Raw genomic sequence first — 72,089 nt, 5'->3', positions numbered from 1 at the left:
CTACGGCAACCAACATGCAACCGTATACCCACATTGCGATATGAATGACTGTTCCGCAGCGTAGTTTTGTGGAGTGCTTCCCAGAACGAGGTAAATATATATTCCAGTTCCAAGATAAGTTGAGCAATTTGTAAAAACTTGTGAATGCCTTCGAGAACTTATATGAACTATGAATACAGGTTTCAACGCAAGAACGAGCCTTGAAACAGTTTGAAGATCTGGCAATTGACAAAAACGTTTTTATATGAATACATAAGAAAGCCTTGCTAAGCCTGTTCGAACTGTTCGTGTGATGCAAGGACCACCGAAAGGACCTTTATGCATTACAGGTAATTGTTCTGGTAAATTTTGGCACCCATATTGCCTAAACTCACATTCATCATTTTCAATTGTTTTACTTGTGTTTGTTTACGTAATGTACATCAATATTGCTCTTTTTCTTTGAATAACTTGCGCATGTATTTAGAACGTAACAAGATTATGAAAATTTTCACTATAGAAACGGACAATTTTTTTTGCCCAAAGATCGTCTATAAGGGTTGAGGTTTTAAAAATTGGCAATCATTTGTGGTATCGTGAGAAGGTATTTTCAATAAGTACCGAGAGGCATAAAATGAAGGTGGATAAATTTTTATGCGTTGAAGGGAACTCTCATGTGTTTTTTTCTACCTAAGCACGATCTAATTATAGCCCGTTTCTTAAAAAGAACCGTTCCACTACGTAAAAACTGTTAGCACATGACAGAATGTTATGTAACCTTCTCTAAACAAAACGTTTTCAATTTTACCGGGAGAACTTCAACGTCGACAAAAAAACCGCAATTGTTAGTCCAAACTACTATCCCAAACTATACTCGGGACGTTATACAACATATTTTGAAATGCTTAAACAAAAGCGTGTACCTTGTTATGTAGTTTCAGTCAGTCAAACTTTACTGAGACATTCAGCTTCCTTAAGGTGGATTTTGTTACGTCCCGTTAGCGGTTTTTGTTTAGAGTTATCAACAAAAACAAAAACACCTTCTACAGGACAAAGTCAGCTGAAATTATTCTGTCTACTTTATCAGATACTAATTATTATTAGGTGCTCGTTACCAAACTGAGAAGTTGGTGGCAGGCCTCAACGCTTCGGTGGCCGTACCCAGATATGTGTCACGCAAGTGGCGAGAAACCACAAATAAAATCTTCCCAGAAGCCAGAAGCAGCTGCTGGAGTTCCGGAGAATGTGGGTTGTAGTGTTGTGCCTGAGAGAAAGAGAAAGCACTCCACGTTCTGAAATTCACACAGCTTCTTTAGTTAGCTAGCTACCACGCTGTCATCGGCACGGAGTAATTCATGATGGGGCTTGAGCTTTAAGCGGCCTGCAGAAATCAATACTGCGCACTAATTTTTCGGGTGCGATGGTTGCCGATTAACACTCCTAAGCACTCGCCTACGCAGGCGCCACTATGAAAGCTGCCCTCTGAGTTTTTCAGACAATACCATTCAGGAAAAAAACCAGCGGGAATCGTGCACCTAAGTAGTCTTTCCTTGCCAGTTTGTTCATGCTATTCACAATGCTGTTACGATTAGACAAATTTAATATATAGATTTGATTATGATTTTGATTGTTACAATAAATACCGCGGAAACAATAAAACGAAAGTGTAAAAAACAGCCCAGTTTTTGTTTTTTTATTGGAGTGGCATTATGTCCATCGCAAAGGAAAGGATATGGTTTGTCTTTTTTAGTGAATGCAAGAACACATACCAAAACATTAGAAGTGGCACATCATATACGAAGAGTTCAAAAGCGACTAATGGCTGTCCTTGAATAAGTATCCTGAAGGTGTTATTTGGGTCTTTTTCGAAACCACTATAATAATAAAACAATTGGCAGCATATCTATGGAGTAAACGATGGAGAGTGGGGAGATGCATTCGTCCATTCATTCGTTCTTGCTTCCGTCTGTCCTTGCGTCCACCTGTGTGACCGTCCATGCGTCCATCCGTCCGTCCGTGTGTGCATCTGTTCATGCACTCATCCCTGCGTTCGTCCATGCATCCGCCCCTACCTCCGTTCATGCGTCCCTCCATGCATCTGCCTGTGTGTTCGTTCATCCATTTATTCACCACTCCAAGTACCACTAACTCGCATCTTTTCATCATATATTTCCCATATCGGAGCACCGCCAACCAGCGGACATTCCATGTACTAAACGAGAGGTGGCACACGCACACTTTCTTACGGCTTGCGCTTCGGTTCTACTTCCCACGTTTAACCCCCTCAAGTTCATGGGATATACTAGTTCACTGTGTCCATGGCACTGGCTCGCTATACATTTCTAAAACCAAGGAAGTTACGCCCAGCGAGTATATCGTAGCAACCTCGTCCTATCAGACAGTGCTCAATGTACATGCCAATGGCTGCTAATGGGAAATGAGAGACAGGAGAATTCGGCTTTTACTTTCTTACGGCTTGCGTTTCGTATCTACTTCCCACCTTTAACCACCTCGAATTCATGGTATTCACTAGTTCATTGTATTCATGGCACTGCTGCTCAACGCTCGCTAAACCTTTCTAAAACCAAGGAGGTTAAGCCCAGCGAGTATAACGTAGCAACCCTTTCTTGTCAGATAGTGCTCAATGTACATGCCAATGGCTGCGAATGGGGAATGAGAGACAGGAGCATTCGGCTTTGATTTAACGCGCACACCACGAACTTTTTATTGTTCAACAAAGCACAGGAGAAATCTCTCACCAGCACCACCTTGCAGGTCAAAATGTAACACTTGTTACACACTACGACTACGACTACGAGGGACGAACAGGTCCCTCTTTAAGGAGCTTCGCCCCTAACACCATGCAAGCTTTCGAGCGAGCACGAGAGCCAAGTAAACGCTGCCAACTCACCGATAAGTTTCTCTGGAACTGAAAAGGCAAGTATTTTTCGTCAGCTTAGCAGACCAGCACTAATCAATGACCGTATCACTTCATAGTAGTTCATCGAAGTACGCAATGTTGTATTTCCTTGCTCTAAAGTTAAATGATACTTGTAATGCGGTAAACGACGCAATAAATAGTGCTTTCGTCTCGGTGCTTACTGAGAACAAAGCAGTATTTGTTTCAATTGTTTCAATCTATTGATCGTGTGGGGTTCAAAACAAATGCCCTTCCATCACAAAAAAAGAAAAAAACACGATAGTTGGCTCAACAACCAGAAAGCGTTTGCGCGAGTGAGGACATTGAAAGAAAGTCTCTGTTTGGCTGCCGAATACTTAATTTGTACAGCCCTCGGGCAACCCTTACTTCCTGAATTTCCATAACTTCTTGGTATCGACCAAAGACCCAACCCTTCTTTCGGAAATTGTGCAGGCACAGTTTCGAGAAAGTGCCATCTTCGAAGTGACTGCGTGTTCGTTAGATTAGGTTTACTGTGTGGATATCTCCGCATCTATGCAAACAATGCCTTTACCATTGACTTGCACGACTTGACCTGATTGCGAGCTGTTCCGTATACGGTGCGTACAGAACAGCTCGCGAACTCCACAATGAAGTGAAAAACGTAGAAAGAAACCGAACTTTCCGCCCTCCCATTTTAGTGCGCGTGAGAGGAAACACAATTAACTGCGCAACGGATCAATAGTCGCACAATGCGGTGAAGCAACAAATGTTTTATATGAGATCACAACAAGAGTTGATTCTGCCGCTGTTGTTGTTCGCCACCAGCACCAGTGTGTGTAACGAGTATTGCGTGAAATAAAAAAAAACAATTAAATTAAAATGTCGAATACAGAAGAAAAAAATGAACCCGGGCTTTGTGTGTGGCAGCCCAGCACTCCACCACAGAGCTACGCTTTTCGTTTATCCTTAATGCATGCCGGTACTTGAAACCTATTTGCAGCCTTACCATCCAGGCATCATGACGGGAAAGGAATCTCATTAACATGTGTGGTCAAGCGTTTTAGAGCGGTGAAGTAACAATCAGGTGCCAGTGGCATACAATGCAACCTGCGTATTAAGTATTGAGTGGGTCATTGAATGTTCCTACCAATTAAAAAGCATCCGGCCTAATTCTTCATCGCCTTCAGCCACATCACAAAGAAAGAGCCCAGCATCGGCGAAATGTTTTACAAGTGTCTAGCGAGTACCACATTTTCCCAGTGAATGGAGAATAATGAAATAGTGGGCGCTTACTCACGAGAAAAGAAAATGATTTATGGGGTATTAGGTATCATTCAAGGAGTTTTGTATGCAAGGAGTTTTCGCTTGCAAGGAGTTTTGTATGCAAGTTCTCGCTGCAGAGCTTCTTCGAAATAGAGGCAAAAAAATTGCCAGATCCCACGTACAGTGGGAATCGATGATGTGCAAAGGACGATTGAGAAACGTTGATATGTCACTTTAAAATCAGCACAGCAATACGAGGTGAAGGTAAACGATGCCGTAAATGACTTCCCTGTCATGATTATCATGTTTGAATGCGCCATTTACCTTCGTCATCTATTCACGTCACGTGATACGAAATTTAGTATATGTGGAGCTAGTGAAACGGCCACGAGCACATTATGAGCATGGTATGTTGTCATGTTCCTACTTAACACGCGTGTCAAGATTATCATGTTTGCACTAGTCACATATTTCGTCATTCACTGGCGTCACGTAACACCAAATTCGGTATATGTAAAGCTAGCAAAACTGCCTCGAGCGCATCATGAAGGAACCAATATAGTCCGACGTAGCGTTGACGCGCACGCACGCTAGCCAGAGCGACGCTACGCTAGCAAAACGCGAGCACTCTGTAGTCACGGCAGGCGGGACCAGCGTCCGTCGGTGCGGCCCGACGGCAACTGGGGCGAAATGCTACATGCTGCGTTTCGCGCCGACGTGGTACCCAGATTACACTGCGTCTCCCTCTTTTCGTTACGGAGGGACGCTGATTGCGCTAAAACGCGCATGCGTCAAAGCAACGCAACGGGGCACACACTTGTGAGTATGTGGCAGGACCGGTGCCTGGCGCGGACGCCGGGGTGACGCGGCGAAATAAACGCCGGCAAGCATGCGCACCGTGTTACGTCAAAATGTATTGGCGCCTGGACATTGGCATGTAGTCATGTTCTCACATGACACGCATCTCATGATTATCATGTTTGTACCAGTCACATATCTTCTTTATCCATTTGGCGTCACGTAATACCAAGGTTGGCATATGTGAAGCTGGCGAAACGGCCACGAGCACATCATAAGTGTGTCATGTAGTGATGTGTTTACATGACGCGCATGTCGTGATTATCATGTTTGGCCGTGTCATTTACCTATGTCGTCCATTCGCGTCGCGTAATACCCTGCTTGATATATGTGAAGCTAGCGGAACTGCCGCGAGCACATCATAAGCGTAGCATGTAGTTAGTTATGTTGTTACATGGCACGCATCTCCTGTTTATTATGTTTGCACCAGTATTATACCTTCGTAAAACATTAACGTTCCATAATGCCGAATTTGGTATAAGCGAAGCGAGTGAACCGGCCTCCACCGCATCAAGAGCGTGGCATGTAGACATGTTATTACAAGACAGGCATCTTGTGATTATTATGTTTGCACCAGTCACGTACCTTTGTCATCCATTCACGTACTGTAATACTGAATTTGGCATATGTAATGCTAGCGAAACGGGCACAAGCGCATCAGGATCGTGGCATGTAGTCATGTTGGTACATGACGCGCATGTCATGACTTTCACGTTGGGGTCTGTTGCTTGTGTTCGTCATGCAATTACACCATACCATACCAGTTTTGCAACATGCCATGTGAACGAAACCACTGCAAGAATTGCACGACCGTTAATTGTAATACATGACTTTCATGACATACATGTCATATTTTCATGTTATGACTAGTCAAATATGTTCTTCATACTGTCATGTTGTGCCTTACCAAGTGTGGTATTGATACGATTATCGAAACGGCCACGAGAGCTTAAAGTCGTAGGTGGCTAAATCGATAAATAGATAGATAGATAGATAGATAGATAGATAGATAGATAGATAGATAGATAGATAGATAGATAGATAGATAGATAGATAGATAGATAGATAGATAGATAGATAGATAGATAGATAGATAGATAGATAGATAGATAGATTGAAGCCCCGCCGCGGTGGTCTAGTGGCTAAGGTACTCGGCTACTGACCCGCAGGGCGCGGGTTCGAATCCCGGCTGTGGCGGCTGCATTTCCGATGAAGGCGGAAATGTTGTAGGCCCGTGTGCTCAGATTTGGGTGCACGTTAAAGAACCCCAGGTGGTCTAAATTTCCGGAGCCCTCCACTACGGCGTCTCTCATAATCATATAGTGGTTTTGGGACGTTAAACCCCACATATCAATCAATCAGATAGATAGATAGATAGATAGATAGATACACTCCAAGTCAACGAAGGTTGCTAAGAAATGCCTCGTGTTTAAAAAACAAGATGAGATTCATTAGAGAATGCAAACGTTAATATAGTGTGTTTATGGAATTGAGATCTTGCTTCGAATGTATGACCATGAACCACTCCTTGCATGCAACTATTGATGAGTTTACTTGCAGAAGACGCTGTTATAGCGTTACTTCTCTTAAAAATGTTCAAGAGTCAGTGCTTCTTTGTTACTGTAACTTCAAGCTTGTTAATGACTTTGAATGGTCACTGCCAGTCACGGACATGCTGATGTTTAGTATTTTATTGCAGTGCTTGGATTAAGTACTGCATAGCAATTATTGAACGTCAATAATGTCCCTGCTCACCCAAGGCAAATGTGTGCCATTTTCTTCAAACTTACATATTTACTTTCAGCTATTTGCGACATAGCCTAGCTACAAGCGGGGCGCCTCTGGTACCCGAACTCATTCCAGTTCACATAAACGACCCGGCTCGTTGTTCCTACAAAGGGCAAATGGTCAGCTCTCATGGAAAGCGTATCAGATCTTCTTTTGTTACTTCCTTTCCTTCCACGACCCCTCCAAAAAAAACAAAACAGTAAAAGAATAGAAGAGTCAGCTTCCGTTAGTAGACGCCTGCCTATGTACCCTAGCCTGCAGTCGATCATTGGGTCAAATTACTCAGTACACAATGAGATGTTGCTTAACCTAACATATCGCGTCGTACCGAGAAAACTATCTATTTGGACGAATATCAAACATTCATAAGCGCAGCTATTGGTAATGCTGAGTAGTTTATTATAGCTATTTTCTGGGAAAGGCATCTAATGGCTTTTTGAAAAAAGAAAATGAATTCGTTGTGGCACGGTGATAGGATAACTAACTTGACACCAAGATTGACAAGAACGTTCCTGTTGGCATGGCTAGAATTTTATTTCTTAATTTGCTTACGGTTCTTTCAGGGCGTTAATTTTGGTAATTTTACTCGAACGCTCATAACGCGTTTATACTCGATGTTGTTAAAAGGTCACTTCGCATAAATTTCAGCGTTCGTGTTGATTGATATGTGGGGTTTAACGTCCCAAAACCACCATATGATTATGAGAGACGCCGTAGTGGAGGGCTCCGGAAATTTCGACCACCTGGGGTTCTTTACCGTGCACCCAAATCTGAGCACACGGGCCTACAACATTTCCGCCTGCATCTGAAATGCAGCCGCCGCAGCCGGGATTCGAACCCGCGACCTGCGGGTCAGTAGCCGAGTGCCTTAGCCACTAGACCACCGTGGCGGGGCTTCAGCGTTGGTGTTGCTGGTTGGGAACGAAAAATCATCGTCTCATACGTGGCCGAAAAATTTAGACAGATGCAATTGAAATATAATTAGGCATTTTCGGCTGTGAATGATGATCGAACCCTCTATGTTCACGTGACAAGCTGGTGTTAAACAACAAAGCTATGATATTTGTCAAAATCACTTTGGAAAAAACTATCTCATATGAATGCCTTGAGAGGAAGGTGTTCCTCTGACACATGCAATATTGCGTGACAGAAGCGTAAAATCGCGCCAGGTCACAGAACGTGTGAACTTGAAAACAAGTGATCTTGTTGTTTTCATGCTTATGAAAGAGTGCTCAGACATAATTATTACCAGCAGCAGTAGTGAACCACTGCAAAAGAGCGCTTGTGTCACACATGTACAGTGGGCCTTTCGCTGATTCGCGATAGGGCCAATCTTGCCGTCGTGAGCAGATAACAACTGTGCTAGCCATATGTACTCAGGCATTCAATGACACTTCAAAACGTTGAATATTACGCATACAATGCTTCGTTCCCTTATGGCTTAGGTTCAGCACATCCGGCATTCCTCCGTAACGAAAAGAGGGAGGCGCAGTGTTGTCTGGGCTGCGCATCAGCTTGAAGTACAGCATGTCACACTTCGCGCCGGTTGCCGTCGGGCTGCGCTGACGGATGCTGGTCGCACCTGGCGTGAGACTACAGAGTGCTCAAGTTTTGCTAACGTAGCGTCACTGTGCCCAGCGTGCGCACGCGTCAACACTACATTGGAGTATATGAGGCCCTTCATGATGCGCTCGCGGTCGTTTTGCTAGCTCCGCATGTATCAAATTTGGGTGTTACGTGACGTGAATGAATAACAAAATATATGACTGGTGTAATCATGATAATTCGGACACGTGTGTCATGTAAGAACATGACAACATACCACGCTCATAGCATGCTCGCGGCCGTTTCGCTAGCTTCACATATACTAAATGTTGACAGCAAGCATGTGTGAACAGATTATTCGACGTCGTTATTTTTAGCACCAATACATAACCCTTTTGGCTTGTTTAAGGAGTATGCTAGGGTAAACCCCCAAAAAGTCCAATTTACAGTTTTGATTGCGAAAAATCTGCTGTCCGGTCAGAAAAAAACCTCTGACAGTCCGATGTCGAGCGGCCACTCCAAGCGATTTAAGTGCAGTACAAAAGGACGCCATGTACCCTCCGGTGAAAGCAGAACGTTCACATTATTGTCTCTTTCACTGCGATAGCAATTTCATGAATCAACTAGATTTAGCCGCCAGCGTCGACGTCGCCGTGATTCGCGTATATTTATACGTATCTATAGATACAAAAATGCAAAAACAAAAAATAATTGAAGGAAAGACTCTGACGCGCGCAATCAAACGTCTGACCTAAGAATTGTGAGTGCGAGGCGTCAGCCCAAAAGCCATAAAAGAGCACCTCCTTCAACGTTTAAAGGGCAAGCTATTTATATCTACCGCTTACTGCTGGTAAGGTGGCTAGAATGGGGACGTGTGATCACCGGCCTCTGATGGCTGCGCCAAAAGCAAGTTCCTGCCGCGCGATGACGTCGTCAGCGGGAGCGCCGTGCTTTTCTCGCGCCGCTGCTTGCCTCTAGGCAGGCAAGGGATTCCACTACGCTCAGTTTTAATGCTTGAGCATTTTCGATTCTGATGGGCTTTTATAGAGTGTTGTATACGTCGAAGAACTATGAAAAGCGTGTCTTGTGAAAAGCAGTGGAGAGGATGTGCTCCCGCAGACTAGCTGGTTGGAACAATGCTGCGTGCGTCGTTCGCTAATTAGTGATTGTGTTTGGATTCTTATAATAATTAAAAGAGTGGAAGTCCATACAGTTTCTCTGCAATGAAGTAGAAGCATGTATGAAAATTAAAGACTGGTGGGTTGATACAAGTTTATTAGAAACAGTACACGAAAGCAATACAGAAGACAGAGCTTCACCTACTTGGCTTTATTCTACGTGGCATGCTGGTTTAGCCCTTTAAGCAGAAAACGCACACACGAAATGGTTTAGTCTGGCTCCTTTCATTGCAGCTCTGCTGCTCACAAGGCGCGTCTCACACCGGGCCGCCAAACACGCCAATGTGTTAAACTAAAGAAATATCTACTTTTCCATTGCCTTAAATATGTACAAATTGATTCTATAGTGAACATTCGACAGAAGTCTGTCTGGTTGCGTATTAAACTGGGAGATGATTTAAACTCCAACCAAAATATTTGAAGAAACCCGACGTTTCCGAACCGGCTTGATTCCTTCCTCATGAGAGACTGCAGGACTACGTAGCAGCGGTGTCTTCAAAGCACTCGCAGAGTGGATAATGACCTCTCTTTATCTCTCTAGTTTTTCCGTTGAGCACAGTCCGTGTGTATACACTTGGGCAAGGGCTCCAAGAGAGTGGTAGATGTTTTGGGCTGTCACTGTATATGCCACGACTCGAGTAGTAATCTTCTCCTCCAGTTCATCTCGCTTTCAAGGATGGTGAGTGCTTCGAAATTTATCTGGTGGTTCGACGTCTCAGCATGCTCGGCGACGGCACTGCGCTCTTTGTAGAGATTCCGCACATCGTTGGCGTCTTGCTTGAGTCGTTTCCGTAGGTTTTTGTCTCGCTGATATACGAAAAAGGCCACTCGTCACACGGGATTTTTGTAAACCACACCGGCGATCCTGTCCATTGTTTGCTGGTATTTAGGGCGGGGGAGGAGGCGGCGCAACGCAGACTAAGAGATGTGCGCGATGCGAACCCGTTTCTTCTTGAAGATCCGCGCCAACATCTACCTGGTTCTCTGAACGCATGACACCGATACGCGTTTCGGGGGGCTGGCAATTACTGCTGATTGGGGTTTTCGTACCCTTTCATGCTCTGCGCGGGGGGTGGCAGCTCGAATGAAGTTTTTCGGGTATTCGTTTTTTTTCTGAGGTTCTCAATTGCGCGGACCTTACCTTGTTTTCGCTCCGTGTCGTTGGAGCATAAGTTCTTAGCTTTCTGGATTAGCGTGGACGCAACCAAGTCCTTGTGACAGGCAGGGTGGGAAGAATCAAATTGAAGATAGCGGCTGGTGTGCATTGGCTTCCTGTGAACGGAAAACTCCAAGCCATTGTGATTTCTTGCCACCTGGACGTCGAGAAAAGGCAGGCAGCGGTCGCTTTCACACTAGGCCGTGAATTGTATGGCTGGGTGCATGGAATTTGGATGCTGTATGAAGTTTTCAACTTCAGATGTCTGCATCACGCAAAAGCAATTGTTCTCATAACGAAGAAAATGCTTAGGTCGCGGCGAGAAGAAGCTCAGTGCTGTCTTTTCCGTGTAGTTCATGGTCAGGTTTGCCATTGTTACGGAGATATAAACTCAAATCTTGGTTCTGCTGTTCCACGGTACGAATTACATATGGACCTTGAGTCAAAATGCTTTTTGCAAACTGCAGAATTCTCTTGCAAATGCTTGTCGGCCCTTAATATGAAACGTGTCCACTTTTCTAAATGATCTTTCTGGGCATGGTGCACAAAGCAGAGAGAGTATAGGTCTCTTCAATTTGGCTTGCACTGCCTCCACTAGTTCTGAAAAGTGTCATAGCGGTGCCAGTGGTGCTGTGGGCCTGCAGCATTGGTATGGCACATGCAGGTGCATCTGCGACACTAAAGCACAGCTACTACAGCCAAAACAAAATGCAAGTGCAGGAAGTGTTCGTGATGTGTATCGCGGTGTTGTTTACCACCGATGACGTGGCGTGTATCAAAGCCATTATTTACCAAAACACTGCCGTGATGACTGTCTTCATGCCAATAAACAAAAAGTCACATCTTTGCCGCAAAGGCGAAGCAATGAACGCGACAGCAACAAATTGGAACGTCACATGCAGAATAGCAAGCAGATCAAAGCGTCTCCCATGTTTCTCACGCACAAATGACGCACGACAAGCACTCACACGTACAAAAAAGCGAATGAGCATGTCAGTTGTTTTTTCGCTGTGTCTGAAAAGCGCGCGCTTTTCACAAACGGAGGCTGTACAACGATTGCAGTGACATTTGTGCGCCCCGTACCTGCAACAGGATAGTTCCAGTGTCGCCATCCATGACGTATGACCCTCGCCATTAGAGACAAGGGCGTGAGAGAGATCATCTACTGCCTTCGCCTCCGTGGGCCAAAGTAAGCATGAGAGATGAGAGCCGCCGCACGCTCATTGCGCCTTCTTGCTGGTAAAGCTGAAAACAAGATAGTCCGCCCCCACCCCTCCAAGATGCCCACCAACAGCGGTAAGTGGTAGATATAAATAGCTTACCGTTTGAACCTTGAAGGACGTGCCCTTCGGCGGCTCAGTGGTTAATGCCTCGCATTTACGACGGGGAGGAGGCACGTTCACGTCTGCGCGCCGGAGTCTATTTCTGGGTTTCTTTCTTTCTTGTGTTCTTATATATGTAGATACGTAAAAATATACGGTGAGTGACGGCGATACCCACATAGACTCAGACGCCAGCGGCAAAATCCAGCCTCGCGTGTACTTTATTTGCTGTCGCAATAAAGATTCGCAGCATATCCCCGGAACGAATGATGATCAGTGGGGCGAAGCGTCCATCCTTCCGTACATGCGCACGTTCATGCGTCCATTGCTCCATCTAGTGAACACGTCAAGTACCACCTCCTCGCTTTTTTTATCGTAGATTCATCATATACAAGTACCGCCATGCCGCGGACAATTGAAGCACCAGATTTCTGCTGTCAGCGCTTTGTTAACATTGTAAGCGTGATAACGACGCAGTTCTAAGTTTTTCGTAACATGTAGACATGCGCATATGTGCCCGAGGGCAGTTATGTGCTACTCGTATGCTACAATGTGCCCCAAGTTACGCACAAAGACAACGAAGGACGCAAAGCCATGCTGTAAAGAGCTTTGCCCCTAAAACTGGCAAGAACTTGACTCAACTGTTTTTTTTTCCACGCGCGCCCTCAACTACAGGCAAGCATCGTCTGCTGCAAGCTTGAGAGGAAGAAGGGGCGCACACGATGCATCACCTCGTTGCACCTCCTCTTGGGCAAGTGCAGGACGGCGAAGAATTCGTGCAGCACTACGCTTGTACCACGACAAAACTAGAGAGCCAGTGCAGAGCACGCACGGCACCAGCAAATCGAGAAGAAAGATGCTGCACCCATCGAACTGATGTCGCCAGTGCAGCCAAATTGAAGAGACGTCATTTAAACGCAGAACTTGTAGCCGCCGTCGCAACCTGGCACAAAACACCACCTGTGCGTATTTGTTTTCGCCCCGTCGGCGGCGTTCTTCAGAGCAGCTGAAAAATTGACATCCGCTGACGCCATTTCCTTCAAGAAATCTGAAAGCGATAGAAAAGCAGGAAGTTGCCTGCTCTGTGCTAGACACGAGAAAAGTATGCTCACAGTGACCACAAGTCAACGGCGCCCCTGACTGACGCGCCAAATTTTTCCCCAGTGATGAAGACGCGCAGTGGGACCTCGCTAGGCAGTAAGAGCACGACCGCGGTCACCACAACTACCCATTATAGCCACCCTACCGCTGGCAATGGGCATCTTGAGAAAAACAGTCGTGGTTTCAGCATTGCGAGCGAGTTGGCGCAGTGAGCGAGCGTCGCGTATCACCACATCGTCAAGACGCGGCGGCGCGCGCTCTCATTTCTCACGCCTACTTTGCCCCGCGAAGAGGGGACGCTCACAGGTGCGTGCGCTTATCTCTTTTTTCTCACTTTATTGCTTGTTCATAGGTGCGTACAACAAACCACAGTCAACCAAAACAAGCAGTGACAGTCCTACGAGAGGGACACAAACTAAAATTTCCTAAGTGCTACCAAGGGTTCCTTCCTCGACAACCACTCAGATACCATTTTCTGAGTTTCTTGCTGTTCAACAAATTCGGCCATAACTTCACGGAAATACATTCCTGCAGGCTGTGCATCTTGATCCCAATAAAATCACGCCATACGGGCCCGCAATTACAAATGAAGTCAACGTAGCATAATGAAATCAAAAGGCATTCCCTCTTCGTCTTATCTTGTGGTGGTGAATATCGTATGCCTTGGGCTTTCACCAGAACAATTCTTTTGTAGTTATCGGGCGCACAAAGGTCACTTCACTCATTGCGCAGTCTCCTTTTGCAAAAAGGATGCGTTTTTCAGATACAGCAAAGTAGCAACTGAGAGGCTTATTCGCGTTTATCTGTATCTGTCAGTGTGTTCCATACGTCATTTGTGCGTGAGAAACGTGGGGCACGTTTCCATCGGCTTGTCATTCTTCGCGTGACCTTCCAGTTTGTTGCTGTCGGGTTCTTCACCTGCTTTTTGCGGCAAAGCTGCGAATTTTTTCTCAAACTACGTTTTTTACCGTTTTTCTGAACTTTATTATACATTTTCTCAAAAAGGACAGACACGATTATGATAAACCTTTGCATGTATGAGCTACAGCATGTTGGAAATAATGTGAACCTAAAAAATGCTGATTTCTTAAAAGGTGAACCTTCAAAAAAGGTGTACAGCACAACCCACCCTATGTTGCTTTGTGAATATAGATTGTTGATTTTTTTACAGAAATTCTCTAAAGGATGCCCTAATCTTTAGTTACATATAACCCACGCGTATATACGATAATAGGGCTGAATATTATTCCAGGAATTTCAATGGTTGCATTGATAAAACGCATTGAATAAGTGAATCTACTTTAAAATTGGGAAGTGGTTCATAGAAAGATCGGAATCGTAGGCATAAAAGATTGTGCCACGTAATACCCAATGGCACTCTTCGTGAGCGCAAGAAATCTAGTGTGAATACTTGCACCCATCTTTAATTTATTGCTTCGAAACTAACATAAGCCACTTATTCTACCATACCTCCTTGATGTATGTGTTTTACGTTTACTAGTATTTATGTGTCCTTAAATTGTTTGTTATGTCGACAAAATAAATGTCAACTCTGCCTTGTGTATGGGCCCCGGGTACATATAAGCCTCATTTTCACCACTTTTCGTCAGGATTGACCCCTACAACTACTGTCGGAAATTAAAATTTCTTTATTTTTCATGTTTCTTGCCTCAACAGTAATAAAAAAAGTAATGTGAATTTTATCGCAGCGCAGACTTTTGACACGTGCACCGAAGGACCGAGTGCGAGTGGCGTAACCACTCACTTATGCGGGCACCCTAGCAGAGCAAGGATTCATGGGAATGATACAATTGTGTTCTTGTGGACGAGAGAAAAAGAACAAGACAGAGAGAAGGGTGCTCATGCCTCCAGAAGTGTCGGTATTTTTCACTTTCACTGAACGCACCTTTTCTGCGTATAATACTACTTTCTTTGTAATAGACCTAACAAGTTAGCAGTCAACGCTAATTACTGGCGTATTTTTTAGAGTTCTTTCTAACGATGTAATACCCATGGACATTTACCTGCAGGCTCACCTTCAGGCCCCTATAAGTGACTCAATCTCGTCAGCCTTCTTTCTCTCCAGCCTCGTAAATTGACCTTTTTTTCGCGTAAGCATCTTATCGGTCCCGCGGGGGTACTGGGGGCACGTAAATATGTCCACTCTAAAAACAACGGCATATTAAAGATATTCAGTACACGTCTCCGCCCTAACGTCTGCGCACAAAGAAATACAAGAATATTAGGCTTGAAACAGTCCCCTAACTTGTGCCGAAAAATCTAGGTAGTACTACATAGAACTACAAAGCAAGCTTCGAGTGATTCGACGCAATGAAGGTGAAGGGCCAGCAGAGATAAATTGCGTACTCCTGTCTTTGCTCTTATCACTGTTCATGAGGGTGCTGCTCTTTGCGCGGTTTTGCACTGTGTGATCGAAATACACATGCCAAGATATACAAGTTAAACTCTACATACCATCTGTTTTTCCAGTAAGCTTACGAATCTAATCTGCCGACATAACGTTGCATCACCATCGCACGTTCACCTTCCCTTGTAATTCGATTTGTTCCTTTTAACAACATGCGGTCATCCTGCTTACGGGCTATATGTGTGTTCATATTCATTTTCTATTGTTAATTTTCCTTAGGATGCTCTTAGCACCCATTTCTTACCAGACCAACTCTGCTCTAAGTTCCAATGGGATGCATTTCTTAAAGAAGCAAAAATACCTTGAGCGTTTCTATCGGTTTGGTCGCACTTTGTCGACCCACAGACGCACATTGTTATGGATCACTGGATCTAAAGTGCATTTCAAGGTCATTATGGTGAAGGTATCCAGGTAGAATTGAAGCCACAAAAACAAAATGGTGCCAGTGCATTCAAATAGAGTAGAGAAAGACAGAGCACGGTATACGTTAGTAAAGAGGGCCTGAAGGGTATAGAGCAAATGCCTTCGAAGCTTCTTTCTTTTGGGAAAAAGAATTAAGCCCGTTGTGTCAAGCTTCTTTCGAAACGGGCACAAAAATGATAAGTGGAATGCCATGACGGTCATCACGACGCTAAGTGAAAAGTTTGAATTCCAATTTTTCCACATTTCGTTCCGATTTTTTTCTTTCAGGACACTAACTTTACCACGACATTTTGTAACACGACATTATAAATCAGTGCCATGAATTCACGCAATTTCATAGATTTTTTTAAAAAAACAAGACATTGAAAAAACGCTCATTTAATGTTTGAGACGAGGTGAGCGCATGAAGATGATTACAGGTACTTAGAATGGCGTCCCGCTATTTATGCGGTCTTGTAGAACTCTTGATTGCCAGAGCATTCTTCAATCAGATAAGAAAACTCTGGGTACTCATTATATCCAAGCTTAAAACTACGGCGACCTTCGCTGGCGCTAATAAGAAGCATTAAAGCCAATTACCGAATAAAGCATTAAGCGGATTTTTCCAGGGGCTCTTCTTACTTGGCCCTGAGAGAAAATTATTCTAAAGAAAGACGTACCGGCAAATTAAATGATGGCAGCAGAAGGCACACAAATGCTTTAAGAAACCACAGCAATGACAAATAAATATGCAAAGTGAACATTATTTCCAGTAGTTCACTAACATTAATATTGCAAACAGTGGCAGTGTTTTCATAACGGCTGATTATCAGTATAATATGGTTGGTAGTTTATTGTTAATACAGTCCCAGTGAAAATACACCATCGGTATGCCATCTGATTTAGGTAGTACATGCCACTGCGTTTCGCTCTCATCTCAGGTAGTGCGTCTCAGGCCTAATTTTTTTCCCGGCAGGAGCTGGCAAAGAGAATGAGCTTGAAGCACGGTGGAGGGTTAGGTGGCCAACTATCACGCAATGAAACTGGCACATTGGCGGAATGCTTGCTGTGGCGGTGTCTTCACCCGTAGGAGCCTCCGCTAACAAGCAGGCGCGTGAGTCACAAGAAGAGACAATTAGAAGAGGTGCTTGCAGCCGCCAGATAACGGCTTTCGGTTTCTGCTAGATGGAGCGCCCACGTGATGAATAGCAAAAGATAAGCGGGTATTCATTCACGGTTTTCTTGAGTGGCTACCTGCAACAGTCGTAAAAATTGGTCAAAAAGTGACTCAGTTAGTGGCAGCGAAAATGACTCTTTGTAGGTGAAACGAAAAAGAAAAGCGCCTTCTCGCAAGCGGTGAGCTGCACAAGGTAAATGGTTGTGCTATGAGTCTCTTCGTACCATAAAGACGTAGCTCGAAGGAACGCATCTCCCGGATTTCTTATATGTGTGATTCCTGAACGCGATGCGACGCCAGAGTGAATGAAATACGTGCATACTGATCACAATATTGACAATGATCACAACAATGATCACAACGCGAAAAGTGGGTGTTTTATTCTGTGCGCCCGTTTTAACAGATGCTCTGTACCGGAGGTTTCCCATATTTGACAGCGCTTGAGACCAGTCCTGTCTCCGTAGCTTACCTGAGCGAAGTAGCATTGATTGTAACTGCGAATGAAATAATACGAGTAGGATTTCGCTATGTCATAAAGTTTTATTCTTCAAGTTGTGGACCATTAGCTAAATGTTCGTTTGCCGTGTGCTTGAATCCTTGGCTATATTCTGGCTTTTTAACAATGATGGCAATTTAGTGTTTTTAGCATCCGATATCATTTATATATACAGCATTCGCATCATAAGTGTGTTGACCTAGTTCAACATTACTGTAACGCTGTTTATCAGCGCCATTGGTGCTTAGTGTACTGTGATCTTCATCATTTGTTCACTCGTCCACCTCAGTCTTCTGAGAGTATATGCTCGCAATGTGCGCTGAAAGAGAGATCAAAGTCAAACAGCTGGTTGGCTTTTACTTAGCGAAATTGGCGGCTACCCTCATTGTGTTCTCAGTCTTGAGGAATAGCGGATTCAGAAAAAATTATTACCATAAGTAACAGAGCACTTCCGTAAGGCCAACAAACATTTATTCCTTGTCGACCTCACTGTGTGCACGTGAGTGGTGATGACAGGGAAATCTCAGTAGTTTCATTCTTCCCGCCCTTGTCTCAGAATTGAGCACTAAACAAGTAACACTACTCTACCGTCTAGCCGAGACATGCTCATTTCTTTAACTTTAAGTGTCACTCTTCTCAAAACAAATAACAGAATAGCAACTAACATAAAAACTGCATCCACCCAGCCCGCTTTCAAGCGAGTTTTTCCAGCTGAACAAGGCAATCGAAGAAGTTATTCACAACGCCGTTTTACGAAAGGCACTACATGCAAACATTCCTGAAAAGAATTTCAGCGATACGTGTTTCAACGCAATCAAAGTATCACTGAACGAAAACAAGTTTATGGTATAACAAAGATAGGGCAAAATAAAAGTCCCATGGTTCAATGTTTCTCTCTCCTGTAAGAAGTATATTATATTGGTCTTCATTTTCAGCAGTCTCAAAAATGGACAGTTCTTCCGATAACGATACTATGATATTTTTCGTTGCCTCAAAGAATGTAAGACTTGCGCTTGACAAAGTAGTGGATAATAACTTAGACGTGTGGTATGTACGTGCAATATGGTCAAAAGCAGATAGCATCACTTCACTAGAAAGGGGTAGAGTTGTGGAGGTATTTGACGCGTTAAATTTTTCCTAATGGTTATAAAGAAAGTTCTGTGAAAACCAATTTATTACGATAGATGACCATATCAATGAGCACAAAAGGCTTAATCGTGGCCATTTCAGTTTTGCCAACGCAACGGCAGCCTCGTTTTTACAGTGCGCCACTCCTTATGCTAAGGGTCAAGCGTCCGCAAGGTATGTAGTAGTTGTATTACTACTACTACTACTATTACTACTAGTTGTAGTTGCCGCAGTAGTAGTAGTGGTGATAGTAGTGTAGTAGTAGTAGTAGTAGTAGTAGAAGTTGTAGTAGCAGCAGTGGCAGTAGTAGTAGCAGCACCGCGTCTCGTAAAAATGTATTGGCGACTTGACTGTGGCATGTAGTCATGTTCTCAAATGACACACATCTCATGATTATCATGTTTGCACCAGTCACATACATTCGTCATCTATTGGCTTCACGTAATACCAAATTTGGCATATGTGAAGCTATAGCGAAACGACCGCGAACGCATCATCAGTGTGGCATGTAGTCATGTTGCTACGGCACACGCATGTCGTGATTATCAAATTTGGATGTGTCATTTACGTATGTTGTTGTGACGAAGCAGGGAAAGCGAGAGCAGACGACGGAGTGGCCGATCGCTGGAAGGCGAGAAAAACGAAGGAGCTCGGGCTGCAGAGAAGATTAAGAAGGGCGCGCGCAGGCGAGACAGTTTTTTTTGGAACGCCGGCAGAACGGGCGGCAGGTTGTTGGAGAACCCGCATCTACGCGCGAGGTTCGCATACACAGGGCGCCTGTCTTCGGGACAGCGAGCGCCTCACGGTCCTCGCCTGGCAAGACCTGGGACGCGGCCTGCTGCTCTCGGAGAACCCGCACCTACGCGCGAGGTTCCAGATTGTCCACCGCCGTCGAGACGAGCGTCGCAAGGTCCTGGCCTGGCGCGGACGAGCCCTGTCTGGCTACCGGCTACCGAGCGACGGTTCGTTCACTCGGCCCTTAACCCCTGCTGCTGCTACGTCGTTTCCACACCGGACATCTACCCGACGACGATTACGTCATCACAGGGACGCAACCAGCCCACAGCCTCCTGGTCCCCAAGCACCGCCACGTGAGACAATTGACTAGTAGTGTACGCTGCCGCTTTATGTATTTCGTGTGTGTATGCTGTCAAATACAATTGTAGTGTGGTTTGTTAACGTCAGATACCGTCTCCTCCATCCGCAACGCGTCACACGCTCTGCGGCGCGACGAACCTCACCAACAAACTTCACATCTGGCGTCCGCGCGACAGGACCGCTCTTATCCTATAAAAGAGCAGCGCGTCGCTTATGCGGGTCTGACGGTTGACGATGGAGACGGACAAGCTCACAGCAATTGGAAAGGAACTGGGGTTGAGCGGTCCAGGGCTAAAGCAGTGGATCGATGAGGAGCGCGTACGTGAACGAGAAGCGCGGGAAGTACGTTTAGCCGAACGCAATGCGGCAAAAGAAGCTGATGCCGAGGCACTGGCGAGGCTACAAGCAGAAAAGGAGGTTCTCGAACTAAGGTTGAAGCTCCGAGAGTTAGATGCGACAACGGGTAGCGTGACTACAGGTCAATCAGTAGAGGGTCCGCACATGGGTTCTCCTCAAAGCTACGAAAGTCCGCACAAACTCATACCGCCCTTCAACGAAGTTCGCGACGAGCTGGACGCGTACATCCAGCGCTTTGAACGCGTCGCCAGGAGCCAGGATTGGCCGCAAGACAAGTGGGCCCTTTCACTGAGCCTTTGTTTGACAGGTGAAGCGCTAAGTGTTGTTGGCAGAATGGCACCTGACCATGCCATGGATTACGCAACGTTAAAGAAAACGTTGTTGCAGCGCTTCCGGTTTACAGAGGAGGGCTACCGCACTAAGTTTCGGTCGGCGAAGCCTGAGGACTGCGAAACGGGTCGACAGTTCGCTGGGCGATTACTAGGTTATTTCGACCATTGGCAAGCCATGGCCAAGACCGAACGGACGTACGAAGCTCTACGAGACGTTATTGTTTCAGAGCAATTCATCACGCAGTGCCACGAGAAGCTGGCAATCTTCCTGCGGGAAAGGGATTGCCGAGGAATTGAAAAGCTAGTAGAAGCTACTGATCATTATATGGAGGCGCAGGGTTTCGTCAACCTTGGTAAAGGTAAGGACGACAAGGACCATAAAAAGCCACCAGATCGAGCGCAGGCCGCACTACGGAAAGAGGAAAAGGACAAACCACATTGTTTGCTTTGTGGAAAGCGCGGTCATAAGGCCTCAGATTGCTGGGCAAATACTAAAGGGCCAAGGACAAAACCAGCCTTCTGCGGAAAATGTAGACGTAGTGGGCATAGCAAAGAGGACTGCCCTAACAAGGGAAGCGGTAAAGCCTCGTGCCTGAAAGAGCAAGCAGAAGGTCCGAAAGCATCAAACCAGGAGACACAGGCTTCCCGGCAAGGTACTGATTGCTCGAAACGTACGAGAATCAAGTGGGAGGACAAGTCTATGCCTACGGCCGAAGGCGTCCTTGAAAACCAGCCCGTTACGGTCTTACGGGATACAGGATGCGACTCGGTTATTGTGAGAAGGTCCCTTGTACCAGTCAGCAATCTGACGGGGAAAGTTTCCTCTGTGTGTCTTCTTGATCGAAGGGTACTGAAACTGCCGGAGGCAGACGTGCGAATTATTTCACCCTTTTTCTCAGGCAAGACTCGCGCGATCTGCATGGATGACCCACTGTATGACGTCGTTCTGGGAAACGTCCAAGGGGTCCGTGACGCCTCCGATCCTGATCAAGATTGGAAAAGACACCTACGTCCAGCTAGTCCGATGAAAATATCATCTAGGGTGGGAGCGGACGACGGATCGCTGACTGGATCTTATACTACAGATGCATTCACTTCGGTTGCGAGGCAATCAAAGGAAAACGAAGTCGCCGCGACAGTCGGACAGAGTTCTCGTCGCCTGCCGGTACCAACAATAAGTCCCCTAGATATGAGTGCACGTGACTTGCAGAAAAGTCAGAGGGATGACGCTAGCTTACAGAAATGCTTTGAGGCCGTCGATAAACCCATCCAGACCAGGTTTGCCGAGATTCTTTTCTTTACAAAAGAAGAAATTCTATACAGGAGGTACAAGCTCAGATCGAAGAGAGAAACTGAACAACTTGTTGTACCTACAGCCCTCCGCCATTGTGTAATGCAAATGGCTCATGAAGGAATTCTTGCGGGCCATCAGGGTATAAAACGCACAACAGACCGTATCCTCGAGGAGTTCTATTGGCCAGGGGTACTTTCTGACATCACACGATTTGTGAAATCGTGCGACACGTGCCAGAGAACTTTCCCAAAACACTTAGTTGGGCGAGTACCGTTGGGTAAAACCCCCGTCATTGATACACCGTTTAAGAGAGTGGCCATTGACATTGTGGGACCATTATCTCCCAAGTCAGAAAAAGGGAATAGATACGTTTTGACAATGGTGGACATGGCAACGCGGTATCCTGATGCGGTGGCGCTGCCAAGCATTGAAACAGAAAGGATCGCTGAAGCACTGTTGGAGATGTTCTCGCGAGTGGGGGTACCTCAGGAAATCATCAGCGACCGAGGCACGTCTTTTACGTCCCACCTAATGCGCGAATTCAGCAGGCTTCTATCCTTCACACAGTTGCCGACGACACCATATCATCCCATGGCAAATGGTCTTGTCGAGAGGTTCAATGGCACACTTAAACGAATGATAAGACGAATGTGTCAAGAGTGCCCGAAAAGTTGGGACCGGTACTTAGCGCCTTTACTTTTCGCCTATAGAGAAGTTCCGCAGTCAAGTTTGGGCTTCGCCCCGTTTGACTTACTGTATGGCCGTTACGTCAGAGGGCCCATGTCAATATTGAAAGAGATGTGGACTGGTAATCATCTAGATGATGAGACGAAGACCTCGTACGGCTATGTAGTTGACCTGCGGAGACGTCTTGAAAACACTTGTCGTCTAGCCAAGGAGGAGCTGCAGAAAGCCAAACTTGTGCAGAAGAAGCACTATGACCTGAAGACTAGACCACGGCGTTTAGCTGTTGGAGACAAGGTGCTGCTGCTACTCCCGTCGGACAACAACAAACTGATTCTAACATGGAAAGGGCCTTTCACAGTTCTAGAGAGGAAGAATGACGTGGATTACGTTATTGATTTAGGAACGCGAACATCTCTGTTTCACGTCAACCTCCTCAAAAAATATCAAGAACGACCATCGGTACCACAGCCAACAAAAGAAGCGTCAGTCGCGTGTCTGGCTGATGATACTGAGCACGACGATCTACCATGCGTACCTTTTCAGCAAAAAGAATCTGCTGCCGATGTGAACATATCGGAAGCACTCTCTACTAAACAGCGCACGCAGATCGCTAGAATACTGCATACCTACGAGAATGTATTCACCGACATTCCCGGCAGAACACATCTCACCCAGTGCAAGTTGAATGTCGCAACGGATACACCAGTGAACATACGGCCGTATCCACTACCGTTTGCTACCAAAGAGGCAGTTCAACAAGAAATTAGAGACATGCTGAAGCAAGGCATCATCGAGCCATCTGAGTCTCCCTACCAGTCGCCGATAGTAGTTGTCAAGAAAAAAAGACGGGACAATACGTCTATGCATTGACTTCCGGCAACTCAACAAGATACTGCTGAACGACAATGAGCCCATACCTCGAGTTGATGTTATTTTTGGACAACTGGGGAAGGCACGATATTTTTCTAAGTTCGACTTTGCTAAAGGGTATTGGCAAGTCCCGATGCATGAAGAGTCCAAAGCAATGACAGCGTTTTCTACATCAGCAGGCCTTTATCAGTTTCGTTTCATGCCGTTTGGCATTAAAACCGCCCCAGCTGTCTTCAACCGTCTAATGAGGAAGGTGGTAGCAGATATACCCCATATTTACTTTTACTTCGACGATGTGCTCGTTGCAACCGAGACGTGGACAGAACACGTGGCCACACTTGAAGCCTTTCTTCAACGAGTTAGCGAATCCGGGTTGACGATTCGACCAACGAAAAGTGAGATTGGTCAGCAGTCAGTAAAGTTCCTCGGTCATCACGTCGAAAATGGCATCATCAAACCCCAGATCGAAACCCTTGATAAAATACGGGCAGCCAAGCGCCCACAGACGAAAAAAGAAGTACGCTCCTTCCTTGGACTTACGGGCTATTACAGAGATTTCGTCCACAAGTACTCCGAGATAGCAGGACCATTAACTGAACTGACTAAAAAGAGAGCCCCTAACAAAGTAATTTGGGGAGTGCAGGAACAGAAAGCCTTCGATGCACTCAAGACCATGCTGTCTACACAACCTGTCTTGAGAGCACCCGATTTCGCTCAGCCTTTTGTACTTCGCACCGACGCCTCGTCAACAAGCGTAGGTGCCATACTTATGCAGCGGCATGGTGCTATGCTACACCCAGTGTCGTACGCTAGCCGACGACTGCAACCACGAGAAACTGCCTATTCGACAATCGAGCGCGAAGCCCTGGCACTCACGTGGGCCATCCAGAAATTTCATATTTACTTGTTCGGGCGAACGTTCATACTACAAAGCGACCACAAGCCTCTCGTTTACATCAACTCCGCCAAACACATCAACAGCCGTGTTCTACGTTGGAGCCTCATACTCATGGAGTACGACTTCAGCGTTGAATATATAAAAGGCAGTGAGAATGTAGGAGCAGACTATATGAGCCGGTTGCCAAGCGCATGAACATCATCGCTACACGGCTTGAGGATTTCGCAGTGTCGGGTATAATTGATGGAATTTTTTTTTCGGTGCACATTACTTACCGTGACGGACCAACTTTCATCTCGTCTTGCGAGTACCTTTGAGAGTGTCGGGTGTGCGGGGCCCTGAACACTGGTGACAACTTTTGTGTCTCTTATGTGTGCCGAGTGTGCGGGGCTCGGAAGTGTAGTGCAGTGCTCCGAGTGCGCGTGTACTACGGTGTCCCAAGGGGTCCAGTGGCAGCTGCAAGTTCTTCACAGCGAAGAACCTTCTTAAGTGGGGGGGTAATGTGACGAAGCAGGGAAAGCGAGAGCAGACGACGGAGTGGCCGATCGCTGGAAGGCGAGAAAAACGAAGGAGCTCGGGCTGCAGAGAAGATTAAGAAGGGCGCGCGCAGGCGAGACAGTTTTTTTTTGGAACGCCGGCAGAACGGGCGGCAGGTTGTTGGAGAACCCGCATCTACGCGCGAGGTTCGCATACACAGGGCGCCTGTCTTCGGGACAGCGAGCGCCTCACGGTCCTCGCCTGGCAAGACCTGGGACGCGGCCTGCTGCTCTCGGAGAACCCGCACCTACGCGCGAGGTTCCAGATTGTCCACCGCCGTCGAGACGAGCGTCGCAAGGTCCTGGCCTGGCGCGGACGAGCCCTGTCTGGCTACCGGCTACCGAGCGACGGTTCGTTCACTCGGCCCTTAACCCCTGCTGCTGCTACGTCGTTTCCACACCGGACATCTACCCGACGACGATTACGTCATCACAGGGACGCAACCAGCCCACAGCCTCCTGGTCCCCAAGCACCGCCACGTGAGACAATTGACTAGTAGTGTACGCTGCCGCTTTATGTATTTCGTGTGTGTATGCTGTCAAATACAATTGTAGTGTGGTTTGTTAACGTCAGATACCGTCTCCTCCATCCGCAACGCGTCACACGCTCTGCGGCGCGACGAACCTCACCAACAAACTTCACAGTTGTCCATTCGCGTCGCGTAATACCAAGTTTGGTACATGTGAAGCTAGCGAAACGGCCGCGAGCGCATCATAAGCGTATCAAGTATTCATGTTGTTACATGACATGCATCTTGTGTTTATCATATTTGCACCAGTATCATACATTCGTCATCAGTTCACGTCCTGTAATACCAGATTTGGTATTAGTAAAGCTGGCGAAACGGCCGCCAGTGCATCATGAGCGTGGCATGTAGTCATGTTGTTACATGACACCCATCTCATGATTATCATGCTTGCACCTGTCACATACCATCATCCTCCATTCACGTACTGTAATACAAAATTTGGTATATAAGACGCTAGCGAAACGACCGCGAGCTCATCATGAGCGTGGCGTGTGGTCGTGTTGTTACATGAAACGCATGCCAAGATTTTCATGTTAGGGTCTGTCGCTTATGTTCGCCAGGCAATCATGCCTTACTATGCCAGGTTTGCAACATGCCATGGGAACGAAAGGACCGCAAAAGCTGCAGGACCACGAAATGTATATCATGAGATTCATGACATATATGTCATACTTTTCATGCTATGACTAGTCAAATACGTTCTTCGTACAGTCATGTTATGCCATTACCAAGTTTTGTAACGATACTATTACCGAAATGGCCAGGAGAGCTAACGTCGTACGCGGCTAGATAGATAGATAGATAGATGGATACGCTCGAAGTCGCCGAAGTTCGCTAAGAAATTATTTAACAGTGTTTTTGGCTCAGCGTTTGACACTAGCGTCTCGAGCACACATTTTTGCATGTTCGTGAAAGGCGCCCAGCCAGCGAACGGTCGAGACTGAGGTGCCAGCGGGCGGGAAACAATGGGTAGGAAGTAGAGTGTGCGAACGGCGAGTGAAAAAGCAGCGAAGCACTCCGCCTACCCTCTCCACCAGTATCCCACACTCCAGGCTCCGGCTGGTAGGGGGCGAGGATAAGCGCGTGCGCCTGCAGCTGTTAGTACGGAAGAGGGAGCTAGAGTTAAGAGACAATACCTGCCGGTGCGCAGACACCGCCGCGGACGCCGCGGAAGAAGCCAGATGCCTGACATAGTTAGACTAAGAAATGCATTCTCATTTATTAGAATATTTGAAATATAACACACCAAAGATTTATTAACAGAAACACTTTTCAAGGGTCCTAAAGGGGCCCAGCAACACTTTTTGCGCATGGTCAGAAAACGCTGCCGAACGGTAGTAGAGGCTCCCGACAACACGTGATCGAAGTATGGTAGCGCAGCACGTGGCCTGGAATTCAAAATAATTTATCAAACTCAGCTAAAAATGTCCTTTTCTTCTTTCGAAAAATGACGGGATAAGCCCAAAAATCACTCCGATTAAGCCCATCTATCAGCCATTTGCTGATTTGAACATGGCGCACTCAGTTGTTACACAGGTCGCCGCGAGAGGCAGTCACTTTCTCATAAGAGCGCGCGTCATCGCACTGAGAAAGCGGCGTATCCAAAGAAAAAAAGAAAAAAAAACATCACAGCATATTCATGGAAAGATTGATGATGACTGGGGTGAAGCATCCGCCAGCCCGTCCGTGCTTCCGTACGTCGGTTCGTTCTTGCTTCCGTCCATCCGCGCGACCATCTGTGCGTGCGTGTACCGTCCGTCCGTTTGTTCTTGCTTCCGTCGGTCTGCGCGACCATCCGTGCGTCCTTACACGCGTCCGTACGTCTGTCGATGCATCCGTCCGTCTGTGAGTCCGTCGATCCATCTGTCTGCCTGCCTGTCTGTCCGTGCGTTCATCCGTCCATACGTCCACGCGTCCGTTAATCGGTTGATCCGTACCACCATCTCCCCTCTCAAATTCCCTGTGGCACATACCTGCTCTAGAGCAGATATGTGCTACCGGTGGCTACGTACTTCTACATACATACAAGAGATGGACAGACCCACGCCTTAAGAAGCTTCGCCCCTAAAAAATGCTGAAAGTGTCGAAACGCGAGTACCATTTTCGTTTGCCCTTTCCATCTCTCCCTGCTTAGCTTTCAGCACTTTGGTCGGGGAGAGAGAGTAGAGAATGCGATTGAAGCGTGTGGCAAATCTTTGTACTTACGCTTGTAGTGGACAGATTTCTAAAATTTTTGTGGCACTGAATTTTTGAGGGAGTATGCTTTTCCATTGAATTCATTTCATCGTTACTCAAAAAAGTGTTTCAGGGCCCTTTAAGGAATATTCGCGCGTTCACAATAACATTATGATGACTTCGCACTTTGCAAAAACTATGCGCGATGTCCACCGGCTCCCTTTTGGCTTCGGTTAAGGCTCATGACAGATATATATGCAGTCAGTTTAGGCCACTGCCATTTGGGCGACTTAAACAAAGAATAAAGGAGTCACTATACGACAACCTTGCACTCTCATTACAGATCTCACTCAAAATGTAGAAATTTTGTGTCGTGAATGAATAGTTTCATAGTACCATGACGGTGCTTGTTGTTCTCCCAATGTGGCGGCTGACCTATAAATGTATCCGAAAGGGTGTCCAATCAAACATCCAATTTCAGGTTTCTAAACTATGGTTGCGGCGTATTAATAGAAAAATTATGAAAATGCATTCTAGAACAGGTTTAAAGTGCTCTCATTTTCTACTACCTCTCGCAATTCCAGTCGAAGGATGTGGGATCAGTTATGAAATGTCCTAACAAAGTCTGAATGAGATTTACTACTTTCTTTTAAATACAATACAATAATAAACTTTTCCGCTTGCTACATATAACAGCTCCTAATATTAGTGACTCAAGATACATCTGAGATCATCTTTAATGAGAAATCTGAGTGCAAACTGTCCATTGTAAAAATAGTTATATATGCGCATTGCCTCTGATCCAGCCAGGATTGCAGATAATACTGGGCGTAGAAAGCGCACAAAAGTAAATTAGCCTGCCTTGGTGGAGAACTTACTGAAAAAAGTCGCTTGGTTTCGATGGCTTCTGGTAGAGGGACCCTAATTTGATTGCGAAAATCACGTACGTCCGGCCTTCATGGTGAAGCACTGGACTCTGTGAGAAGACTTAGGAGATGGCGTTTCTTAAATTGCTGCGCTTTTTTATCTTTTGATATATGTGTGTGTATGTGTGTGCGTTCATTAGCGTGGGTGTACAAAGAAGTAGACGTGAAAAATAAAAGTTCGGAGAATTTCTGGCCTGACCATTTTGCTTTTGCATTGCAGTTCAGAAAAAAAAAAAAACTTGTCGTTGGTTGGCCCTAACGCCGAGGGGTCGGACTGTTAGACAATGTAAAAATGCTTCGCAGAATTCATCCAATTTATTCAGACACTATCTTACGGTGAAATTGCAGTGTGGTTTGTAAGGACCTAATTGCACCACGTGAAATCTCGTGCACATTGGCATGTGAATTAGTATGGCAGCCAATGATCGAAGCCTGTTTTGTTTTGTGCCCGCAACTGCACTGCGTATATATACAAGAAATAACGAAATAAATACACAAAGAATGAAACATAGAAAGAAAACAGAAATGAAAAGAAAGAAAAGAAGGAAGACTTTTTTATGCAGCACTACAGAAGGGTGCAACTACTGAAAAACCCAAGGCCTTCACTGAGGCTCCTGCTCCATTCACGAATTTGGCTGCAGCGAACATGTTATAGACAGCATGAAAGCATCTGGAACATTTTAATCTTAGAAAATATTAGACGTGCACCAACAAGACTGGTATCAAAAAGTTCAACACAATGTGCAATGAAGTTAAGATGTTACATACCCTGGCTAGGATCGCATCAGCACTCTCTACGAATATAGGCTCGCCACGCGTCAGGGTAACTGATATTTCGTTTCCGTGTGGGCACTGGATCTTCAGAAAGAAGGTTTCGAGACTTCTCTTGAAGGTTTTGACTGGTACAGGCCTCACGTGTTACTGGTAATGAGAGATGATTATGTAGGGGGTGTTTGGAAGTGATATAGGGGTCCTATTGCGTCTAAAATAGCACACAGACCGCCTGCTGCAGTTACGTCACACTCAGCGCTTAGTTATATATATTGCCACAAGTTGATCATCATCCTCACACGACGGACACTGCTTTCTGCATTTGTAAGTGCCACCAAATCAATAACAAGCAAAGCGCGCACTACACCAGTAGTCTGCACGGCCACCACACTACCAGCTAAAAAAGGAAGACAAACAGCTCATGGCGTGGCCAGTTCGCGGTTGAGTGAGAAAAAAGCGATCGAAGAGAATCTTGTGGCTAGCGAGAAACATTTTGTGTGTAAGGTTGGTTTCTCAAGTTCCCAAGCACAAGTTCGCCCTGTATAAATTGTTTTTACCGAGAAGCGTTCTATTTGTTGTTAACATCTGGTGCAGGTGCTGGGTATGTTTCCAACCCCATCACAAGCCAGGGAGCTAAGTCCAATTCCGACAAGGTAGGAGCCAGTGAAATTGACGCCGGTCCGCTAACGTGCGAGTCCCCGTCTAGCCTGCGAGTCCACTAGCGTGCGAGTTGAGGAGCCCGAGTTTGGCCCCTCTTCAGTTCATCAAGTGCAGCGGAGATAGCAAACACTACCCTGATGGCTTATAAAGCGACACCGTCTCCATCCCATATTATCGTGGATTCGCCCCGGGTTCCAAAGGTCTTCCATGACGACACTTACGAAGATGCCGAGGTTTGACTAGCTCACTTCAAACGTGTCGCCATTTTGAATGCTAGCCACGAAGACAAGAAACCTCGTGACGCAAACGTGGCACTCCGAGATTTCGCGCGTACGTGGTTTGAAAACCACAAAGCGTCATTGTTGACAATTGAAGACTTCCGAAGGCAGCTGCTCATTACCTATCCGAACACGAACCGCAAAGAGAAGGCAGAGGTCACTCTTCAGGGGAGAAAGCAAAGGAACATTGAGAGCGTGGCTATGTACATTGAAGACATGTCGCGGCTTATCCGCAGAGTCGACCCAAACGCTGCCGAGTAGACGAAGTGGCGGCACCTGATGCACGGAGGGAAGAAGGAGATTTTCACCGGCCTGGTACGTAATCCTTTAGGGAGCACGGTCAAGTTTAAATCAGAGGCGACGACAATGGAGAGGATACTGCAGAAGCGTGCACTACAGTAAAACATTGACGTCAATGTCTTTCCAGCTAGCGCGGTGCCGGGAACTCTGACCAAAAATATTGACGTTCTGCAGGAAGTGGTATGGGCTGTCATAAGGGAGGAATTGTAGAAAATACAACTCGCTGAGAGCCTTTCAGCGATGCCCTTCCTCGAGGATGTTGTGCGTGAAGAAGTGTGTTAAGCTATTCTTCCACCACAGCCTGAAGTGATGACGCGAGCACAACCACATCAACCCCAGTTGTCGTATGTGCAAGAAGTGCGATAGGACCTTGTACGCACAAGCTTTGCTCAAGCTGACGTTATGCCCCCGACATTTCTACTCTGCACGCCACCACTCTTACCGAAAGCCAGGCCGCAAAAAAGTGATCTGTGGCGCACTGCAGACCAGCGTCTCCTTTGTTACCACTGCGGAGAGGCAGGTAACTTTATCGAGTGTTTCATTATCGTTGCGTGGGACTGCGCGGCTTCCCAGCTATTGCACCCTGCCCGAGGAACAGTGAGCACCGTTTCGAGATCCAAGAGTTTTTGTCCTCACGCCATACGCTTCACAACACTCAGCAACTGAAATCCCCATCAGCAGCTCCAATGCGCCACCGGTTGCCGAGCCCTAGACCAACATTCATTTTCCTGAGACTTCGATCACCTAGCCCGCGACGGGAAAACTACCGCCAGCCACCACTTGAGGCAAGGGCGCTGATACAATGGAAACAAAACAGCCTCCTTCTCTGTCCCGACCGGATGACTGCAGTTGCGCAGTGACATATAATTGCAGTAATGGCGACGTTACCTCTGAACTGTTAGTCACCATCGACGAACTGGAAGCTGTTGGACTAATTGACACTGGGGCGGACTACTCAGTGGTCAGTAGCCACCTAGCAAAGAAGTTCAAAAAGGTACTGACTCAATCGACGAGGCCGCAATTACATACTGCCGGAGTGCACTTAGCCCTATCTAATTGTACACTGCAAGAATAAAAATCAGGGGATTCGTCTTCGCCGGCAGCTTCATTGTTCTTCTCTAGTGTTTTCGTAAGCTGAATATACGCACGGGCATCTTGCAAGCAAATAACGCAATTATTGACTTGCAAGAATCTAGTGTCGCAGTTTCTACAGAGAACGCTGTCGCAATGTGTCGAACGCATAACCAGCCGTTTTACCTCCGGGTTGTAGATGAAGGCGTGACAGTGCTGCCACGTTCAAGTTTGACAGTTATCGTGAAAACTGACATAGGTCATGATGATGAGGGGCTAGCACACGAAAAATTCGGACTACTAATCGAAAGGGGAATATGCGTGGCAAGAGATTTGGTGAACCTTTATAATATATCAACTTTATGTGCAGCATGTGGCGAAGGGAACAACTATGGCAATCCTGCGTGAACATTTTCAAGTAGCGAATGTTTTTGCTCTTGATAGGAACCCGCCAGATTCTGCAATAGTGAGCAGCGTCCTTGAATCAATTGACATCGACAACGAGCTGGCAACCCCACATAAAGAGAAGATTGTTGATCTGATCAAAGAATTATGGAGTGCTTCTCCACTTCGTTGAAAGTCGCACGCACTCCAGTCACCCAGTACCCCTGCGTGGTCGAAGAAAGTGTTAGACCGGTGCATCAACGACCATATCGAGTAGCCCCGGATAACGGGAAGCCATAAGAAAACAAGTACACTAAATTCTAAAAGACGATGTAATACAGCCATCACATAGTCCTTGGGCATCACTGGTGGTATTGATCTAAAAGAAGGAAAACTCCCTGAGGTTTCGGGTTGACTATTGAAGCCCGAACCTCGTAATGAAACGGGACGTTTATCCACTACAACAAATTGATGATACCCTGGACAAGCTACAAAACGCTCACTTCTTTTCTTCATTGGAATTAACAGCGGATACTTCTAATTCAAAGTAAATGAACGAGATCGTGAGAAGATGGCGTTTGTGACACCCGACAGTCTGCACGAGTTCAAAGTACTCCCTTTTCATTTGTGCTCTGCTGCCACAACCTTCAAAATAATGATGGACACTGTCCTCTCCGGACTTAAATGGCAATCGTGCCTCGCCTATCTCAATGATGTAGTGTTTTCTTCTTCTACCTTCGAGCAGCACATCCACCATCTGAGGACAGTACTGAATGTCATTAGCGCGGCAGCGCTGAGTATCAAACCACAAAAATGTCACTTCGGATTTTGCGAGCTTTGATTCCTCGGGCACAATGTGAGTGCTGAATGTTTCCGGCCATATCGCGAAAAGAATACTGCTATCGAAAACATCCTCAAGCCACGGGACAAGAAGGCCTTCAGACGATTCCTAAAACACTGTGCCTACTACAGATGCTTCAATAAAAACTTCGCCAAGCTCACTGATCAATTACCAGGGTTTACAAAAGTAAGTGTGCCATTCGTCTGGAAAGAAGAACAAGAAGGTGCTTTCTCTGAGTGGCGATGCCACTTGCACTCTGCTCCTATTCTTGTTTACTTTGATGAAGACGCCGAAACGTAAATCTACACCACCGCCAGTAACGTGGGGCTTGGTGCCATCTTCATTTATTGACAGAATGGACAAAAATTATTGCATATGCATGAGGCACTCTATCAAATGCCTTGTCCAATTTCTAAGCTACAAAGATGGAATGCCTGGCAGCTTTATGAAGCATCCGTAAGTTACGTCCATATCTATACGGCACACTTTTTAGTGCAATCAGCAACCATCACTCATTGTGTTGGCTGGCAAATCTAAAGGACCCTTCAGGAACACTTGCTAGATGGAGCCTACATCTGTAGGAATATGGCGTCACCGTTGTGTACAAGTGCAGCCTCAATCGCAATGACGCAGATTGCCTGTCACGTAAAGCAGTTGAAAATTCATCTTCTGGAAATGAACATATCTCATTTTTTGGAGCTCTCAACGCTTCCGATATGGCCCGTCATCAGCAAACGGATCTCGAGCTGTTACTGCTTATGAAGAACTTGGAGGGTTAGGAAGCAAAGGTACCGCGAGCTTTCGTCCGGGGGCTACGTTTGTATGTTCTTCGGAATGGCGTCCTCTACAAGCGAAACTTCGAACAAAGTGGTGAGACGTTTCTGCTGCTTGTACCATCGTCACTGCAAGCGGAAATATTTAAAGCACGTCATGATGACCCTTCAGTGGGGAATTCGGGTGTTAGCCGGAATTTTGCCAGAATCCGTCGAAGGTATTATTGGCCAATGTAATGAATTCTGTACAGCATTATTCCAAGTCGTGCCGAGAGTGTCAAAGGCGCAAAGTATTATTTTTTAAACCATCAGGTCTGTTGAAACCAATAGAGCCACCAAAAGTACCATTTGAGCATATGGGAATAGATTTACCTGGACTATTTCCTTCCTCATCATCCAGAAAACGGTGGATCATTGTAGCGACAGACTACAAGAGTCGCTATTCTGAGACGTCGTCTCTCGCAAAAGGAAATGTGAATGAAGTGGCTCAGTTCTTCGTCAGCCACATAGTGCTATGGCATGGCACTCCTAATGTTCTCATAACCAACACAGGGGCAGCGTTTACTGGCCGTTTGATGCATTCTATTATGAAACTGACGAATACTGACCACAGAAGTTCAGCTTACCATCCGCAGACAAATTGCCTAATTGAAATGCTCAATAGAACGCTGGCTGACACGGTCTTCATGTATGCAGATGTCAAGTATCGTTCAAGGGACAGCATTTTATTGTATGCTACTTTTGCACACAACCCCGCAGTAAAGGATCCGACACGCTTCACGCCATTCCAGCTTGTTCATGGTAGGACAGTAAGAACGGCCTTATACGCTACGTTACCTGTCAGTAATGTGAACGAAGACAACGCTAAATCAGGGAATACATAGCGAGAGAAGAAGTGGCCCGACAGTTGGCAAGGCACCGCATTATTCAGCAGAAAGCCACTGACTCAGATTGCCATAGCCTGTTGCGAAGAGATCTCCTATATGTCTTCGAAAACAAAGTGTGGGGACGGACACCTGTACGTGCATGTGGTCATTCCGAAAAGCTAACGTGGCACTATACTTTGGCCCTTACAAGATACTTCAGCGGTTGAGCACCTTAAACTACTAGGTCATCCCCGAAGGTCAAGTGGGCTTGACTCGACGAAGAAATCAACCAGAAGTCGCACATGTGGTACGCATGAAACCCTTCTACGAAAGACCATGAACATCACTGATGCCCTGCCACGGTGGTGTAGTGGCTAAGGCACTCAGCTGCTGACCAGCGGGTCGCGGAATCAAATCCCGGCTGTGGCGGATGCATCTCCGATGGAGGAGGAAATGTTGTAGGCCCGTGTGCTCAGATTTGGGTGCGCGTTAAAGATTCCCAGGTGGTCGAAACTTCCGGAGCCCTCCACTACAGCGTCTCTCATAATCATATGGTGGTTTTGAGACGTTTAACCCTAAATATCATTATCAACATCACTGGTACACGTGCTCAATCATCAAGTCAAGCCCTGCATTTCAAAACTTTTGGCCCTCTCGGCGTATCAGGGCGATGCGTTTTAGGAGGTGGAATAATGCCAGAAGTTGTTCATCATCCTTCCATGACGCGCCCTGCTTCCTGCATTTGCAAATGCCGCGAAACAAATAAAAAGCAAAGCTCGCAATGCACCGGAGGTCTGCACATGTCATCACATTACGCGCTAGAAGGAGACTAACGGTTCGTGGTGTGACCAGTTCGTGGCGTGAGGGAAGAAGAGGTCGAAGAAATTCGTGTGTCAGGTTGTCTTCTTATGTTCTCGAGCATAAGTTCACCCTGAATGAACAGTCTATACCAAGACTCATTTATTTGTTGGCAAAGATTATATATATATATATATATATATATATATATATATATATATGGGATGTGGCACAACGCGAGCGTTGTCAACAAGGATGAATATATTTATTTCTTAACAGTTTCGGGAGGGGTCCTCCCTTCATTAGGGGATGAGTTATATATGATGTATATATATTTATATATATATATATATAGTTTTCGATTAACATGCGAGGAAACCTAAAATGCGATTCCTCCAATGTGGTATACCTACTCGAATGCAGCGTGTGTGGTATGCAGTACATCGGACAAATAGAAACACCAATTAGGATTCGCTTCAATAATCACAGAGCCCATGCGAAATCAGCCCCAAGTCTACCTCTATCAAAACATCTCAATCTTCCCGACCATGCATTCGACAATCTATCAGTAACGCTCTTAGAGACGGGATTTAAATCAAATCGAGAACGTGAACAACGAGAGTCATACCTTATCCACCGATTTAACACCCTCGATAGAGGAATAAATGAGAATCCTGGTACACTTGCAGCAATTAAAGCATTAGAAAACAATAACGGCAACGATGAAAATAGTAACTGAGTTCAGGGCACTGCAGCTGCGAAGGGCACTGGACAACCAAAACAATTCCAAGTGTAACTACTCTTTCCAAGTGCAGCTGTCGTCTGTTTTCTGTTTTATTTTACTACCCAATCAATTGTGCCATGCATGATATGCCCAACAGCAACCCTGCGCACAGCCGGGAGGCCCCCACTACACGTGTAATCCAGAAGCGGGCAAGGAATTCGCATTGCGCCCGCTTGCCAGCCTCTACCACAATAAGGGGCACCCCTCTTTTTACGACGAAATGTTGACAGGGCACCGAGTAGTTAAAGGCTTAGAACTTCCTAAAATGCCCGCTTACCAGTTTCAACCACATTACGCGGCACCCCTCCTTCTACGACGAATCGTTTACGGGACTCCGAGTAGTTAAAGGCTTAGAGCTTCCTAAAAAAGCTCTTTTTTGCCCCACATCGAACAGCCAGTGCCAGGAAGCGCCGTCAGGCCGGGAGGAATGCGTTAGTGAAAGGAAACATACACAGACCGCTGACATCAGAAAGGTGAAGGGGACAAGGGAGAGAGAGATGAAGGGTGAAGTGGAGGGAAGAGTGGAGGGGGGAAGTGGAGGGAAGAGTGGAAGGGGGCGCCCGAGGGGAGTCCACCGTATATTATTTTTCTCTTCTTCTTCTCTTTTTTCTTCTTTTTCTTTTCTTTTTCTTTTTTCCTTTTTCTTTTTTTTCTTTTCTGTCCTTTTCCTCTTTCCTTGCCCTCTGATTTGAGATTGTATAAAGCTGAGCACCAACAAACTGTGTCTTTAATCCTGATGAAGGCCAGACTCTAGGCCGAAACGTCGAAATAAACCACACTGTGACCGCTAACGGAGGATATACTGGACTACATATATATATATATATATATATATATATATATATATATATATACATTATATATATATATATATATATATATATATATATATATATATATATATATTGTCGGGCTGTAGCGACAACAAAAAATAGGAACAAGTGGCGAGAGCGAAACAGCGTGTTTGAAATTCAGCTGTACACAGAAAGCCTTCTTCGTCTTTTTTTCTAAACCTACTCTTCCACTACCCGTAGTCTACAAAACACCTCCACCGTCGTTCCCTTTTATGTATATACCCGTGTCACTTGCCCCTTCTCATAGTAGCATCACCCAAATGCTACATCCGAGCTACCATTGCGCGAAAACACACAGTCAGCCACTGACGTAAGGCTTCATGCGTACCACATGTACAAGTTCAGGCCATTGCTGTCGATGCCTGGAGCAAGAGGAACCACGCAGGGAACGTCACTCATGTGTCGCAATAAGCTTTGTGGTCCAAAGTATCGCCTTAACAGTTTCTCGGGCAGACCACGTCTTCGTATGGCAGTCCGAACCTCACTCAGTCACCAGTTTTGTAGGTTGCTGCTCTCTGATGAGCATTTTAGTGACTTGCGTCGTAATGTTGTTACCGGCAGATTCGAAAGCTTGCGAGCTGCCTGGCTTCTTCCGCGCGTCTGGTATATATGTCGGCGCCCGTGTCGATGTCGTTCCAATCATGTGGTGACAGGGCATCCAGCTTAGTATGTACCTCCGGTCCATGAACAAGGCAGAATGAGGTCATGCGAGTCAATTCTTGCTTCACTGTATTGTACGCGACCGTGATATAAGGCAAGATCTCGTGCCAATTTTTATGTCAAACGTCCACATACATCGACAGCATTTTTTATAATGTCTTGTTTAGGCGTGCTGTCAGTCCGTTAATATGTGGGTAGAAGGCGGCGGTCTTTCGATGACTCGTTACACTTAACATCAACACGTGCTCTAAAAGAGCTGCCGTGAATTCGGTTCCACGGTCTGTTATTTCGATGATTGGTGCACCATGTCACAGTACAACATTTTCTATAAAACATTTAGCTACCTCCGCTGCTGTGCTTCATTGAATAACCTTCGTTTCGGCGTACCGGGTAAGTAAATCCATCCCGACGACAATCGAGTGTTTCCCTGCTTCAGAAGTGGGAAGTGGACCCAAGATATTGATTCCGAGCTGATCGAATGGTGTACTTGGGACCTGAACAGGTTGCAACAGGCCGGCTGCTTTTGTCGGAGGAGACATATGTCGCTGGGCCACTGGCAGTCCAAACAAATACGAATGTGTTGCTTCACGGCAGCGGAGAGCCTTGGCCAGTACACTCCCAGTCAGGAGGCGCGCTCCTGCGTAATGACTGAAAACCTGTCTATATGAAGCCCAGCAACAAAAATACCCGTGACAGCCACGCAGCGCGGAAGTAACGCCTACAGTAGTTAAGAGCAGGTGCAATAAGGACAAAAAAAAAGGAAAGAGCCGTCGTCGCTGTCGCGCCAGCCTGGCACCCGGATGCGGCATTAACTTACGCAAAACCGATCAGCGACAAAAGTACGAGCGCGGAAAAAAAAGAGAAAGAAACGCCCTCCCCCGCCCCAGCTCTGCAGCCACTTCACCAGGTCGGCACCCGGCAACAGCATCACGTTCACCGTCGACTGCATGCCTTGGCATTTGTTCGTCGCCGTTTCATCCCGCTCTCTTGTGATGGTCGATTTTCTAAAAGAAAGTCTGTGACGGAAATATTTTTACGTGCCTTACAGCACAATTTATTCAAGATATCATACATCTCCCTGCATTCGGGAAAACACTGGTATGTGCAGTTCCAGTGTTACTTTTTTGAATTGAATAAAAGAGTACAAACAACTTTCCGTTTATCAGTTGTCGAGATATGACATTGTGTCATGCACTAAATAAAAGAGTACTAGTGCATGCGCGACAGCTAACTGAAAGACTGGCCTATGTATGTTGATGCTCGTGTTCTACGAAACAAGTTGAACTGATGATTTTAGGAAAGCATGCCAAAAAGAAACAAACCAAAGGCAGAGAGACAGAGAAAGATCAAAATTTAAAATCGATTGGTTGATGTTTGATTAGTGCTTGCGTAATTTAATGATGAACATCAAATACAGAAGTCAGGTGCAGAAGTAAGCAGAAGGGGTAAGTGACTGACATTTGCTCACTTTCTTTAATATAAAGTGCAGTTCTCATATTTAAGCGTGGATTTGTAACAGTGAGCCACGATCAAGACAGTCAGTGTACTGCTGTGGAGTTAATGCGCCAGCTATGAAATCGTTATTTTGTGAAGAGCAATCATGCATTAAAACTACAGATCTTGAGGTTCGTCCTGCACCATTTCTTTACCCCAACTGAACGCGGAAGTTCGTGGAAGAGATGTGCACAAGCAATAATTATTTGAAGGGAGATCGACCTGTCCGTCGCTAATTCGTGTACGTCATACTTGACCTTGGCGCGCGTTTTTGCATCACTTGAACGGTGGTGTGATGCTGAGTAAAGATAAGAGTAACCACTCCCCGCAAATAGGATCAGTTAAAGACTGAAAATGAGGAAAAACCACTCTTTATTGCGAAAAAATGCGCATAAATTTTAGTTGCAAAAGTAAGTGATCGTCTTAATGCGCTGCTACCCCAGCATGCAGCTCGCAGCAGTTTGCGCGTATGAAATGGAAATGTTAGAATTGGCACGCTAAAATACCCATGCGAAGCTTCCATACGAGAGCGCATTGTCTTTAAACAGTTGATAATACGCTTCTGTCACTGACACGCGTGTACTTCCCGATACAAATCAATGAAACTGCTCACAGCACAAGCACGTGCGAAATACATACGTAGGTTTCGACAGCCGAACACAGCCTCATCCGTGAATTTCGGCGAGCCTAACACCCGTGGTTCACAGAAAAACACTAAAACGACGCTGTCACACAGGTCCCGTTAATTAGGGAGGCGAGCGCCGGGCTAATTCCACGGGCCGAAGTATGGGCCCCCCGAACACACCATCAAAGCGTGGACAATTTAGAAGTGGTCCTTTTTGGCGCGCCAGCGGACGCCGGCTGTGGCCCAAAGAACAAGTCAGAGCCGAGAGTTGATAAACAAAACCGAATTATATTCCCAATAATGGCACATCCAAAACAACACTCAAGTATGCACACTCCACAATAGTTGAGTACAATATGTCGCCAAACAAACAACGTACTACACAGTACAATCCACCTCACTCGAAACAACGGACAAAGACAACAATACGCACTACAATGCAGTCGCATGCATTCAACAACTAAGGCTAAAGAGATAGAAAACCTATCCAGTCCAAAGTTCTTGGAACACAAGTCTGAATGATACTCTTCCGAGAATCACTCACTCAAAGTCCAGCGTTGTTGTCGTTCCGCAGCCCTCGAAGTGTCTCTTCCAGGAAACCTCGCCGAAGTTTCTCTTCCAGGAAACCTCACGTCTTCAATAGGCCACTCTCGAAGCTTCAAACTTCTTCGCCGGAAACACGTCGGCTTCACACACGCAGCTGTTGCCACGCGTCTTCGCTCGATAGCGGTAGACACACGCTCTTGCCTGTAGCTCGAGCCTTCACCCCTCAGGTGGAAATCCTCTTCATCTCCTGCTTTGTCTCTACGGACAAAACCTTCGCCGACTACACGGCGGTATACCCTACGCGCTCTGGCGCTAACTTCCATCTTCTCCTGCTCTCTCGTCTCGGCTGCTCGATTAAATACCTTGCGCGCGAGATTCCAGAAGGTTCTCGTCATTTCGTCGGCGGGATACGCAGCGAAGGCTGGAAAGAGGGCGAGACGGTTGGGATGCCCTCCGTGGCGGATGACTCAACTCGGTATGACCACGCCCCTTTCCTGCTAGAAAAATCGAGTGGTTGCTCGGCCGCCGTTGTGGGGTGAGGATGTTCGTCGGCGAAGCCACGCTTCCGTGGGGAGAGGGAGCGTGCCCGGGAAGCTTGTTTTCTTTTTTCTTTTTCTTTTATCGTTGACCTCGCGGCGTCACTCCGGCGTTTCGTCGCAAGGAGTTGGCGGCGCGCTCTTTTTGAGCGCTCGTTCTGTGACAGACGCCCAAACACATGTTATTTGTTTTTGTGGAACGGCGCACCACGAACAAAAGCCGGAGCCAAAGGTGCTCGCCGTGGTTATCTCGAGTTCATGAAGCCCTAAAAATTATTCGCTGATCAAATGCATGCATATGGCACAAAAACAATTCAAGGTTCTGCCGACGGTTTTCAAAAAGCCACTCGGTAAATATATACCTCGCAAAAAGACTAGCATCAATGCGGGCGTGCTCTGGTGCAATGGGTCCGACATCTGCTTCACGGGCATGTGATCCGGAGTTCGATTCCAGGGCTGTGTGTACTTTGCATGATAATCTCGCAGATGTAGATGATTGTGATACTAATAATTTTTTAATTATTTGTACTCATAATATCAGCCGCATTATGGACGAGTACCTGCCCTCAAAAGCGGAAAATAATGCATTTTTTTCCGCCACCATGTCAGCGCCGTGCCGCTTATGGAAATTTCCCGCTTAACCACAGGCCTTATCTTGACCAAAAAAAACAATTCTGGCTATTTCTTGTCCCGGCTACTCTGAAAGCCACTTAGAATTGGGTCGGTTTCTCTGGGACGCAGCTACGGAGGCGCGTAGAGGAGGCAATTATTTTACTCGATTTCATGCTGCAGGCATGTAGTATAGCCAGGATTCGACAACGAGTGTAGTATTTCTAATGAACTCTCGCCAATTAGAGATGGTAGCCTAAGTGAGCAGAAGTCAAGTCATTGTGACATGCTTGAAGTACTTGAGTGCGGAGAGTTGCGGGAATGACAAGCATGTAAGAGGTTGCGATTGACGAAATTTTTTTGTATACGACGCTGTTCCTCTAGGAAAGTGACGACAATACTCTTGCAAAAACTCTGGGTGTGCTCTGAGGTCGCCCTTCTTGGTAATTATTGAAACCAAGCACTTCAGGCTCATCACGTTGTTTTTGGGCGATGGTACACGAATAGAGGACCACACGAAACGCAGTTGCATCCTCATTAGATACAGAAGCTGACTGCATTGGTGATCGGGACAAACAGTCGGCGTTCATATGTCACTTTTTCGACTTGTGTACGACCGCCATGTCATACTTTTGCAGCCTTGGACTCCAACGCACTAATCAGCTGGGGGGATTTTTTAGATTAGTAACAAGAAAAGTGAATGATGCTCACTAATAACTTTAAGCTGTCACCCATACAAATACGGGGGAAATTTTATTACTGCCCATAATGCGGCGAGGCATCCTTTCTAAGTTTTGGAGTAGTTAGCCCCTGCTCGTGATAGCGTTCGGCTTGCGTAGGGGATCACTTTTTGTGTGTCCTCTTGCCGTTGCACAAGCACAGCCCCCAGAACTACATTGCCAGCGTAAGTGTGAAGCGTAGTCGGGGCTTTTTTGTCGAAGTGGGCAAGCTTTGGGGGCGTTTGAAAACGCTTACGCAGGTCAAAAAAGGCAGCCTCCAGTTCTTCGTGCCACTCAAATATGACGTCGTCTCTTGTAAAACGCGTTAGGGGCAACCCGATGCGGGCGAAGTCTGCGATGAACTGGCGTTATTATCTGTAAAGATTCAAGAAGCGTTTGACTGCTTTCTAAACGAATGGTACTGGGAACTGAGCGATGGCGGATTATTCCAGGATCGAGCCGAACACCGGCATTGCTGACGACATGACGGAGAAACTGAAGTTTGTGAAAGCAGAAATGACACTTCTCTGGGTTCAATGTGAGCCCTGTGGTCCGTAACGCACGTAAAATAACTTCCAGGCTTTATCGATGCTCCTCAAGCTGTGGCCAAAACACCATTACCTTGTCCAGCTGGAGTAGGCACGTCTTCCGTTTCATTCCCAAAAGTTTGGTTTCCATGAGCCCTTCAAAAGTCGCTGGCACCGAGCATAAAATGAAAGGCACGAATTAAATTCTTATAAACCGTCTGGCGTCACAAAAGTGGTTTCTTCGCGGTCTGCCAGTATCCACTCTTCAAGTCCATTGAACAAAAAAACGAGCGTGCTGAAGTCTGTCGAAAAAGTAATTGATAGGTGGTACGGGTACACATTTTTTTTCTTTGTAACCTGATTCAGCTTCTTGTCGTGCATGCAAAATGACAGAGTGCCAACCTTTTTCTTTACTAGCACCACAGATGATGCCCAGGAGCTTTGTGACCGGTAAATAACGTCATCTTTCGAGCATTTATGTGACTTGTGCGACTTCGCGTTTCTTCAAAGGTACATGATAAGGATTCTGGTGAATTGGTCTCGCCGTGTCTTCAGTAATTATTTGGTGCGTTGTCCACGGTGTTCGACCAACGTGTGATGTCGATGAAAAGCAATCATGAAATTCGTTTAGCACCTGAAATGCCTCAGTAGGTCGTCCTTTGACAGAGTGGTGCCAACGTCGAGAACGCGTTCTGGTTCTTGATTAGGCGCCTCGTTTAAAATGGATAACCTTCCATTTCTATGGTGTTGGGGAAGGAAGTGATAGCCGTACCTTTCGGAAGGTGCTAGCGCTCAGCACCAGGAAGTTGGTCAGACGCAAGTTTGTGCGTACACCAGTGAGATGGATGGTACCTCGTGCGACTGAAATGCCTTGGCCAAACAGCAGCAAGCCAATTTGGTCGGCAACACCTTCGCCGTCAAGCGATTGGTGCCCTTCCACCGAAACAAGAGTGCATGACCTTGGTGAGACGAATATATCATCATCAGTTATACGTGAAATGTTACGTATTGCACCTGAACAGACGACTAAACCAGGGCTGTTGCTGAACGTAATGGAACATTGCGAATTGTTGACGATGGTGCCATATTCTCTTCAGAAGTCGATCCCTATGATCGGGTTCTTGCAGCATGATACTCGGGTCAATAATGTCGCCATGAAAGTATAGCCACCGATGAAGCGTCTTGCTGTGCACCTTCCGACAGGCATTATTAGCTTGCCACCTGAAGTCCTCAAGCCAGGTCCTGTCCACGTAGTCTTTACTTTCTTGAGGCGTACGGCAAGATTTTCACTTATAAAAGAAAAGTCGGCAGTGTCTACCAAGGCTGTTACGGGCTGTTCGTCTATAAAAAAGTAAGATCTGTGTTCGCAGTTTCGTCGGTGTTACGACTAGTCGGCTTTACGGCGTCCTGTGGTAAGATTTACAGGGACTTTTTTTGTCACCTCGATGGCCTGCAACTTCCTCCCGGAGGTCGTCGCCTTCAGTTTACCCGCTGTGGATTGGTGACCTCCTTCCACTGACGTCATCAGTATTGTGGTGGCGCGACGAAGGAGAGTAGGCCAGAAAATAGGTAACGTGGTCGACGTCAGGAACTTGGGTGGTAATCAGGCACATTGTTTGTCATTGTTGGCTCAGCGGTTGTCGAAATGGGGCCGAGACAAGGGGGACCCTTGAGAATCAGCGTCGTCCCAGTGATGATTGATTTGTGGGGTTTAACATCCCGAAACCACCATATGATTATGAGAGACGCCGTAGTGGAGGGCTCCAGAAATTTCGACCACCTGGGGTTCTTTAACGTGCACCCAAATCTGAGTACACGGGCCTACACCATTCCCGCTTCCATCGGAAACGCAGCCGCCACAGCCGGGATTTGATCCCGCGACCTGCGGGTTAGCAGCAGAGTACCTTAGCCACTAGACCACCGTGGCGGGGCATCGTCCCGGTGTGGTGCGTAGTCGCCGTTGGCGCGTCTATTGTCAGACCATGGACGAAGAGGGTGAAACGTATCGACGTGGCACGACGGCGCAGCTGGTGACGGGCGGCGAAGCACGGCTCAGTAGCTCATAGGTCGCTGATCGTGAGTAGGATTAGCTGTTTTAAAAGCTCGGAGTATTTCTTCGCGAACGACTTCATCGACAGACATCGTGGGTGTGTCCGTGACCGGAGTACACAACTTCAGCAGCTCTTCGCGAACAATCTCTTATTAAATCGCACAACGAACTTTGATTTTCAGACGTCGCAGCAGTGACTTGAATGTGGGTGCTGCATGACATGCGATCGTACTGTCGGCAATGAAGGCGAAGTGCGCACTTGTTAGCAGCAGCTTCATTAATGAAGTCCACCACAGTGCTTGGCAGGTTGCGTAAAATTCCGGGGAACAACTGCTCTTTATCGCTGCGCATAAGGCAGCGATACTTTCTGTCGTCGGTCATGTTCGGGTTAACTCTACGGAAGAGATGGGTCATGTCCTCAGCGAACAGTGCAACCATTTCAATGGGATTCTGAACCCGTATCTCGAGTAATTGCTGCGCATGACCGCGTCAGTTGACATCGAAAATTGTCAATAATCTGCCATTTATTGTCACCCCTTGTTGACAAACTGCCTGTTGTGTTCTCGTATCAAGTACGAGCGCTGTTGTCGAGATAGAAATAGGCACAGGACAGCATTTGTTCAAGAGACCACAGGTTGATGTTGGCGACACGTTTATGGTAATAGAGCCAGTCATCGACGTCTTCATGTGCGCTACCGCCAAATGGATCAGGCATCAGTGGTGAAAAAATGATTACCTGAAATGGAGTTGGCGGACTACTGTCTTTTAGGACCTGTTGTGGACTGGCGGTTGCCATTGGTAGAGGTGAGTGGTGCCTTGGAGAAGGCTCCTGCGAAAGGGCGAGCCCCCGCAAGTGACGACTGAAGCAATGCACGAAAATGGGGACAGGTGCGTCCGGGCTGAATGACCGGCTTGCCGTGGGAGTGTGGAGCATCAGGTGGGTCACGGGCCAGCACCTCCACCAGCTTAGAGGTGTAGCGAGAACAAAAGATAGAAACAACTTGCGACTGTGAAACAGTGTGTTTCAGAATCAGCTGTACATACAAGGCCTTCATCGTCTGCCTTTTATAAGCCTACTCTCCTCGTCGTTGGAGTCTACCTCCATCATCGTTCTCTTGTACGACTCTACACCTCTGAATATATATATATATATATATATATATATATATATATATATATATATATGTGTGTGTGTGTGTGTGTGTGTGTGTGTGTGTGTGTGTGTTTGTGTGTGATTGTGGAGAAATATTTTCATTGGTATCCTCAGCTACACTGGCTTGCAGATGCTCATGTATCACACGCAGTCTCACATCGTTGAGTTCTGAAACTAAACCTTCAGATTGTACGAAGCAGTTATATAGCAGCAGCAAGGGTAAGCCGAGAAGGAATGGCAGTGTTGTTGAGATCTGCTGGATGCTATCCTTGGTCGTGAATATCCTCTGTAAAAAGGGCAACGTTTATCGGGTACACGTCGATATTAACACATCCGTGGGACATCTCATGACCGAGGACGTAGAATTAACGGCACTGGCGGTGGTAGCGTAATATCTTCACCATATTAGGTCTGTTCAGCAAGTAAAATACTTTCTATGTAAAGAAGTTCATTCCAAGCTTTCATGGCGAAGACTAGAAATACTGAGTAAATGGCGGACTATGACTGGCCTAAATGCGTGATCGCTTTGAAAAAGCGTGTTGGACTACACAGTCTTCAGAAAGAGAGCTATTCTCGTAACATGGTAACGGTTTTTTCGCCACTACTGTTTTCACAACTATCGCCAAGTCATGAGTAACGTTTCTTGACTTGCGTAAAAAGTGATCTAAAAAATAGCACTTTGTTTATCACATTCTACGTCAAAAACAACGACGTTTTTGAAATTTTTTTTCACAGCATTTTGAGGAGCAATAATTGCACTGGTGGTGAAATCCACGTATGAAAAAAATCAAAATCTTGCCAACATCCTAGAAACGCTACACACTGAGCTCGAATTGTGCGTGACTGTCCAATGCAGCCGTTCGCACTTAAGTACGACACAAGAGTGCCTGCAGTCATAACAGCAAATTGAACTGTTTATTGCCTGCAGAGGGTAGCGATTTTTTCGCTGCATTCGTGCGAAAGCAGTGTTTGCTTGAAAAAGTATAAAAACAAAGCTGAAGAATAAGTTTTTATTATTAACTGCAGACTGCGAGCGAAGGTTTAGTGTTTACGTACGTACCCCAAGATAAACTGAAGACGTTATATTGTCCCATAAAATACGTCAATCACATTTTACCTTCCCCAGCAAGACCAATTCTAAGTGACTAATGTGAAAGGCCATATCTATGGCCAAAATAAATCATTGTGTTAAAATAGGGTCTGAGTTTGGAAATAAATTACCCGTCATAAACAGTTGAAAATGTATCCTTCGTTTTATAGTTTTACTTCAGACAGCACGCCCTATTTATTGAAGCTTTCATTTTTGTCGACAGTACCTTGGCGGCATTGCATGCACACAAACCTACGCACACACACGCACGCCTGCACACCCGTTCCTGCACACAAGAACACCCACACATACGCACGCACGGAGACATATACACATGCGTGCAATGGCGTCACTGTACTGACAACGTCACCACAAGCAACCGTCGCTGTGTCAAAGCCAGGCCGAGCCCGCCAGAAGTGCAAAGTAAATTTGAGAGTTCAAAGCTTGGTCTTTTTTTTTCTGGGAAGACGAGGGGTGCCGGTTATCACAGTTATTCTGTCCGGAATTTCCTAAACTCATTTGTCAGGTATAAGCTTGCGCACAGATGCAGCTCATATGATGCTAGATATTTAGTTTGTATTGATTTACAGAAATGAGCTTGCAACTTGAAAGCGAGCTTTTATTTGTCAATTATTCATAAATTATAATTGTATCATGCAAAAACAATGCATTATGACTAGAAAATCTCTTAGTAAAGAAAAAGGGGTGAATAATAAAACTTGATTAATTCAGTTCTATTCTAATTTTTAGAAAGCCTTTGCAAGCCATCCTATTTGCCGCGTTGTAATGGTGGTCATAAAGCTGAAGTTTTTGACATAGTTTATTTATTTTACCTACCCTGTCAAATACATTTAAATCGTTCCTTTACACATACCATGCAGTCCCCGCTATAGGCCTGTGGAGGGGTTTTTTCACGAGTGGAGTTACGCAGTGCAGAAACTGTCGCAACAGGCAAAAGCTATCAAAGTAACAATGAAAAGAATTTCCATCAATAAATTAATTAGGGTTTTGTTATTTTTGAATGTTTTGATTAGAGATAGTCACAGAATTATTCAATGAAGGTGAACGAATGGGGCCAGGTGAGGCCTCTTGTAAATCAAACTTGTTTCATATGTTTTTTTTCATTATTTTCCTTAAACATCATGAAATATGGGGACTATATGCATTTCCCTTGTAGCTATTTTCATCGCTGCTGCACTTCACTGAGCTGTAAAAAATTGGTATTTTCTTGATAGCAGCTACCAATAGGTATTTACATGTTCCAATTAACAGTCTCATTAAGTAATGCTCCTAATACTTTATTCTCGTAATGAGTTGCAATAATGTATTTACACTGTATTACAACTTTTATATTTATTTGAATATAATACATGTTTTTTCCAGAAATGCGACCCAGCACTAGCTAACGACCTGTGTTCATGACAAAAGCAAATATACCTATGTTTTTTATCAAATAAATAGAAAAACTAAGAAATTTATCGCGTTCAAGCTGCGCCGTTTAAGTGGTACATTACATATGTAGGTTTGGAGTAAATTTTCGTTCCAAAACTAAATAGAAATCATAGCATCAGGTACATGGCTTAAGATATTCAGTGAGTACCATGAATGCTGCCAAACGAAGTTCCATGTCAGCCATAATTACTGCACACACCAGCAATGCATATCAAAACGTCTTGGCTACAGCTAAAGCTGGGAAGTTGTCAACAGCGTCGGGCACAGAAATATGATCACTGTATGTTATTCGGTTGTGGCCGCAAGATCCGAAATGGCAGTTCTGAGCGCCACGATCGTTTTTCGGGGAAAACTAACACGTAATAGGTTTCGCACGTGCTTCTGGTAAACAAACCATGTTTACTCTGAACAAAAGTGTGTCGTCAGCCAACTTAGTAGCATTTCTCAAATGATGCAGACTTGCTCATAATTGAATTCCCTTCAGTTTTATAGAGAAGAATACAAAACGGCAGACATTCGTGCTAGAACCATTTTTGTTTATAAGGAACATAACATCGCTGACCAAAATAAAAGATTATATGACAATGATAGGGTCATGCAAGCTTACAGCATTGTAACAGCGTCATACCTACCATTTCTGCACGTCACAATACTCACTCAATTACAGACACAAAAAGAAAACATATCGGCTCGTCATGCACCTTCCTTTGATGTGGCAGCACCTCCAAAACATCGTGCCCCAGTAATTAAAATAACCTGTAAAAAGTAATGCGAAAAATTTAGCACATTCCATTTACTTTGGAAATTGATGTTATGCAAAGCAGGTGGTTGGAAGGTGGAAGTGTTGTACCTTTTGCAATGAGTGAAACATTAAGAAGTGGCACCAAAGTACGTACAAATGCACGCACAGACTCACGGTAAACAGTCAACTAAGTCATTTACAGTTGCATAAGTTTACCAACAGCAACAGGGAAGTTTGCATTGCCAGAAAGGGTAAGCTCATATGTAGTGCTATTTCTAGCAAAGATACAGTAGTGTACACTGCTGCAATAATTATTACCTTCAGCGATTGGTCCCTCCGTGGCTCTCTAGTGGCTAAGGTACTCGGCAGTCACGGGATCAAACCGCCGTTGCGGTGGCTGCACTTTCGATGGAAGCGGAAATGCTTTAGTCCCACGTGCTCAGGTTTGGTTGCATGGTAAAACACTCCAATTGATCAAAAATTCTGGAGCCCCCACTGCGGTGTATCTCATATTCATATAGTGGTTTTGAGACGTTAAACTACGCATAACAATCAATTGCCTTCAGCGATTGGCACCTAACCCCCATTGACGTTTACCCGACGTGACGGCTGTACCATAAGTGTACAAATTGAATGTTTATAAAAGTGGATAGCCAGCACTGCAACCACAATATATGTGTCCCGAACAATACGGCGTATACGAAAAGTAGTTCAAAAACGTGGCGAGGCTCTTTGATAGAATACATGATTGCTACCTAGAGTTCTGGGGTTTGCTTCCTTCTTGACATTTATACTTTGCATTCGCCAGGTCAACGCTGCCTATGTCTTTTGTTTTTCTTCAAGGGCCCCTCACCAGGCCCCATATAAATGTGTTACACTATGTGTTACACTGTGGCAGTTGCCTGTCCTTCCTCATTTATTCCTCCTCCTCCTGTGGCAGTTGTGTGTCCGATGAAGAACGCTATGCAGGAAGATTTGTTTTCAATTAAATCGTTACGAGGTGAGTAAAGCAGTATTTTGAAGCAGTAAGAAACCGTTATGTGAGGAGGCAAGCTGAAAACACTTGCCGCTCGACCAGTGCTACCTTCGCAAAGAAAAGCCTTACTCTACCCTTTCCAGCATCAAACGAGATGAGCTCGTCATGCACACAACAGTGAACACGTCCATTACGAGCCCGAGCAAGCCCCCGAGCACGTGTACGGCGTTGTTTTGCTGATGAGCATTATTTTGTAGTCTAGTGCTTCACGAATCACCAGGCTTGTGACCTATTACCGTACATGAAGCTGCGATATTTCACGGGTAGGGAGTAGGGGTATCATAAGACAGCGCAGCATTAGCAGTCACTCGCACGCAGAACAATGATCGAATGAGCATAAAAACCTCGAAGGGGCCAGAACAATATTTTGTGTCCACGGCTGACGTAGGCTCTATGTGTTATATAAGGGACACCGCGGGGACATGACTGCATTCGAAACAGAACCTTTGCTCCGCATATCGCTGCAGTTTGCCGGAAAAAAAAAAGAAGCAGTCATTGTTTTGATGTGTCCAGTTGTTTATATGTCAAGATTTATTCATCTCTGCAAGCGAAAATCTGTACAAACTACACAGGTTGTTTAACTAATTCTTGGTGTGGCGCAAACTAGTTTTGGAGCACTGTCGTCTATGTAGAGGACCCATGTCACAGCACTACCGTCAGCGTAGTGCCGTTACTACGTCCACGTCTTCCCCGCGTTATCTGGGAGAAAGCACGTGAGTAGAAAAAAAATCTGCGTTTAGCTTGAAACTTGACCTCTTCCCACACTGCATGGAGATGCTAATCAGGCTCCACGTGATCGAGAACGCGTAGTGCCTGCATTGCATTCGTCAGCTCGAAATCGTCAGACCTTGTGTGGGGCCCTTTATATATCACGCTTTAAAATGACCAATGTCTGTTGTCGTCATTCTTTAGTAGATATAAACTGTCCATACCCTGAGGCACATACCCGCCCACCTATGGTACCTACCCATCTATGGATATGTGTCAAAAGTGTTCTCGTATACGGCGTGCGCAATAAAGTTAATACAATAATAATGTCATGCATGACCAGGTAGACATACTCGTCAAATCATCTCACCCTTCCGTACAAATTTTTGTTTACCCCCAGTTAAGAGGATGACCCCGAGAGCACCCAGACGTAGCCACCTAGATAGATATATAGATAGATAGATAGATAGATTGATTGATTGATTGATTGATAGATAGATAGATAGATAGATATATAGATAGATAGATAGATAGATAGATAGATAGATAGATAGATAGATAGATAGATAGATAGATAGATAGATAGATAGATAGATAGATAGATTCAGCTATCCTTCGTCTAGTGTATTCATCTCTTAAATTCCAAGTCTTCTTGCTTCAGTGTGGCCAGCTTATACTTTTTCGCAAAGAAGGCCCAGCAAAAGCAGGAACTCTTTCTTTCGACGTCCTTCTTATGGATGAAAAGGTATTTTTTTGTTTCACACCCTTCAGTGCTTTTTTTCCTATATACTGTAAGTCCGAGGTGCAGAACAGATGAGCGTACTATTGAGATGACGTGCTGCTACAGGACAATAAAGAAAGGTACGCTATATAGCCACGCGTCTTCAATTAACCTCATTCCTACCCGTATCGCTTATGACTCCATATGCAGCATTTCTCACTCTTAAGTATTATTTAAAACAAAAAAGCCTCCTAACGACGCATAGCTGCGATACTCCCAGTGTGGAGTAAAAAAAATCTGTGTGTTACGCTCGCACGCTAAAATTGTGTCTGCTAGAACTCGAGTGTCCTAATTAATCAATATGTGCCAATGCGTCCCTCTCTCCATTTTCACTGGGATGAAAGCATAAATCATAATCAAGTAAAAATAAAATGAAAGGGAAAGAAACAAAGCCCCAGAAAAGCTTCACATTATGGTTTAACGTCTGGCCTAGATTTGAGAGATGAGTGCCGCTAATTTCCCTCGCACAGATAGATTCGTGATATCACACGCAGGGCAGCTAAATAAAAATGAAAAAGAAAGCTTGCTTTCATTTTACTTCTTTTTTTAGCTGCCATGCCAGAACACAAGAGTGGTTTTATTCAATACTTCGGGAGTTAGTGCATTCCTTAATATGGCGCCAAATGTTAAACTATTGTCATCGTCAAAACTATGCTTGGGAAACATTGACAATCGCAACTTTTCATTTTCTTGGTCCGACAGAAATAGGAAGTCAAATAATGGGGTCGCTGTTTTCTTGCAGAGTTCTGTGCCTGTCATCATACAGAAAACTTTTCAAATGATGTGAACTTCTAACGCATTACATATACTATACTATCACGCCTAGTTCCTCTACAATCTGGAACTTGAATCGAACACTATTTAGTGAGGGTCACTATTAATAAATGAGTGCATGGCACGGGGCTTCATGTGAATAAACTTCTGCGAGACAATTAGAAGCACTTCTTTGCGGATTGTAAGCACATTGAATATCTATCTATCTATCTATCTATCTATCTATCTATCTATCTATCTATCTATCTATCTATCTATCTATGTATCTATCTATCTATCTTTCTATCTATCTATCTATCTATCTATTTATCTATCTATTTATCTATCCATCTATTCAGCCAACCGCCTACACCTGGGTACTTGCCTGATCATATCCTTAACTTGGGATGAACCAAAATTAGTATGGAAGGGTAATATGGTTTAATGAATACGACTCGCTGGTCTTTACATGAATACTGTCACAATGCCGTTTCTTGCGTGATCAAACACCTTCCGCCAGACAATGACACACACCCGTAGGCGAATATGTTCCACTGGTCGGCGGGTATGTACAACAGATGATTGCAACTTGATATCGACCCAGGAATGGCGTGAACACACATTAGTAACTTTACCGTGTGAGCGTTAAAGAAAAGCGAACATCGGCGGCGTTGCCCCGATGAATGCAAATATAAAATGTGAGAGTGCCAGCAGGAATAAATTCCTAGCATTCTCCAGGGCAATCACGTATTTCATTACGAAGCCGCGGCAGATCTCGGAATTTTCAAGTAGACCTTGATGTACACGAAATGTCAATTCTGGTTGGAGTGCTGGCTATTGAATTTCATAAAGATAACATGTGTACTACTTTGATCCAGGCGTCACGTCGAGTTAATCTTCATAGTAGTCATGTCCCATCCGTTAAAGTTGATTTATGCAGCAATGTTCAGGCCTACCACCCTCGTCAGCACCAGCGGTTCATATTAGCTTACCACTTCTGGTTTACTAATATCCATGTTGCTGTTGGCATTGTTACACAACTGTAAAGAGCTGGTTTTATAAAACGTAAGCGGCTTTCAACGTATGCCTGTGCGTTCCCTTGTACATATGTTTAGCGCTACCGCGTGACATTTCCCTCAGTAAAAAGATTACAACACAGTCACTTTCTATGCGCAAGCTTCGCTTAACATCAATTCCCAAGGTAAGTGGAATCTGCAGAAATATTTTTACTTTTCTGTCGCACCACTAACAGGTGTACTCGAGCGCACCAAGATTGACTGAAACGGAATTATTCATTCAGAGGCGATGATATGTACGCTCTCATCGCATAAGGGAGTACCAATATAGCTTGTTATAATATACGTTTGCATGAGTCCCTCACTATAACTATTAAATAATAATGATTACTCTGAATGTTGGGATGTTGTACAGAAGCTTGTTGTTTATTTTAACCTACGTTTTATGGAAAACAATGTTTGAAAATGTGCGTGTTTAACAGTAGATACAGTTATCAGAAGCCTAGTTTCATCATATGGACCTGAAATACTTTAGTGTCATATTAACAGTAACGAAAATCACCGATGAAGTGGAAGAGAAAACATGCGCATTATTTGCGTTACGCGAATCACCTTCATTCACACGTAGAAAAGAAAAAAGGGGGGATGTGAGAATAGACGTCCACGTAAGTGCACTCTAAGCTGAAAAAAATCAATTGCTTGGTGAGGTGTAGGTGGTTAAGTACTCCGCTAGTTGTGTCAACATACAAATCCATTCGTAATTAGGTAAACTTTGGCAATGACGCAGAAACAACGAAGGTGTAGGACATAATGTTTAAATAGCATGTAAACCACCTACCACTAAGGAGCAATTACTTTCGGCAAGTAGAAAAGGTTCCTTTTCTCTCTCAACATATATCGCGTAAACATTTTAGAATATCGCTGAAATGATCACAATGACGCTGGCTTTCTTGGTCATGCCAACAATTGGTCATGCCTGTTTACATTTCTACCTCATGCATCTTTGAACATATGAATCAAATAGAGAAGTCTATTTTAGAGGGCTTATTTTCTTTGTTAAGACACTATTTATTTAGAACTTGAAGACAATGATGGCTTGTGGTGTTATTTAAATAGAAGGTGTTAAAAGAGGCAATTGCAATGTAACTGTATGAAACAAGTGGATGTAAGGTAAATTGCTGTAGGCAGGGGCCCAACCTCCAACATTCGAATATATGAAATAAGACATTTAAGACCATACCAATACACTAACGCGTGGGCGTTGGCTGTCTGCTGCAGTTCTTATGCTCAATTAGGTACGGCCTTTAAGGAATTCGCCTCATCAGTTGTTCACACCTGCATAGCCTTTCATTCCAGTTCCCTTCATATCGCCCCGTTAGTTCAATCTGTCGCCGCCGGGCCTTGTTGACAAAACTCGAAAATAATCTGGCCTGGATATCTGAACACAAGGGCGTCCACGTGTACGCTTTTATACGTCTGCAGACAAGGCGGTATCTTGTATGTCGGCACCAGTAGGGAGTGGATACCTTTTATTCGACTGAAATAGGGCATGTGGGCCAAACCAGTAGAAGATGTAGTGACAGAATGTTTTAGGAGGTGGAGGAGAGGGAAGGTGTAGAGGCTCATTTCATGCAGCTAAGAATCCCGAAATTCCCAAATGCTTCTTCATTATATACACCCATGTGTCAGCTGTGTCCCAGTTTATGAATCTTTAAGAGAAGTAATTTACTTACAACACGTTCAAAATCACCCCTACCAATCAAAATTTCATTGAAGTCTAATGCATTGACTTCGCTTTTATTGATAAGGTAGGTTCTCTAGCTCGGCTTAAATTTGCTGTCATCCAAATAACGACCAGTGTGGTGAATGCGTTCAGTGAAGCATGGTAATATATTTTGTTTCCTGTTTGAAATTCCACCAGATAGTGAGTACCTTTTAGGGCAAGAGCTCTTCTGTAGCATTTTTTTGTTCTTTTGTGGTGCGTTCATCGAGACATAAATTAACGTAGGTGCCATGAAATCAAGTGAAGACGTCGCTCGAAATGTTTAAATTTAAAGGTTGAATGACAAATATAACTTTATACGCCACATTTATGTATCCCCGATATAGTGAGTTATTCTGGCCTCTGCGTGCAACATCTCTGATCAATAGCTACATCGCATTGTTTAAAGCAACCGGATAATTTTTCCCCAAATGACAGAATATCTTGTAAGCAACCATAATCCAGTTTTTTTTAATGCGCCCACCTGTCTTATTGCGTTCACCTGCCGACACGTAAACTGGAGATTAATTGATTTATTTGTGGGGTTTAACGTCCCAAAACCACCATATGATTATGAGAGACGCCGTAGTGGAGGGCTCCGGAAATTTCGACCACCTGGGGTTCTTTAACGTGCCCCCAAATCTGAGCACACGGGCCTACAACATTTCCGCCTCCACCGGAAATATGCAGCCGCCGCAGCCGGGATTTGAACCCGCAACCTGCGGGTTAGCAGCCGAGAACCTTAGCCACTAGACCACCACGGCGGAAGTAAACTGGAGATTAATTGATGCCTTCGTGTTATTAAGAGATAAATTGTGCTTCTTTCTTGTTTCCTTAAACTGGTAGCAGGATGTAAATTTTCACCCAATAAGTATACTGAAATGAAAAACTAAGATCAATATTACAGGTCAAACAAAAAGTGCTGTGGAAAAAGCTTTAGGTGACCAATATTCACAAAGAACAAATTAGTGTACCTTATAGTGTGCGAGCATCGAAGATTGCATAGTACCACGAGAATATTTCATATAAACACTGTAATGTCTGCAGATTTATCCACCTAAGTACTCAAAACGTCATAAAATGACAGGTCGTGTTAGCATTTGCCGCCTACCAGACTTACTTTTTCGTTAATATATTTCGAAGTATTTTAATGTGGTTACAATTTGATGTCGTCACACTAAAATGTTATAAGAAAACAGACATCACTTAGATAGAGAACAGTATAGTTAATAAATACATTAGTATGACAACTGCCATTTAAGACACACACACACAAGCATCATCCCCCCTCAACCTCCGCAAGACACACATACCACATACACGCAAGCTATGGGCCGCGTGCAACAATCATGTCCGTTAGATTTTTGTGAAAGCTCTGAATGCTGCCCGCAATAGGCGGTTCGTGCTACTTTTCTATTATGGCCGCACAAAGTGAATCACCACGCAAGAAAAAAAAGAGAACAACGTTTTTTTACGGAAACTTCAAAGCACATATCTTAACTTGCCATAGATACAAGTGGCTTGCAAATCATTCACCGACCAATATGATACAGACAAAGGCGTTAAACTTTGCTAGTTTCTATCTTTTCGAAGTGAATAAACAATACGCCCACGGGCACTTGGATAACGCGTTATTTTTTAATTATACTGTTTGTGCATGTTGCGAAAGGAAGGAATGTCTGTCTCATCAATTAATCTATATTCAGGTAAACCTCGGTGATATGATCGTGCCTCTTAAAGATGTTAAGGTGATAAGAAATTTACTTTGGTCTTCCCTAAGGCCCACTAGCCAGTAATGTAATGGAAAGCGGCTCTCGCCTAGCTATTTTTAGCACCGGGTGTGTTTTACGAAGGTAACATTACCGCTCAGGTACAACGCGGTGTTACCGCGCTCCCACAGAAGACACGAGCAGTATGCGCAGGCGCGGGAACACGAGCACTGTCAGACACTGCACCAACAATTCAATAATTCAGTAAAAAATGATTTTGTTACACCGGGTCACAATAAACTTTCATCATCACCTCCGAGATTGTGAGCGTGAACGTCGGTAGCCCTAGGGCCCCTTCGTGAACGTTCACTTTTAGATAATAAAATGACGTCGGTGTCACACTGGTTTTTCAACACGTCGACGCTTTCTGCCGTCATCGCGCTGTATTTAAACGAGCTTGTCACGTCGACACAAGCCATGCATTAGACAGATAAAGAAAAGTGGGCGAAAACCGAAACAGGAAACGGACTTCCTTGGCAAAGAAGCTACGTCTTGCCATGACATGCACGATTGTTAGAGACGCACACACCTGCAAATTCAGCGATTGCTTTAGAATGGCTGTGAACTAACCAGAAAACATTCCCACCACTACGGCGAACAAAATACATCAACAAAGGTGACAAGTTCCAAAATTTTCTAGTCTTCATCTATTTGTGCAAACCATAGCGAAATGCGAAAAAGCGTTCGAGTATAAGGAAGGAGCCAGTAGTTCTCATGGGTCACTAAACACCTAGTTCATTGAATATGGACGTGAGCAAGTGTAATACATTTACAAGTACAGGTACGTGCCACTGTTACCATTAATTAGGGAGGCAATCGCCGGGTTAATTAGAAGCTTCGACGCATTATCCCCCCGAACTGCACCACAAAAGCACGGACAATTTAGATTTGGTTCTAGTTGGCACGCCAGCGAAAGCCGGCTGTGTTTCCAAGGACGAGGCATAGTCAAGAGCTGATAACAAAAAAAATATATTCTCATGTACAGCAGATCAAACCACACACAAATGTGCACACTCGGCACTAATCCAATATCATACATCACCATGAACAAGAAACTCGAAACAACGTGTTTACAACACAATAACACACAAACCCAACACAACAGACGCAAGCAACGACACGCGCTACAATGTAATCTCATGCATTAACAAAGTAAGAAGCCTAAATCCTAAAAAGTTCATCAAACTAATTCAGTCAAAAGTACTTGGAATAAAGGTTGAATGCTACTCTTCAAGGAAACACTCAAAGCCTTGAGCTGTGGTCCTTCCGCTGCTCCCGAAGTTTCTCGTCGAGGAAAACTCACCTCCTCAAATATCCGCACTCGGATAGGTAAACTTATTCGCCGGTAACATGTTGGCCCCTCACGCACTGCGGCTGCCGAACACGTATTCCCCTATGAGCGCTAAACACACACTCAACTCGTGCTTGTAATACAAGCCTTCACCCGCAAGTGGAAAACCTCTCATCTGCCTAATTCTTGCAGAACAAGCACTTCGCCTGACAACGAATAACTCTCTTCATCGCCTCATCACCATCATCCGCTTGCTTATATACGTTATCCATCGGTTCTAGAAGCTCCAGTGGTATGCCACGCAGCCAGAGCTGGGCAAGAATCGAGCCTTTTCTCAAACTGTTTGTGACACGCGACGCGACCAGGGAATAACTCACGCCGTCTTCCTCGAAGCTTCCAAAAATCATTCAGCGATAGATGCGAGGAGGTTCATCAGCGTAGCGCGGTGCCTCAAATGGGGCGAGGTGGCACACCCGAGAAGTCATGTGATGCTTGTTTTTTTTTCGCTGTCTTCTGTCACATTAGTCTGGCGCCTTGATTTCACGTAGCAGAATTCGGAGGCGCAGGCTATTTCGAGCGCTCGTTTGTGACACTACATTCCACTTTATGAGTAGTATCTTAAATTATATAAAAAACACAAATGCGCGCAAACAGCTACATTCTAAAAGTTTCACACACGATTAATCGCTCATGGAGCGTCACGTTCACAACAGAACACTCAGTACAATTTCACATTGCTCTTCGATTTAAAAAGAAACATGAAATATAGCCAGCGGTATGTGAGTAGAACACTTGATCACACCATTGAAAGAATACAAAGGCACACGCACACGCGTCTGCTTTTGCGACTATTTACGATCATATAAATGACAGCGCGTCACTGCAACAGACACTTCAACTCACTCGACGTACACTTGGGACGCCGAGAAGAATATGGGTTACACTGCCAAACACCATAAAATAAACCTCAACACATATCCTGTAAGCTTCGTGTCGTGTTCGCGCCGTTTCTTACGGTGCTCACTTGATCTGATATTATTTTTTTTTCGTTTTGTTCTGGCGAGGTATTTCAAGAGACGATGTCTGAGGTGGCGTCTGTACTATTGCTGGCACTTCTGACACTGCAAAAAGTGCCATCCCGTTCGATGGGTCACTGCTTGTTCTTCACCAGCTCGTGCACAAAGGGTCTTTGGGCAAGGCTAGCCGACTTCAACTCCTTGTAACTCCTTGTTAACGGCAGTCACTTTGCTGCAGTCTCCCCTACACGACATGTTTTTTTTTTGTACGGCTCGATTTCCTCATGTCTGACCGTCCTTTGCACCACGGCTTCATCTTGAACTCGGGTGAAATCCGTCACGACATTACCTTCTGCGGAATCACTACTTCGTAGCTCCCGTGTTGAGGAAGGCCTCATCTTCGGGTATGGCCCCAAATGTTTTGGATCGTTTGGTTCTCGCGCTCTGTCAATATTTTCGATGATCAACTCGTAAAGTGGGGTCGTCATGCACAGGGTAGTAAATTTCGCACTGATATAAGGTATTTCCACCACAATCTCAGCTACGGGAAACATCCGAACTGAACCGGCAATCACGCATACCTGCCTAGCTCTGCCTGTTAACTCGCTCTGCCTCACCAACTTCTTCAGCACGATAACAGCGGAGCTTCCGGTGTCTCTTAACACTGTAATATTTTTGCTCGCAACTCTCCCACGCAGTGTCCGCATTCCTTTTGTAACACCTGTTGGCCGTATCGTCATTACAGCACCCAAAATAGCAAGTTTATTCCCGCTTTTGAGCTCGACATATACGTCGCTGACGTCTTTATTGTCATTTTTGGGGCTGCATGCACACAGGCTACTTTGTGGATATTATTCGTTTCGTTACATGCGTCTGCCTTGTACTCAGTCTGAGCAGATTTGAAACATTTTGTCGCACTGGCACTCATACAGTTGGTTTAACAGCTGTTAGTACGATACCCACTCGGTTGCACAGAAAGTTTCGCGTAAGACTCTCCGTTGCACGCTTCTTTCCTTCAGGTGCTATTTTTTTCAAATTTCCGGGACACTCCTTCTTAACCTTGTCTAAGTGTGTGCCCCCTTGTGCTTGCAATTGATCGGCCTCATGAAGCATGTCTTCAAGCGACGTACCTCTCCTCTCTTTCAAATACGGTGGCAGGTTCGGGTGGCAACTGGTCAGAAATTGTTCTCTAATCAAGAGTTCCCTAAAGTCACCACACTCCTGTGTTATACCTGAAAGCTCGATACATCTGGCCAAATATTGACTATATTTTGTACTAAGTAGACTAAGTAGGGCGACATACTGCATGGTCGTCTCAACATCAGCGAGCTTTTCCGTCCAAAATCAATCTCGGAAGCCTTCCACAATGAATCTGTTTGGCTTCAGTAAAGCATCTTTCACTTTCGCATAGTTAGCTGCATCGGTTGGCGTCACTCCTCTGTACGCACTGAGCGCTTCGCTACTCAAGCAACTACTCAAAGCAGTCGCTGATTGATTGATTGAATAAGTGATTGATTGATATGTAGGATTTAACGTCCCAAAACCACCGTATGATTATGAGGTTTCGTAGTGGAGGGCTCCGGAAATTTCGACCACCTGCGGGATTCTTTAACGTGTACACAAATCTGAGCGCACGCACCTACAGAATTTTCGCCTCTATCGCAAATGCAGCAGCCGCAGCCGGGATTCGATCCCGTGACCTGGGGGTCAGTAGCCGAGTACATTATCCACTATACCACCACGAGCTTCAAAGCAGTGTCTCGTTTCTGCTCCGTTCCATTCTGGCTACCAGCAATAGTCTTGAATCTGTGAAGTTACACATCCAGGTCGTCCTTCCTTTCATCAAGCGCCACGGTTCAAGTAGAAGCTTTAATCATCCCTTTCGGTGCTTTAAACTCTGACCTGTAGAGAAGTTCCACTTCGTTACTGAAAATGCAGCCGTCCGACTTTTATCTCGTGCTGCACTGCCTTTCTCTTTCAGCCACCTCAGCTTCTCTTTCTTTCCTCAACTGTCGCTTCTTCGCCTCTCTTTTTTCGCCTTTTCAGCCGCTAGTCTTTCTATTTCCAACTCAGCTGCTTTCTCCGATTTGGCTCATTCAACCGCCAGCCTTTTTCTTTTCCAGCTCAGCAGACTTTTCTTCTTTCAGCCTCTATTTTTCTTCTTTTTTATTCTGGCTAACCAACTTCCGTGGCTTGTCACCAGATAGGCCCCTCTTCTCACCAAGAGCTACTAACTTCTCAAGATCTATGGTGCTTCCCAAATGAAACCATCCCGCTTGCACAAAATGTGTGCTTATTCATGCCTTTTGAAATACTCTGCACACTTGTTAGCGACAACGCCGTGCAACACAGGGAAAACAGTTTTTTTAGCATCACCAACGACCAAACGCTTTCTCCTGACTTTAGACACAGTTTGCACCAAAAAGGTCCTGTCGCGAACGCCATATTATTTTCACTGGTCCCGTTCGTTAGGGAGGCAATCGCTGGGCAAATTCCAAGGGCCGACGTATATTCCTACCCAAGCGCATCACGAAACCATGGACAAATAATATTTCGTCCTATTCGGCACGCCAGCGTATGCCGGCTGTGGTAAAAAGAACGAGACAGAGTAGAGAGTTGATAACAAAGCAAATATATATTCTCAAATACGCCAGATCAAACCATAGAGAAATGTGCACACTCGGCTATAATCTAATACAATACATCACCAATTATAAGATACTCGATAAAACATGCTTACAACAAAATAAGATACACTCAACACAACAGACACAAACAACGGCACGCGCTACAATTCAATCTCATGCATAAACCAACCAAGGCACTTGAAGGCTAAAAACTTCTTAAAACTTATTCAGTTCAAACTTCATGGAACAAAGCTATAATGCCTATTTTCAAGGACACTCACTCATGGTCCAGTGCTGTTGTCATTCGGCTGCTCCCGAAGTTTCCTTTCCAAAAAACGTCGCCTTATCAAGTGTCTGCACTCAATAAGAAAACTTCTTCGCCAGTAACACGTCGACCACTCACGTGCTCTGGCTGCAGAACAAGGCTTCAACCATGGGCGGTAAACACACACAAGCTCCTGCTTGTAATAGAAGCCTTCACCCACTGGTGGGAAACCTCTTTCTCTCATCTACTTGGCCACTGTAGAAAAAGCACTTAGCATGACGGCGGCAAACTCCCTTCCTCTCCTCATCACCGCAATGTTCAAAGATTGTCGCACCACCTAGCAGATTTTAGGAGCATCATCTCGAGAATGATAAGTAGGCAGACGCTCCCTTGTTCAGCTTAGCCTCAGTGTAACATGTTAGTACAAAAGAACACAAACACCTTTGTACATTTCGCGCATCAGTGAATATACCGGACCGTAGGTGACGCGATATCTGATTCGTTCATGCAAGACGCGAAGTTTTTTTAAAACTACATTGCAACTTGCGCATTTCAATATAATCTACAGAGTACACATATCAGCTTGGCTAGGTTTATGCAGCTACGTTGGATAGTTTATGTTATCGTCTGACCTCTCCAGTGGGAACTCACTTTTTTACGTGATTAGAGCATTCGTCAGTGCTTTCTTTGTGCATGAATCCCATAATATTCATTTTACGCGGAAAGTTGCGCAGGCTCGCAGTTTGCTTTTCCAAGCTTAGCATACGCTGCGCCGTTTGATTTTTACATTCGTTAATAGATGGCAGCGCACTGCAAGCAATTTGCTTCTTGGCAGGTGTCGGAGCGAATTTTTCTCCTCGCCCAGATAAACGGGTTGAGTGACGCCGTGTTGGTGTTGTGCGTGGTAAGTGACGCGTTCCTACTCTTGTGAAAGTCGTTCGATGAAGAAAATTCATCAGATTACTTTGAGCAGTGGTGTTCGAAGAAATCTTCTTGACACCGGGGATTTCCCACTGGACGTAGAATGTACCGATATTGACAGCGACAACATACAATCAGCTGCTAACTCACAAGGAGCGAGTTGCACTTCACATCAGGTCGTGCCTTATTGTTTTGTCACGTTCGTAAGTCACTTCGATTTTAGTTATTTCAGTGAGCTCAAAACAAAAGCATGGTTTTTCTTTTGCATTGCAGGTAGCCAAACTGCAGCGGGTGTTACGGAGCGCCGCATGCCGCCAACACGCTCAAGCTCGACCAGAGAAGCGAAATGATCAGAGCAATGAAACGTGCAGTTACGACTACAGTCCACGCCTCTTATAACTTCTCCTGCACTTCACTGGTACTGTCCGAATGACGTTGTTAATCAAAGAATTTTCACTATTTTGAAGTTGCGGAAAGCGTGCGCGTGTACTCGTTTCGATATCCTTTTGCGATTGCGCTGATCCAAGCTGCAGCGTCGGAGTGCAGGTAGTTGCGCACTGCTGGAGTATCAGCAGGGCTATGACACAAGCGCCACTTAATGGGAACGTAAATGTTTGTGTTACGTTGACGAACTAACTTTATGGCACTTACAGTGCAAGTAGTGGTATATTTGCGAACCATCGTTACGTTAAATATTCGGTCCCGTGCAGCCGTGACGGCGCGCTATTCGCTAGTGGCCCACTATTGCGGCAAATCCGTCAAGCACGCTCAGTAGAAAGTAACTTGAAGTGCTGATCAATTCATACGTCAATTCGAGTTCGCGCATTTTTCTGTAGCACCAGCAGGATTAGGCAAGGCGCCTTCGATGCACGGTTGATCAGCTGGCACCACCACTCTTGGCAGAGCATCAAGAAATGAGGTGACGAACACTTAACACTTCGTATCGTTTGCGAAAGTATTTTGGTCCAATACACCTTTATTCAACGATCAAGAGTTCTTCCAGTGAAAATGGCCTGGAGCGTACGGCCATGCGCGCAAATTATTTCTATGCGAATACACGAGTTTATCATCCTCTCGCAGCCACCTTGAATTGCACAGCAAGCCACCTATAGCCCGTGGACATTGCGAATACGTTCATCTTGGTTTCTAGAAGCTTCGTTGGCGCGCCAACAGCCAGAGCTGGGGAAGGGGTGAGAATTTGTTCAAACTGACTGTGACATGTGATGTAACTATGAAGTTACGATTTTCTTCTCGAGCTTCGTGAATTTTCTCGGTGATAGATGCGAGGAAGTTAGTCAGCGTAGTGCGGCGCCTTCAAGTGGGAGAGGTGGCATGCCCGAGTGTCTTGTGTTGCTTTTTTTTTTCACCGGGTTCTGTAGCGTCAGACTGGCACCTTGATTTCACGTAGCAGTTGGAACTTTGAGGCCCGTGCTTGTTTGAGCACTTGTTTGTGACAGTATGATAGCTCACGTCTATAATCTTCACTGGCAATGATTCAGAGCAGTTCATGACGCTGGGGCGGCCCTGAGAAACAATGAGAAAAAACGTACTTCAGCTATCCTTTACCGAATGGTAATTTTCTGTTATTTCTTGTGATACGAATATTTTCTTCAACCCACAAGATTTGCATGATTGCGGTTTAGATATGTATATAAACGCGCTCGAAGTGTCACTATATATGCTACTAATAGAGATGTCCTTTCTCTACTGCCTATTTTTGTTATTTTCACTTTAAGGCTACCCTTTTGGCGCTTCTAAAATACCTTGACCTGCCTGGTGTTTATTAAACAAGACCGTCATAATTGTTTTTGGCTCTTACTCCTCTGCTTCCGACCCTACAAGGGTGGTGCTTTTGCACACCGCCATTATTTCTCAGATTCTAAGATGAGTTACTAGCTCGGCCAGAAGTCCGTGTTCTTGTTAATGACGGTATTTTGAGTTGCTGAAGATGTACGCAAAGCTTCAGATCTGCTGAACAAGGAACCTTTCAGCGTTCACTTTCTGGTCCTGGGAGCGTCGTACATTGCATGAGTGCTACGAAAAGCAACGAAAGCACTGCTGTCATTTCCGATAGATACCGAACCTGCGAATCATCATTGGCCTGTACCACCGAACCATTACAACGCAGGCTTCCTCTGGGCAGTAGTGCTTTCTGTTTTTTTCTGAAACATTCACTTTCCTTTCCTTTCTTTTTCATAAAGGGTTCACAACGCATCTCGGTGCTGGTAAATCTTTCTCATTTTATTTCATATGCTCGCAGCTTCCTCCTATCTGCCTCGTAAAATTTGTATGAAAGTCAAAAAGAAAACATGCAAAAGTACATTCACTACTTCAGCTTAATTGCACTTTGATGCTTTTCTGTCGGTAGAAAGAGTCGGATGAGACCCATCGTAATGTGTTCCTGCTGTCTTCTTTTCGGTCACCCTTTGTTTTTTAATTAAACATATTTTTAAACGCTCTGTTATCAAACTTTCCGAATAACTGCCTTGGCTCTTTTCTAATCAGCAAGTAGTTTCTGTTTGCAAGGGTGGGCTTGACATGTTTTTTTCTTGCCAACACAATCGGCTGTTATCTACGCTTTTTCCAAGGATGTTGCCTCAAAAGGGAATCGCTTTAACTCGGAAACGTCACAGGAAATATGAACAAAAAATCATTTTTCGGATTCTATTAGAACACATTTTAGAGGCAACTTTGTTTTCATTGTGTAAATTAGTAAGGGTTATTAAAGACTGTACAATTGACTTCCACTCATGCCGATTTTCGATAGGGTACATTTCTCTTGCAATTAGAGTAGTTACGCAAGAGAAGCTTGTAAGACAAATCTTTGTAGCTGCTGGGTTATAAAGAGGCCTTCGTCAGCGCTGGCAAGTGCGCAGCGAAGAAATAACTAATAAAAGAAAATAAAGGCTATGTCATCTGCTAAACTGAATCATAACTTAGCCGAATCAAGCGAGTGCCCGCTACTAACAATACAACAACCAACTGAAAGCGGTACACTAATACACAGCATCAGAAGAATGCACTTGGAGCACTATCGGGTTGCCACGTTGCACTCGCTGGGCGTTACTTCTTGGTTTTAGCAAGGTTTAGTGAGTGTTGGGTAGCAGTTCCATTAACTGAAGGCGGCGAAAGGTGGGAACTGTACTCTGTTTCACGACTTTGGTTCAGCGCTATCAAAGCTACGGGGTGTAAGAAAGCCACACGCTTGCGCAGCGAAATGTAGTCCTCTATTCAAGTGCCCAAACATTGACACGCTAGGCCAGAATTGGCAAGTCTTTAGTGCGTTTTACGCCTCATCTATACATTATGTTTAGTCTTCGCATTTCTTTCGTATGCATTTTATTATCCGTAGTGGTTACCGCCGACAACTACGCTTACAAATCAAGATGACTGCACCCATGCAGAAAAGACCACCCCCTTTGATCGAGACTTGCTCTTGCTACACACCAACTGCGCTGACAGCAGTAAACAAATAGTGAAATCAGCCATTGATTTGTTTCATGTCATTTTGGGACTTAAACATCAGGTAAGGTTTGTCAATAATAGCAAGATGTGCTTCTTGCTTTGCCCCATCTGCGAAGCCTAACGCACCGAGGCAGTGTTCGGACTTCGACATCGGATCAAAAACGCTGAATCTACAATTATCGGACACGCAACCTCACACAGCGCTCCATGCACATCGGATCCTCCTTTGGGAGAAACAAAAACGAGGAAAAAGAATCGTTGCACCAGGAGACGCGAAGGAGTGCGTTGACGGAGAAACAGACCTACGAGAGCCACGAACAGCGTCGGACAGAGGAAGCCACCAAAAAAAGTTATTCACCGACAGGAGATTGTAGCAGAGCAACAAATTCACGCTTCTTCAAGTTCCCGCTGTAGTTCCCCGTTTAATAGCATCACTTCATTTTTAAAGTGATAAATTAGCCATTATAATCACAATTCGGTGAACAGACGCCGTGAAAACGATGAGCAGACGACACGGTACGAATGAATCAGCCACCATCTTTCTCTCTGAGGTTACTCGTTCATCCAATGTACAGAAAACACAATACCGAGTCTGTTACAATAGCGCATACACCAAGACGTTAACTGCTCGAGCACGCGGTGTTTTCAGGTGTGTCACAACATTTCGGTTACCTTAGACTCATCATCACCCACTGCAGCGCCAACGCCGGTCCCATGCTACGCCAATAAGCCCGCCCCGTCTTGTGCTGGCTGAGGTCGCGTCATTGGGCCCGAGGCCCACTACTGGAGAAGCGCGCGCAGCAATCGCGATGACGTGAAAGGTTGGATCAGGTGAATTCACATTGTTCTGGTGAACGAAAGCTGGTGGTTGGTTGCATTGTTTTTAACATCGCATTCGTGGTGTTTTCACTTTTGACTAGCAGCATTCTTCTCCCACTTCTTGTGTGCAGGCTTCTACAGACGACACCATTCATAAAGATGCAGTGAAAGTTATTGGCGGCACGCCACAGCTCGCTCCGTATGCGATGCTACTGTCACGGCCGCTGACAGTGTTACTGTCACCTCTCTCTTTTTAAGTTGTAGTGGTAGTTAATTCAAGCCCATTGGGCACCGACCATAACGCCGGTCAGGCTCACCATAAACATATGGTGAAGTGTCAAAAATAGCCACCCTTGTTCAAGCTTTTCTTCTCTAAAATAGCCTTTAAAATCGACACAGCGTTGACTTACCCACATCTGGAAGATGTGACGGGGCGAGAAGTGTGCACATTCACAGTGCTTTGGTTCATCGTTAATATATTTTATTTGGGATCAGTATTTTTCTCTTTATTATAAGAGTCGGTATCTTAGTTGATAAGATGCCAATTCAAGATTTTATGCGATAACTACGCACGAAAGTGGCTTTATTAGTGTTGTATCTACTCGTTTTTTTTTTGCTGAGAACACGCACAAACATTGCACTCGAAGACCACATCTTTCGCCCAACGTGAACCGAACAAGAAGACACATTCCGATTGGCGAAAACATTTCAAATCACGCTGTTAGAAAATTGATGAACCCGAACAAGAATAAAGCCACCGCCTTTCAGATTAATTGTCCCCGCAGGGGCGCCTGCGCAAGTAGGCGTTTGGTGTGTAGCGACACCACGGACCCGAGCTAACGGGGGAGTTTCGGCTCCCTCCCACGCCTAGCCGTGCGTGGCTTTGCCGTGTCCGGGGAAAAGGGGATCCTGGGGGTTGAGCTGACGCTGGGTGATTGGACCTTTAAGGCCCCCCGGCAGAGGCAACACACCCCTTTGGCCCCGGCTTCACGTAGACGGCACCCCTGGGCTGACCCATCCAGGGGAAATCGGCAGTCGCCTTTTCCTATCTCTCTCTTCCTACATCTTCGTCTGTATCTCTCTTTTTTTATCTGTCCTGTCATCTTCTCTTTTCCGTTTACTTCCGAATTTCCTGGCGGCGAGGGTTAACCCTGTGTAGTTACCCAACCTTGGGTAATTATATTCGGTTATAGCGGCGATGCATGGCTGGCGTGTCCAAGTGTTCACTAGTCAACCTTGTAGCGTCCCCTTGTTGGGCTCGGTGGTGGGTGGCCACCATCGCCGCCGAACTTTATAGTATTTTTATGGCAAAAGCTTTTCCCCTCCTTCCTGATCGCTCCCTAAAAAGGTGGCGCACCGATGATACTTTCCTGCTAAACACACCAAAGCCGACATTCCCAAAGTACCATGTAATCCACAGTCAAAACGAAAACAAGACAATCCGAGCCATTTCACCTTTCCTCGTTTCCAAAACTCTCACAGAAGCAATAGGCCCAGGTTATAAAGTGACAAAGATGGGAAGTGGCGATCTTCTTTTGGAGGTACGGGACAAAGCCCAGTATGAAAAGCTGTCTAAGCTTGTAGCCTTTGGGGAAACCCCTGTTTCGGTGGGCCCACACAGGTCCATGAACACTGTCCGTGGCGTAGTTTCTGATGATGACCTTACTGAGCTTTCTGAAAGTGAGCTGCTCGAAGGTTGGCAGGACCAGAACGTGGTCAAAGTCCAACGAATAACAATAAGGCGCAACAACAAACTTACCCCTACAAAACACGTAATAATTACCTTCGGAACAAGTGACCTACCAGAATCAATCGAAACCGGCTATTGTAAGCTTCGTGTAAGACCATACATTCCCAACCCTCGTCGATGTTTCAAGTGCCAACGTTTCGGTCATGGATCGCAGAGTTGCAGAGGGCGTGCCACTTGCGCAAAGTGCGCATCCATTCAACACGTATCAGACAACTGCACCTCAGAAACATCTTATTGTTCGAACTGTGAAGGAGATCACGCTGCCTACTCACGATCATGCCCCGCATGGAAAAAAGAAAAACAAATAGTAGAACTCAAGGTTCAATTCAATCTCACATTCCAAGAAGCACGCCAACGTTTCGCAATACACAACCCGTCTTATCCCTCCTTTGCAGATGTGACGCGCCGGGGCGCCGCGCCACATGCCTCGGCACCCGCGAATGTCACACAGTGTGTGGCCGCGGTCGTGCCGCCAGCGCTCCCGGCTGGAGCAGCCTGTACTGCTCCGCCACCTGACAAACAAGGCCGGCAGACCCCGGTGTCTGCCGAACCTGGGACCACTGCAGGCGCAGTTAGGTCCAAAAGTTCAGTGAATGCGCCTGCCCAGCAGGCACCATCCACCACCTCACAAGAGGTGATGGATACAAGTCCCACTCCTCCGGCGCCTTAGACGCCGAAGGATAGGCGCAACTCCTTAGAGCGCGCCAAAAAAGAAAAACCTCGAATCACGGGGCCCTCAAAAGGCCCTGTAAACTAACGCAACACCTCTGTACACACAGCACCACACTACATTAAAATGACACAAATACTACAGTGGAACGTCAGAGGACTGTTGAGAAACCTCGACGATATCCATGAACTTTTACACAAACATACACCTAAGGTGCTGTGCGTACAAGAGACACACCTGAAACCTAAACACACCAACTTTTTACATCATTACGTTATCTTTCGGAAAGACCGGAATGATGCCATTGTGCCATCCGGTGGTGTTGCCATTATAGTCAATCAAGGGATTGCATGCACACACCTACCACTACAAACATCCCTCGAGGCGGTGGCTGTTCGAGCAGTTCTTTTGAATAAGCTCGTCACCATCTGCTCTCTCTACATACCTCCGCAACACCGTCTTGAAAAGCATGAACTCGAGTCCCTCATAGAGGAACTTCCAGAACCTTATATCCTCCTTGGAGATTTCAATGCACATAGCAATCTATGGGGTGACTCTCGCTGCGATGCTCGAGGTCGCCTGATTGAACAGGTCCTGTTTTCTTCCGGTGCGTGCCTGCTGAATCGGAAAGAGCCAACATATTACAACATCGCTAACAATACGTACTCAGCAATAGACCTCAGCATAATATCCCCATCACTCCTGCCTCTACTTAAATGGGAAGTCATTAATGATCCATATGGTAGTGACCATTTTCCTATCGTTATTAGCGCATCAATAACAAATACATGTCCTGCACAAGTTCCCAAATGGCTCACCGACAAAGCCAATTGGGAAAAGTTTCAAAAAATGACTTTATTATCTTGGACTGACATGGCGGCATTGAGCATAGAGGATGCTGTATGCTACTTCACACCTTTCTTGGTTGAAGCAGCAACAAATTGTATTCCCCAAACATGTGGACCGTCAAGCAAACGACGAGTACCATGGTGGAATAATGAGTGCCGTGATGCTCGAAAAAAAACAAAATAAGGCATGGAGGTTGCTTAGATACTCGCCCACAGCCGAGAATCTTGTAAACTTTAAAAACGTCAAGTCGCAAGCAAGGAGGACGCGCCGACGGGCGAAAAGAGAAAGTTGGCACAAATTTGTGTCAGGCATTAACTCATACACAGATGAGTCGAGAGTCTGGAGTATGGTTGGTAAGGTGGCAGGACGAGGAGCACATTCGCTTCCTCTAGTGAACCCCCAAGGGGAGAGTTTGGAAGACCAGGCAAACACTCTCGAAGCACACTTTGAACAGGTCTCCAGCTCAACACACTATAGTGAAGCGTTCCGACGATATAAAACCGCAATAGAAAAACGGAGATTAGAACGCAAGCCCAGAACACATGAGGCATACAACGAACCTTTCTGTTTGGCTGAACTGCAGGCCTCACTTGCCTGCTGCAATAAATCTGCCCCAGGCCCGGACCGTGTGGCATATGAAATGTTGAAACACCTGCCCACTGAAACCCAGAAAGCTCTCCTCTCTCTCTATAATGCGATATGATCTTCTGGCGAGCTACCCTCAGCCTGGAAGGAAGCTATCATTATCCCGATTCTAAAACAAGGCAAGGACCCGGCCTCAGTTTCCAGCTACAGGCCAATTGCATTAACCAGCTGTATTTGCAAAGTCTTTGAAAAAATGATTAACAGGCGCCTGATGCACTTCCTTGAAATTAGTGGCCTACTTGACCCATACCAGTGTGGGTTTCGAGAGGCTCGGTCCACCACTGACCACCTTGTCCGTATCGAAGCACAAATTCGCGATGCTTTTGTTCATAAACAATTTTTTCTGTCTGTGTTCCTCGATATGGAAAAGGCATATGACACTGCATGGCGCTTCGGCATATTGCGAGACCTGTCACATTTAGGTGTGCGGGGTAGAATGCTGACAGTTATCGAAAGCTACCTGTCCAACCGTACATTCCGTGTCCAAGTTGGCACCGTCTTATCTCGAGTATTTGTCCAAGAAACAGGAGTGCCACAAGGAGGTGTATTGAGCTGTACACTTTTCATAGTTAAAATGAATTCCTTGCACCTGTCTCTCCCACGAAATATTTTTTACTGCCTATATGTCGATGATGTGCAGATTGGTTACAAATCTTGCAACATCTCAATGTGCCAACGTCAAGTTCAACTAGGGTTGAACAAGATATCTCAATGGGCAAACGAGAATGGTTTTATACTCAACGCGCAAAAGAGCACTTGTGTCTTGTTCAGCCGAAAGAGGGGCCTCCATCCTGACCCCGACATTGACCTGCATGGTCAACCTCTGTCAGTGAAGACCGAGCACAAGTTTCTTGGTCTCATATTAGACACTAAGCTAACCTTCATCCCACACATCAAGTATTTAAGGGACAGGTGCTTAAAAACAATGAACATTTTG

This window comes from Rhipicephalus microplus, chromosome 2 (genome assembly GCF_043290135.1).
Source record: "Rhipicephalus microplus isolate Deutch F79 chromosome 2, USDA_Rmic, whole genome shotgun sequence".
NCBI classification, from domain to species: Eukaryota; Metazoa; Arthropoda; class Arachnida; order Ixodida; family Ixodidae; genus Rhipicephalus; species Rhipicephalus microplus.
The sequence above is the reverse complement of the archived record's forward strand: the minus strand, read 5'-3'. Positions refer to the sequence as shown.